A 72089-nucleotide genomic window follows, 5' to 3' on the forward strand; every position below is an offset into this window, starting at 1 on the left:
GCCCAGTTAATTTTGTATTTTTAGTAGAGATGGGGCTTCACCATGTTGGTTAGGCTGGTCTCAAACTCCTGACCTCAGGTGATCCGCCCACCTCGGCCTCCCAAAGTGCTGGGATTACAGGCCTGAGCCACTGCACTGGGCCCATCTTCCCTTTCTCTTTGCCAGCCACCGGTACACTAAGGAGCAGACAAGATGGCGCCAGTCAAGTGGCAAGCCCCTTTGCATAATAAGATTAGGGTGAGGCAGTCAGCCTTCCCCTGCTATGTTACCATCACACCTGATGGAACCAATCTATGGGCCCTATGTAAATCAGACACCGCCTCCTGAAACCTGCCTAAAAATTTGGAAAACTCCGCCCCAGCAAGTCTTTCCCTTTCAGAAGCCCCTCTCTGTCACTAGAGAGAGAGCTGTTCTCCTTTCTCTTCCTTCTGCCTATTACAGCTGCACTCCTAAAGGCCTCCTTTGTGTCCCTGTCTTAAATTTTCTTGGCGCCAGGTGACGAACCCTGGGTATTTACGCCAGACAAGGAAGCCGCTTCAGAATGACAAAACAACAGACATGGGGATTTCTGGCAAACAATAAACCACAAATGAACAGAGAGAGATTAGAAAACAAATCTAACCACAGGAGAGGAGGAGAGGAGAAAATGGCCTCTCTTCCCAAAAACACTCACAGGAGAGACAGAACGCAGGCAACCCTGTTCTACGCTTGCCCCATTCTCCAATAAAATACCGTCCTGATGTGGTGAGAATTTTCACGTTATAGGGCCCAACTAGAGATTCAGTCATTTTTACTTATGCTGTGAGCCAAGGTTCTGAGTAAATGGGTTTATCTTAATTGTAGTTAAAGTGTCTGGTTGGGCACATTCGAACATGGACTATTATACCAACAATAAAAATCGTGGAAACGTGCGGAAATGTCCACGATATCTTCCTAACTTAAAATAGGTTAGCAGTGCATTGTTAACATAAATAAAACAGTGCATTAAGTGTGATTCCAATATTGAAAAACAAAATAAAGAGCACTAAATCTGCCAAGTTCAAAGACCAGAGTGCCAGATGCAAAATGTTAAATGTTTCTTTCTGTGATGGGATTATTTTTTTCTTTATACTTTTCTGTATTTCCTGGGTTGTTTCCTACAATAATCATGTTTCTACTGTAATCTGAGAAATAAAACATGAGAAAATTTGGTCAGATGAGTTGTTCCATGATTGTGATTATTTTTCCACAAACAGATGCTCCTCAATTGATAATGGGGTTTTGTTCCTGTAAACCCATCATAAGTTGAAAATATTGTGAGTCAAAAATGCACTTTATACACCTGACCTACTGAACATCATAACTTAACCTCGCCTACCTTAAACATGCTCAGAACTCTTACATTAGCCTACAGTTGAGCAAAATCATCTTATGTAATTTATTGAATACCATACTGAAAGTGAAAATCGAATGGTTGTGTGGTTCCTTGAAGTATGGTTTCTACAAATTCATATTGTCTTTGTGCCATCATAAAGTCGAGAAACTGTTAAGTCAAGCCATCGTGAGTGAGGGATCATCTGTACATGCATACGCACACATGGTATGAATACATGGGGGTGTGTGTGTGTGTGTGTCTATGCATGTAAATGTATGTTTCACAGCTCTGGGGTACTTCTTCCTTCCCAGCTAGGAGCCTCTTTTCCTCTACTGAGCTCTCGAATCTTGCATAACCGCACACCACATTTCTGGAAAGACAATCTCTTGGTACAGCAACCGCAGACTTCTACCAAGGGATTCCGGCAGATGTTCACTCCCAGCTCAACTTGGATAGGGCCACCAGGGACCCTGCCTTTGGTCTCCATAGTCACTTCCTGGGGTAAGATTGAAGCAGGTGGGAGCACCATGGTTTGCTGACCTCCAGCTCTGCTTGTATCTCCTTTGGCAGAAGGGTTCCCAGGTGGTGCCTACATTCTAGATTTTAGAGTGGACACCACCTCCAGAGAGCTGAACCCAAAAACTGATGAGCTCCAAAGACGTGAAAAAGGACAGACCCTGCCAGACAAGCACCCTTGGGCTATTGGCACCGAACTGAGGGAGGAAACTGGGACTACCTGCCTGATGCTACAGCTTTTTTATTCTCCCCTCGTCACTGTCAGGGGTCTGAATTTCTTCTAACATCAACAGCCTCCTTTCCGCAAAGGATTGTGCCATCCTTTCTATTTTCTAAGCATTAAAAGGCAGTTTAAACAGAACAGTGAGTTAGGCAAACGTTTATTTTCTCCCGTGCCCTTTTTCCTTTTGTGTCCCGTAGAACTTCTCCCGTTCTATTGTTGATCTCTTTGTAGAAGCCCATACATTCTTAGCTGCCAGGGCACGTCTTTGGAAGCATTACCACATACTTGTGAATGATTAATAACCTATGTTTTGTTAATAAGCAAAATTCAGCTCTCATATTAATCACAGATTTTTAAAGTTAGACACAGCTGGTGACAATTTAGTGACACCAGGTCATTAGCTCCGAGGAGAGACTAAATGCTGCCAGATGTCACCAACCAAAAAAAAAAAAAGAAACCTAACCGGGTCCTCAGAGAGGACCTGGGGGATGCAAGTGCACACACACACAAGAGCAAGAGATCCCTGTTCTTTTCAAGGACTCCTTTTCTGGAGGACTGTCACCTCCAGAGATCCCATGCTTCCTCCTCATGGTTATTACTTTCCCCAACTCTTCAAGTGTCTAGAGAAAGCACATTTTCTGAACCAAAAATCAGGGTTCATTGATTGGCCATGAGTCCTAAAATTAAGAATGCCCTGGAAATGTTGGAGAAAATATTGAGGCATTAGCGGCATTCCGCACAGGCTCTATTTGTTCAGCCACACTGAATAACTTACTCTATGCTTAGCATCTCCAGGGACTGGGGTTACAAAGAATAATACCCCCTGTCCTAGTGGGCCTTCACTGGTGTGCGAGGCTCCTCTGGGCAGGAACTCCGTTCTGACTTGTGCAGGTTGCAAGTGGAGGGTCAGCCGTGCTCAGCTGGGCTGATGGCTTCCCTGTTCGAGCCCTTCCTGGTACAGTACGTCTCCTCTGATTTCTCATTCCCAGAGCCTTTCCTCAAGCAGGGATTGCAGTTCTTGCTCTCAGTTCCTTCAGCTAGAGAAGGGAGGTCCTTTCACTGACCCTCTTCAGATCCTGTTCGTGAGCTCAGTCCAACAGGACACCTGGCTTCTCTGTTCATATAGGACGGTCTTTGGGCCAGGCCAGACTTTCCTCTTCCAACTCTCAAATTGGCTCTTCCCTCTGTCAAGGACTGGCTACTTCTCACAGCCCTCTTCTTCATCTCTTCATTACTCCCAGTCTGACAGTGGCTTTGCAAACATCTTTCACATTTCTCCTCACTGTGGTCTCTCTATCGTAAATGAAGATCCAGAAATGTCTTAATTTATCTTTAATGTTATCTTTAATGCATAATATAGAGGGTGATTCCTGTCTTCAATCAAAGAGGAAGAGGCAGAGGGACAATACACCCAGGCCATTTCACCTACAAATGCTGACCTTACAAAAGACCAGTGGGTGGGGACAGGTGGGTGAAGGTCCTAACCCAGGGCCTCTGTATGCTGGGAAGTCACAATTTTTCTTTTCTTTTCTTTTACTTTAAGTTCTGGGATACATGTACAGAACGTGCAGGTTTGTTACATAGGTGTACATGTGCCATGGTGGTTTGCTGCACCTATCTACCTGTCATCTAGGTTTTAAGCCCCACATGCATTAGGTATTTTTCCTAACGCTCTCCCTCCCCTTGGCCCCCACTTCCCGACTGACCCCAGTGTGTGATGTTCCCCTCCCTGTGTCCATGTGTTCTCATTGTTCAACTCCCACTTATGGGTGAGAACATGAAGTGTTTGGTTTTCTGTTCCTGTGTTAGTTTGCTGAGAATGATGGCTTCCAGTTTCATCCATGTCTCTGCAAAGAACATGAACTCATTCTTTTTTATGGCTGCATAGTATTCCATGGCATATATGTGGCACATTTTCTTTATCCAGTCTATCATTGATGGGCATTTGGGTTGGTTCCAAGTCTTTGCTATTGTAAATAGTGCTGCAACAAACATACATGTGCACGTGTCATTATAGGATAATGATTTATAATCATTTAGGTATATATTTAGGTATATACTCAGTCATGGGATTGCTGGGTCAAATGGTATTTCTGGTTCTAGATCCTTGAAGAATTGCCATACTGTCTTCCACAATGGCTGAACTAATTTACACTCCCACCAACAGTGTAAAAGCTTTCCTATTTCTCCACAGCCTCACCAGCACCTGTTGTTTCCTGACTTTCTAATAATCGCCATTCTAACTGGCATGAGATGGTATCTCATTGTGGTTTTGATTTGCATTTCTCTAATGACCAGTGATGATGACTTTTTTTTCATAAGTTTGTTGGCCACATAAAAGAAGTGTTTGTTTTTTGAGAAGTGTTTGTTCATACCCTTTGCCCACTTTTTGATGGGGTTGTTTTTTTCTTGTAAATTTGTTTAAGTTCCTTATAGATTCTGGATATTAGCCCTTTGTAAGATGGATAGATTGCAAAAATTTTCTCCCATTCTGTAGGTTGCCTGTTTACTCTGGTGATAGTTTCTTTTGCTGTGCAGAAGCTCTTTAGTTTGATTAGATCCCATTTGTCAATTTTGGCTTTTGTTGCAATTGCTTTTGGTGTTTTAGTCATGAAGTCTTTGCCCATGCCTATGTCCTGAGTGGTATTGACTTGGTTTTCCTCTAGGGTTTTTATGGTTTTGGGTTTTACTTTTAAGACTTTAAACCATCTTGAGTTAATTTTTGTGTAAGGTGTAAGGAAGGGGTCCAGTTTCCGTGTTCTGCACATGGCTAGCCAGTTTTCCCAACACCATTTATTAAATAGGGAGTCCTTTCCCCATTGCTTGTTTCTGCCAGGTTTATTGAATATCAGATGGTTGTAGATGTGTGGTGTTATTTCTGAGGTCTCTGTTCTGTTCCATTGGTCTATATATCTGTTTTGGTACCAGTACCATGCTGTTTTGGTTACTGTAGCCTTGTAGTATAGTTTGAAGTCAGGTAGCATGATGCCTCCATCTTTATTCTTTTTGCTTAGAATTATCTTGGCTATACAGGCTCCTTTTTGGTTCCATATAAAAGTTAGAGTAGTTTTTTCTAATTCTGTGAAGAAAGTCATTGGTAGCTTGACAAGAATAGCATTGAAATCTGTAAATTACTGGCCATTTTCACGATATCGATTCTTCCTATCCATGAGCATGGGATGTTTTTCCATTTGTTTGTGTCCTCTCTTATTCCCTTGAGCAGGGGTTTGTAGTTCTCGCTGAAGAGGTCCCTCACATCCCTTGTAAGTTGTATTCCTAGGTATTTTATTCTCTTTGTAGCAATTGTGAATGAGAGTTCACTCATGATTTGGCTCTCTGCTTGTCTATTGTTGGTGTATAGGAATGCTTGTGATTTTTGCACATTGATTTTGTGTCCTGAGGAAGTCGTAGTTTTTCTATGTGCAGTTTTAAAGTCCCTGAAGAATGATTAATGCAGCAAATTACTTTCTCTTTTAAAAATTAAAAGGATACTCCTTTTTAGCAAGATCAGAGTTAACAAATTACTGGCCCCATGCCCTTTTCTACCCATGTTGAATCCTCGCCTTGCATCAAAAAGGGCAGTTAACCTGCAGCAAGGGAGCAGCCACTGCCAGGAAGAAATGCCTTCGTGCCTTCCCCCTTCTTGCCCTGCTCCCTTCTTCCTAAGTCAGCACTCCTCTCTTCCCTTTCCACATGCTTCCTCTTCCGCCTCTTAGGAAAAAAAAATATAATATTGGATGGGTTGTGTGTCAGGCCTCTGAAGTTCTAACCATAGCTCCATTACTACCAGTCTGTGTGGCTTGGGGAATGCTGCTTACCTTCTTTGAGATCAAGTTTCTTCATTATAAGATAAAGAGCTTGCTAGGTGAGCTCTGTGACTTCTTTCTACTTAAACATTTTCTGATGCTGCATTCTTAGACTTTTATACCTTACTACATAATAATTCTCTCTTAAGTTTACATGTCATTGTGGAATGAACAGATTTATCTCTAGTTGCAGAATCCCAAACTTCAGCAGAAGGTGTAGGGAGAGCCAAAGAGGTGAGGTATAAAGAAAGCAGCTCCCCCAAACCATATCTCTCATCTTGATCTTGAATCACCAGCCCTCTGGCAATCAGCTTCCTTAACTGGCTTCCTTCTGGAGCCCAGATTTGTTTTCCCTCGCTCTCTTAATCTCTGTTTACTATTTTCTATAGAAATTATCTCTAAAGGAGAGAAACCCTCTTCCAATTGTATTTAAATCCACCCCCAAAATATAATTTATTATCTTATGAAGTTTTGAAATGGAAACTTTTCCCCAGAAGCAGCCAGGCATTGTGCAAAGTCACATCCATTTTGAAAACCAAAGCAGCTGTAACAAATAAGAGATGACAAATGCCATTGTGTAATTTAGTTCTTCATATCAGTTTGTCATTCTGACTCCCTTCTATTTAACTAGATGCTTTGTCAGACTTTGTAATCTAACCATGTGAAGGGCAGTGAATAAAGGATTAACAAAACCCTTTCCAGTTTTACATGAGCATTTGATTTTTGGCTAACTTCCTAGCTCTGTTCCCATGGAAACCTGATAAAGGAAAGTACAAATGGACACTGATTGGTAAATGCTATCTGGATAGGGACAACTTACAAATACCAGAGAGGAAGCCATATTTTTGAGTTCCCCTAAGTGCAGTGACCCTTGTAACTGGCATGACCTTCAGAAGAGCATGAAAGTTATGGTCATGGAGTTCCTCCAAAAGATATTAGCTGCTGTGAAATACAAGGCCTCTGATATAGCGTGGTCTCCACATCCCACTGATATGAGTCTCATTTCGTCACAACTCAGTCCACATGGGGGCCAAAGAGAATAGCTTCTGCCCACTGTGTGGATGGCTTTGTGGTCTGCTGTGAGGTCCCGTAGAAGAGGAAGGCTGGATGTGCCCTACTCACATGCTCTGCCTCCTGGCCTATGAATCTTCTGGGTCAACTGCTGTCCAGAGTGGGCCTTGGCAGTCTCGCGAGTTTGCATGTTTAATAGAGCCTTATGAGACCTCCTGGTGGGTCTTGTGGATGGAGGTTTTCACTTTTAGTGGTTTGAATGAGTGCATTTGCCAGTGAAGCTGTGAGCATGAGACAATGGTCCAATCACATGGTTTTTATTAATTGCCAGTTTTTCTGTACAAATTAAAAAATAATTTTGTAATGAAAATTGGCAGGTCCCACTTGAGAATATTATACTAAGTGAAATAAGCCAGTGACAAAAAGACAAGTACTTTTTTCCACTTCTCTGAGGCACTCAAATTCATAGAGATGGAAAATAGAATACTGTTTGCCAGGGACTGGGAGAGGAGGGAATGGAAAGTTGCTGTTTAATGGATGCAGAATTCCACCTTTGCAAGATGGAAAGAGTTCTGGAGATTGGTTGCACAACGTGAATGCACTTAACACTACCGATTTTGCACTTAATTTAAAAACTGCACATTTGTAAAATGGTTAACGTGGCAAACTTTATGTTATGTGTATTTTACCATAATTTTGAAAAATTTTTAATTGACAAGTTCCTCTAAATATCACACTTAAATAATGTTTTCAATCCACAGACTAATTCTAAGTGTTCCCAAATTTCCTTGTAAGTAATATAGGAATATTTTGTGTTACTTTCCAATTGCATCTTGCAACTATGGTTAAAAACCACTTCTATTCACTTCTTACCGTTTGATCAGTTGACAGTTTCAGCCATCAGTCACTGCAGGCTCCCACTTCATTTAGCTACTATGCCCCTCGCTAACACAAGATCGCCGTCTAGGGGCCAATCGTAGAACTACAGGCTACGCAGAGGAGAAAGGAGCCAGGCCACCTTTCCCATGCATCCCACTCCTTGAACAGAAAGAGCAACTAAAAAGGGAAGCAGGAGTTCTAAGCACCGTCTTTTTTTCACCAGTACAGTTTCCGAGATCTTGCTGCTACGAAAATAAAGATCTCCTAATATTTATAGTACTTGAGGTTAGAATAGTCTTCTAGGTAGGGTACTAATATCTTGCTGATAAAGCTTTTGATGCTGAATCCTTGGTTATTCTCTTAATGTAATATCTTCTGTGCGAATAAGGCTAAAATTCTTGCATACACTCTTGTACTCACTTAGGAATGTAATAGAGCAGTTTGGGAGAGTGACTGAATGCTTCCGCTTTTGGCAAATTTGCCACAAAATCGTATTATGCAATCACAGGGTCACAGAACATTAGAACTTAAAGAGCTTTAGAGGCCTGTGGTCTCTAGCAGACCCCTTTGAGAGTCTGATAAAAATTAGAGGTTTACATACCATAAAATGCTATTTTGCACAAAGCTTTGAATACCATTTTAAAATTTCATCATAGATGAAGAATTCCAGCTTGAATCTCACCCCATAATTTGGAAGTGAAGTTTCTGAGAAGCATCCTGTGTGAAGAAGCAGCTAAGCAGAGGGGACTGGGATTCAGGGCTGCATGTTGGAAAGAGATGTCATCCCCCAGACAGCGTGATGCTGGGTTGGAACCTGCCCTGGTCAAACCCATTCACCCAAGCACACATGTGCTCCAGGGAGAAGCTTGCTGGGGAAGAGAGCAGCAATTTGCCCACCAGAGACCCAGCTCTCCTGCGAGAATCAGCTGCTGTGGAACAAGAGTTTTTCTTCAGGCTAGAGAGGGAAAAGAACATGAGTAGGTGGCAATCCAGGGACAGCCAGAAGGAACCTGGACAATGGCTCACTGGCTGAGTGGAGATGAAGTTGTGGGAGGTGGGGCGGCGGGGGGCAGGGTGGTAGTTGACAGCAGCCTGGATTGTGAGCAAGGAGTACGAAGAAATAATAATTGAAGTAGCAGAAGGTAGCAAGGGGTGTAGACCAAGAGCAGAGGCACTGCAGAGAGAACTCTGGATTATTTGTGAGGACTCTCCCTAGGGACTTCTAGAAAGAAATCACTAGTGAGGTCTAAAAGAAGACTGGACTTCCAATGTGGTGACAGGAACATTACTCGTTGAGTTCTTGCTACAAATGGGGAACTTTGATTTGCCAGGAAACAAAGGGTTCAAATAACCAGTTGTGGGATATATTTTATATCCCCCCCACTGAAATATGACAGGAGTCAAACTGGGGTACCAGGTAAGTCTTGTGAAGGTGCTGCCTGGGGAGTACCCAGCTGTCTGACACTTTCATAATATCTTTCTGAACCTCAGTTTCCTCATCTACAAAGTGGGATTAGGACTTGTTGAGCATCAAGGTTCCTTCCGACTTGAAAAATCTTCTGATTCTATGACCAAATTGGAAGGCGTGGGTTGGGCTCTCTTAGTTCCACAGATTTAAATTAGTCATTTCTGAACTGTTGGCATAAGTCCTATCTTTTTCACTCAAATATTCCCTTGAGGCATCATTTTTTTTTTTTTTTCAAAATTGGGGAAGAGAAGGATACAAGAAGTTGGAAGGAAAGTCTATAAGAGAAAAAAACATTTAATTAAGAAAGAAAATTAAACAGATGATGATCAGAACTGGGGTTATAAATTAAAGTTAACTGATTCCAAGAGTGAATGCCATCAAAATTGGGTCTCATAACTGGAAATTTAGAGGCAGGGCAAGCTTCAAGTTTGCCTGATTCAGCAGTTCCAATCCCATTTCCTTAGGATTCTCAGCTCTGCCTCATCTGTGTTCAGTTTAATTCTCAGACTGGGGATAACATGGCTGTTGCAATAATAGGGCCAAGCTTGACAACATCCAGAGGGAGAGACTCTTTTCCTATGGCTCTCTCTTAAAGGCAGAGAATTTTCCAGAAGCCCCAGCAAACTTCCCCATAAATCTTATTAAACCTAATTGGTCCATGTGCCTATTCCTGAACCTGTCACTGGAGCAGGGGGATGAGATTATACTTAGACAATTTAGGCCTAATCTGGAAGTACAAAGACTGCAATGGGGAAGGGGTGAATCTTTGAAAAAAAATCAGGGTTTGTTGGAATGAAGTGAAGAATGGCTGCTGGGCAGACAGTCAGCGGTACGTTGTCAGAATCAGCTGTTGAAATGCAGTGGGGCGTATGACCACGCTCCTCATTTAACAGATGGAGTAGTTAGGCCCAAGGTCACACAGTTGGGTTAGTGCTAGGGACAAAGACCTTTCTATTCAAAACCCGAGGTCATTTCATGTACATATCAAAAGGTTTAAATTTTGGCTTATCTTTTTACCCAGAAAGTCTACTTCTGGGAATTATTGTAAGGAAATAATGAATGGGGATAAAGAGTTAGAAACAATAATTTTTACCCCAGTACATTTTTGTGAAAAAAAAAAGGGAACAACCTGAAAGTCTAATAATATGCAATTAGTGAAATCAATGATGGTACATACATACAATGAAATACTATGCAGCCATTACAATTATACCATAGAAGAAAAGGCAATGGCCTGGAAAAATGTTCATAATATATTGTTACATAAAAAGTAGGCTATAAAACTGCTGTTAAACAAAAACAGATCTAGAAAGATTAAGAGATGTATACAGCAACACTTTACCTGTAGTTTTCTCTGCGTGATGGAATTGTAGATGATTTTAATCCCTTAGCTTTTGCTTCTTTTTTCCAGATTTCTTTGGTTGAGAAAATATAACAAAGAATATCGTTGGTGAGAACATTGCAATCAGAAAAAATGTCTGGGTAACCACTTTTTAAAATTAATTATATTTTCACTAAGAACACTGATTTTCAGAAATAGCTATAGGTACCACGGGGTTCCATATGGAATTTCCAGAAATACAGTGGGGAGCTGATGCGAAAAGCCTCCTCAAGGCCTGTCCTCCACACCCGCGAATTCCTTGGATAAGAAACAACACTCGGGAACTTTCTAAAGTTCCTAACCTCAACTGCCCTCAAAGAGGGGTCACTGTATCCAGGGCAATGTCAGTGAGCCACAGTATGTGTGTTGGGAACCATGTAGAGAACAGGAAACTACAGATTCTTTTTAAGACACTTATGAGAATAGCTCTTTCTAAAGTTTAAAGTCCCTGGCACGTATTTGGTGCCTAATAAATATTGGCTAAATAAAGAGACATTGGCCGGGCGCAGTGACTCGCGTCTGTAATCCCAGCACTTTGGGAGGCCAAGGCGGGCAGATCCCGAGGTCAGGAGATCGAAACCATCCTGGCTAACATGGTGAAACCCCATCTCTACTAAAAGTACAAAAAAAACTAGCCGGGCGTGGTGGCAGGCGCCTGTAGTCCCAGCTACTCAGGAGGCTGAGGCAGGAGAATGGCGTGAATCCAGGAGGTGGAGCTTGCAGTGAGCCAAGATCGCACCACTGCACTCCAGCCTGGGCGACAGAGCGAGATTCTGTCAAAAAAAAAAAAAAGATGTTATGTGAAGAAAAGTTACTAGAAAATATTAAACAGTGAAATGACTAGTGTATCCTCAGCACAATGCCTTCTACAAATTATATTAGGAGTAGAAAACAAGGCTGTGGCTCGTGCCTGTAATCCCAACATTTTGGGAGGCCAAGGTGGGTGGATCACCTGAAGTCAGGAGTTCGAGACCAGCTTGGACAACATGGTGAAACCCCGTCTCTACTGAAACTACAAAAATTAGCTGGGCACGGTGGCAGGCACGTAATCCCAGCTGCTTAGGAGGGTGAGGCAGGAGAATTGCTTGAACCTAGGAGTTGGAGGTTTCAGTGAGCCAAGACTGTGCCACTGCACTCTAGCCTGGGCGACAAAAGCAAAACTCTGTCTCAAAAAAAAAAAAAAAAAAAAAAAGGAGTAGAAAACAGAATGACTCTCAGGCACTCCGCTTTTCCTGGAATTGTTCCTGGGTCTCCTGACCACCCAAGTCTGACAGAGTTCTCCCACATTTATCCCAGTTGTCACAGATGAGAGGCACTTTCTCTTCTGCTGACCTTCTGGCTCCGGGTGATACTGTCTCCTGCACAGACGGAAAGTACCCAGGAAACAGCATGACAAAAAAAAAAAAAAAATCACATTTTTCAGCTTCAAAGCAAACACCAAAGTTAAAAGCCCAATGCCTGAAGGAATTTAAGGACCAAAGTTATTTAGGTCAGAAGCTAAAAGGAGGTGGCCTACCCCCTACCCACGGACCCCAGGCTTCAAATAGGTGAAGGTTGGAGGCTGCCAGGCCCTGAGCAAGCATCATCAAAGAAGAGCACATCCAAGAGTACCCCAGTGCTCACTCTGCTTTGAAGACAAACAGTCCTCCTAATTAGAAACAGCTTCATTCACATGCCAGATGTCCATGCTTCCCTTCCAATTATTTTCAGAAACATCATAAAGAACCATTAGTGGCAGTGCAAAATATCCTGTGTTGTTTTTTAAAAGAATTTGTCCATTCTTATGAGTTCAGTTTGATATGAAGAAGATTGCAATCCTCTTATTCCTAAGAGATTTTCGGAGCAGGAGAGGGACTTGAGATAAGGATGTGTTTAACTTGAAATTTGATCACCAGAAATACTACCACATATTTGTTTTAAGCATAAGGAACAAGCATCTTACAAAAATGTTAGCCAAGTGTCTTTTTACATTACACACACACACACACACACACACACACACACACACACCTCATTAGTACACCCTAAGCATTTATCTAAGGATAACACAAACACTCAAAAGTTTTTGGAAGCAGAGGACCTAGATCATGAGTTATAGTTCTGAACTCTGTGTTGGTCAGATTACTTGGAAATATATTGTCCACTTCCAGAGACCACATCTGGAAAGGGACATTCAAGAAACCCCAGAGAGTGGGAAGAGCACAACCACGGTGGACCGTAGACTTCTTCAAGGCAGCGTCTGTGCCATGCCTTTGCTCACCCCCACTGCCCTGGCACAGTGCTTTATACATAGACCATGCCATAAGATATTTGTTGAATGAATGAGTAAATAATTCATATGTTATGCCTAATTGTTGACGGAAGTACAGTTGGTTAACTCAAATAATAAAAGGTATAGAGGACATGACAGCTCATGTCACATACCTCAAGGGGTACCACAGAGAAGAGGGAAAGGATGTATTCTCTCTTGGTCTTTGGATCAAAATGAGGACTATTTAGTGAAAGCTACAGGAAAGCAGCTTTGACCCAGCATTATTATTATTTTGTGTATCCACCATAAATAACTGTGGGAGGCTCGGGTACATTCTCACACTCAAACCTTAATTTGAGCATTAGAGGGATATAGAAAGACATTTGGGTTTGTGGCCAGATTAATAACTCGTTCAAGAAGTCTTTACTGAGATAGTGCCAGAGGATGCTGAGAAGCAGGGTGAATAAGTAACCAAAAAGGCAGGGCTTCTTCCTTTTTGAAGCTTCCAGTCTATTCAGGAATGCAGACAAGTCAGCAGGTAATCATGGTGTGCACAGGTGAGACGGACTGTGATAGGGAAGTTCAGGTGCCTCCTGCAGTGGGTGCTCCAGCATCCCAGGGGGCTTAGATGAAGCAAAAATGGGGGATGTGATGGGGTGGAGGATGATCCAGCATGCATATGAGCTCTAAGACAGGAGAGAGTGCATTTTGGAAAACCCTCCACAGTCCTTAAACCAGCCCCACTTCCCACTTTCAGTTCTACCCACTCTTGGCTTAGGAAATTTTCTCCTCTTTTTGCCCTGCAAATTAGCCTTGGTGGCTGAGCTTTGCTTTTTAGATTCTCATTGCTAAGGCTTATTTGGAGGCTTAGTGACCATCTCATTCCTACTGCTGGCCCACAGTAGGGAATCAGACCTTTAGTAGACACAGAGCTCTTCAAATACAGAGTGAACTTGGGACATCTGATCATGTAGGTCAAGACGAACACTACACAAGGGATAGCACAGAATATACCCGAACTGAGAGCCACATGTGAGTGAAGCCGTACTTGAGCTGATAATACTGACGTTCAAAAAGCAACAGGATGATGAGAATGTTCTAGAAGTAGAGGGTAGTGATGGTTATACAACCTTGTGAATATACTACTGCACACCTTAACATGGTGAATTTTATGGTACGTAAATTACATCTCAGTAACATTAAAAAAAAAAAAAAAAAAAAAGCAACAGCAGATGGTTGCTGGAGGAGGCTGAGCTTAAATACCCCTGGTTACACTTTCTCCTTTCCTTGTATTTACTGGAAGGAGAAGGATTTGTCCTGAGACAAATAGTTTTTTCATCTTCAGAAATTCCTGACAAGCTACAACCCTGTCAAGGCATGAAAAATTTGATTAGTGCTGACTTGGTACACAGTCTATTAATTAGTACTTAAATAATTGCATGTTGCCTCTGTGGCATGATTTACAATTACATGCATGCTTTGATCTTTCTCATCACAGGCAGCACTGAGGAGTGAAGGAATATTTGGGAGGATCAGAAACTTGGTCCTGATTTTGTCATCAACCAGGACCTTGATGACTTCAAGGGAGTCCTCAAGCCCTGGGTTTCTGTTTTCTCAACTCTAACATGAGGGGCTAGATGCATCTGGTTTATGTTGCATCTCCATGATGGTTTAGTTCATCTCCATGATCTTGTGAATTTCAGATGTTGAAAATCTTCAGAACAGCCCTGAAAGATGAACAGGTAGGAGTTATTGTCTATATTTTACCCATGAGGTAACTAATGACCTGGGAATTTACAGGGCTCATTTGCTTTTGAACCAGTACCAGAAATGAGTTCATCTGAATTCTAGTCCCAAACTCTTAGCATGAGAGAAATGTGGACCTTTCGTTCCAGGAGTTTAGCATATAGGAGGTATTCGGCTGGTAAGGGATTAAGGCAAGATTATAGGTTCTTGAGAAACATAAGCAACAGACACAAGAACGTCAGAAAGGGCCACTGTGACTCGGGTCATGGCTGCTGATGGAGCTAGTAAGTCAGAAGAAGTTGTTTGCTGAGAAGTTTGCATTCTCTAGAGCCCAAGTGGGTGTTGCCAGGAAACCCTGAGTTTTCCAACTTGGCAATCAGTGCACAACTGAGTTTTTATAGGAAATTGCCCAGCTCTTTGGAAATTTTATGTGGTATAAATATGGTTTTGAAATTCTATATATTAGCTTAGCAAAAGGCGGGAACATTTTGGAACCCATGGATTTAGGAGATCTGCTGGCATTGCTATTATAATTACTTTCAGCAGAATTGTACACTGTGACATTATATTGCTCAAAATGATTCAATTTTCTAATCTTTGAGACTTCTTAAAAAGAAATGAACCCCAAGTAGAGTGAAGGTGGACTGCAAAAAATAGCTTGTTCTGAATGAAAAAAATTCATTCTTGGCTCTGCATCTAACAAACTGGCTGTGTGTCCTCAGACAATTCACTTAATGTCTCAGATCCTCAACTTCTTCAACTGCAAATAAAGGGGTTAGAGGAGATCATCTTTAAGGCCCAACTCAACTCTAACATACTATGATTGGATACAATATACTTGTCCACATTCTTTTATCTAGCATTTGGGGATTTCTGCTTTTCCATCCTTTACAAATAGAACCTTTCACTGTCACACTCATTCTTCCTTGTCCTAAAAACAGAAAGCCCAGGCACAGTCTGATGCCACTTCTGAGGGCTATAGCAGGTGGCACCTAGTGTCTCTAAGTAACTATGTACATTCCTATGGAAAGTTATCTCACAGAACCTGACCTTGTCTATAAAGACAGTAAGGTATAATGATTAAAAGAATAGGCTCTAAAGTCAGGCAGACCTGGGTAAATCTGCCACCTGCTAGAGAGCTTGGGCAAGCAAGTTCACCATGCCTGGTACCTAGCGAGTGCTGTGGGCCTCTATTCTGGAGGGACAGCAGGGCCTTACGAAACCAGCATGAGATGGTAAATGCCTTGCAGGCTGGATTTTCAAGAGGAAATGCCACCTTTTTCTCCAACATCTCTGGCAAAATTGCTAACCAAAAGGTACCAGGCCCAGCTAGTTATGAAGGGGATGGAAGTGATCTCTATCCAAGGGAAGAACATTTGATTTGAGATTTAAAGGAGTTGCTTAGATTCTTATGAAGTAATAGAGGAAGAGAAGAGGCAAAGACAGAGAAGGGGATGGATGAGAATAAAGAACAAGAAAAGAAGCAGTCGGAGACAAATGAGAAGGTTAAAGCTGATAATTTTTACTTTATGATCAAAGGAATTTCTAACAAATTCTAACCATTTTATCAAGAAGAAACAAATTCACTAACTTATATTTCTGCTTCAAGAAATGCATGGGCATTTTCTTTGCATGTGAAGTTTGTTTAAAAATCAGGCATTGAATGCTTTTTAAAAAATACCTAGATCTATTCTGGACATGCACATTCCAATTGATAGATAGATCAAAGTGTCTGATTTTCTTACTGGTAACTTGGCAGCAGTTGCTGGTGGCTTCATATGAACCTATCAGCTGCTGTGGGATGGCAGAGCAGCTAAGAGTCCAAGACTAGTCTACGCAGGCCTGCAGCTCCCACATTCTGATGAATCAAAGCCACAGCAAGTTCCTAAAATGTGGGCACTGGATCCAGATGATTTTGGTTCAAATTTTCATTTCATTATTTCCTAGATGTGTGACTTATGGCAATTACTTACTTCTCTAAGGCTCACTTTCCACATCTGTAAAATAGGGCTGATGACAGTATTTGCTTCATAAGATTGAGGATTGAATGAGATAATGCACTTAGCTCAATACTCACCCATAAATTTTTTTTTTTTTTTTTTTTTTTTTTTTAAGACAGAGTTTTGCTCTGTTGCCCAGGCTGGAGTGCAGTGGTGCGATCTCAGCTCACTGAAATCTCTACCTCCCAGGTTCAAGCAATTCTGCTTCAGCCTCCTGTGGAACTGGGATTACAGGCACACGCCAGTACTCCTGGCTAATTTGTTTTGAATTTTTAATAGAGACAGGGTTTTACCATGTTAGTCAGGCTGGTCTCAAACTCCTGACCTCAAGTAGTCCACCCACCTCAGCCTCCCAAAGGGCTTGGATTACAGGCGTGAGCCACCACACCCAGCCAACAATATTCAATACATACTCAATTACTATGTTCTTTTTCTGGGAACTCTAGAATGTAGGATGTTATGATTGGTCCCAAGTTCAAAGATACAGGCAAGTAAGTATAATATAAGAGTGTAGATACAGATTTTGTAGGATATATGCGATGGCCTCTGTCCCATATCAATTTAATACCTATTTTCCAGAAGATAATATCCCAGAAGATATCCCTTGAAATCCCAGAAGATAAAAAAAGAATTTTTTTTCTAACAATTAGAAACATGATCTAAAAAACTACCAAAGGTATATTCATTCAGCCATGCAAATTGAAAAACCATAGCAATCATTCTATTTGTTTGGTCACAGTTTAGAAGAGGAAATTTGCTATAAGAAAAATAAATACAAACAAATACACAAAAAAAGTTGAATGCCACCTGCAGAAGAAGCACCAATCCAACTATTTTACCCTGCCTACCTTCACCATATTTCTCATAATTGCCTATGAAAAGTAGTTGCCATTCATTGTACCAGGCAGTGAGCTAAGTGCTTTATGGACCCTGCCTCATTTAACTGTCCCCAGAGCCCTATGAGTAGGCATGTTAGTGCCATGCTCATGTCACGGATGAGGAGATATGCCAGGTCAGAGAGGCGAGTTGGGGTTCACACGCAGCAGACTTGCTCCAGGGCCTGTGTTCTCGACACTGCATTGTGCTGCTTCTGATCTGGATTGTCAAATCTTAGCACTCAGCACTCCTGGTTTGGGTAGAAGGGAATGGGCCCAGAGGTGCTGAGAATGCATGTCGTGTACACCTAGGGTGGAAGTTGGAACAGAGAGTATGTAAAGAGCCTGGGCTAAGACTGAAGCCAGCATGATGAAAACCAAACTCAAGCAGTTTTGTTTTTAAAAACCAAGAGTAGTAGTAAAGTAGAAATGTAAATCTCAGTTATCTCATCATACCACCCCATAGGTGCTTCCAGTAGTTACTTCAGAGCTACCAAACATATATCTGAAATAACGGTACTCTGCATATACTTGAGTTCTCTTCCCCAGCTTGACACTCCAAGGAGTCAGGTGTTCTCTGGGCCAGATCATTTCCCCACAAACATTGCAATATGCCTAGCCTTCTCATTATATGGATGAAATGTCATCATATGGATGAAAAATGGGATTATTTTATCATTTGACTCTTCTCTCTAGGATTCAAGTGCTTTTATTTATAGACTTTCATGATTTAACCAATTCACCCGAGAAGTAGGAAGAGGGCAGCTTTATTATTTTCAAACTGTGGACTGAGAAATTGAGATATGCAGAAAGAAATAAAGCTGCTCTGCAATTTGGAAAACCATCTGTGATGCTATAAAAACGTCTCACTGTACTCTCGACCACATAAATCACTATTTTTATTGCTTCTCTCTGGATGAGATGTGGCTTAATTTGAGAGAGCTGTTTATCATTTGGCAAGCTAAAAGAACCTAATTTCAAGTCTCCATTCTAGTGGGTGGTAAGAATAAAGGGAATTTTCTTTGAGGGAAGAGGAAATGATAAGAATAGGAAGGAAACAGTTAGATCTAAAAAAATCGATTTTGAAACCCTTTGGATAATCATGGATTTAATTTGCCCAAGCATGGTTGCGGGGTCACATGGATTGGGTTTGAATTCTAAGCCACCATTATGACCACTCACTTAATGTTTCTTCCTACCACTCCCGTTCTACAGTGAGCCCATGACTAAGATGACAACAGCTTAATTGAGTTGGTGCATAATATGGTTTGGCTCTGTGTCCCCACCCAAATCTCGTGTTAAACTGTAATCTCAAGTGTTGGACATGGGACTTGGTGGGAGGTGATTGGATCATGAGGATGATTTCTAATGGTTTAGCACCATCCCCATAGTGCTGCCTCATGATAGAGTTCTCAGGTGATCTGGTTGTTTGAAAACATGTAACACTTCCCCTGCCTTTCTCCTGCTGGCCATGTGAAGGTGTGCCGGTTTCTCCTTTACAACTTCTGCCTTGATTGTAAGTTTCCTGAGGCCTTCCTAAAAGCAGAAGCCTTTACAGCCCACAGAACTGTGAGCTGATTAAACATCTTTCTTTATAACCTACCCAGTCTCAGGTAGTTCTTTATAGCAATGCAAGAACAGACTAATGAAGAAAATTGGTACCAGAGAAGTGAGGCCTTGCTACAAAGATACCTGAAAAAGTGGAAGCAGCTTTGGAACTGAATAATGGACAAAGGGTGGAATAGTTTGGAAAGCTCAGAAGACGACAGGAAGATGAGGAAATGTTTGGAACTTCCTAGAGACTTGTTTAATGGTTTTGACCAAAATGCTCATAGTGATATGGGCAGAGATGGCCAGGTTGATGAGGTCTCAGATAGAGATGAGGAACTTATTGGGAACTGGAGGAAAGGTCACTCTTGCTATGGTTTAGCAAAGAGACTGGTGGCACTGTGCTCCTGCTCTAGGGATCTGTTCAACTTTGACCTTGAGATAAATGATTTAGGATATCTGGCAGAAGAAATTTCTAAGCATCAAAGTGCTCAAGATCTGGCCTGGCTGCTTCCAAAAGCCTAACTCATCTGCATAAACAGAGAAATGACCTGAAACTGGAACTTATATATTGAAAAGGGAGGCAGAGCATAAAAGATTGGAAAATTTGCAGCCTGGTCATATGGTAGAAAAGAAAAACTCATTTTTCTGGAGAGAAATTAAAGCCTGATACATAAGTAAAGAGGAGCCAAATACTAACAGTCAGGACAACAGGGAAAATGCCTATGAGGCATTTCAGAGATCTTTGGGGCAGCCCCTCCCATCACAGGCCTGGAGATCTGGGAGGGAAAAATGGTTTCATGGGGCCAGGCCCAGGGCTCTGCTGCTTTGTGCAGCCTTGGGACATGGTGCCCTGCATCCCATCTGCTCCAGTTCCAGCTGTGGCTAAAAGGGCCCCAGATACTTGTCAGACTGCTGCTCCAGAGGGTGCCAGCCACAAGCCTTGGTGGCTTCCATATGCTGTTAAGCCTGCAAGTACAAAGAGGGTAAGAGTTGAGGCTTGGGAACCTCCACCTAGGTTTCAGGCGATGTATGGAAAGGCCTGGATGTCCAGGCAGGGGTCTCCTGCAGGTGCAGACCATTCATGGAGAATCTCTAATAGGGCAGTGCAAAGGGAAAATGTGGGGTTGGAGCCCCCACACAGAGTTCCCAGTGGGGCACTGCCTAGTGGAGCTGTGAGAAGAAGGTCATCATCCTCCAGACCCCAGAATGGTAGATCCACTGACAGCTTGCACCATGAAACTGGAAAAATCACAGGCACTCAACATCAGTCCATGAAAGAAGCCACAGAGGATGTACCCTGCAGAGCCACAGAAGCAGAGCTGCCCAAGGCCTTGGGAGCTCACTCCTTGCATCAGTGTGGCCTGGATGTGAGACACAGAGTCAAAGAAGATTATTTTGGAGCTTTAATATTTAATGACTGCCCAGCTGGGTTTCAGACTTGCATGGGACCTGTAGCCTCTTTGTTGTGACTGAGTTCTCCTTTCTGGAAAGGGAGTATTTACCTAATGCCTGTACCCCCATTGTATCTTGGAAGTAGCTAACTTTTGTTTTTGATTTACAGGCTCATAGGTGGAAGAGACTTGCCTTGTCTCAGATGAGACTTTGGACTTGGACTTTTGAGTTAATTCTGGAATGAGGGGGACCGTTGAGAAGGGATGATTATATGTTACAATGTCAGAGGATATGAGATTTGGGAGGGGCCAAGGGTGGAATGGTATGGTTGGGCTCTGTGTCCCTACCCAAATCTCATGTTGCATTGTGATCCCGAGTGTTGGAGTGGGGGTTTGGAGGGAGGTGATTGGATCATAGGGGTGGTTTCTAATGGTTTAGCACCACTCCCCCAGTGCTGTCTCATGATGGAATTCTCAGGAAATCTGTTTGTTTGAAAGTGTGTAGCATCTCCTTTGCCCCCTCTTGCTGGTCATGGCCTGTTTCCCCTTCACCTTCTGCCGTGATTGTAAGTTTCCTGAAGCCTCCCCCAGAAGCAGAAGCCTATAGAGCCCACAGGAACCATGAGCTGCTTAAACATCTTTTCTTTATAAATTGCCTAGTTTCAGGTAGTTCTTTATGGCAATGTAAGAATGGACTAAGAGCACATCACTAGGGTAGCACAAAGCAGAGGGCCCAGAACCAGAGGAGAGATAAGCAGCTCATTTTTTTCATCTTTCTCAATGTTTCTTGCTCCCTCTATGTTGTTCTCATCCATTTTTCATTTCATCCCATTTCCTCTTTTTTCCTTTTCATTTCCTCATTCTGGGACAGCAAGAGGTCATGTTCTTGCTGCCAACAGTTTCGACATATTCAGTAGTCGTGACAGCCACAAAGCCAGGGCTGGACCTGTATAGAGGTCTGATCTGCAACAGGAGGGAGTCTGTAGTGTGCAGCAGGTCTACAGCTGTCACTTAGATCCCAAGCTGCCTCTTCACTTTTAATTTTGCTCACAGTGGCTTTTGTCAAAGGCAATTTAAAAATTCAGGGCTAGGTAGTCTAATCTGTCAATCTTGTCTTTACTTTATGGTTTCCAGGTTTGTGTCTTACTTAGGAGGGCCTTCCCAATGCTAAAATTATGTATGTAAACAGATATACCACAATTGCCTAAACAGAAATTTGGGCAAGCTGGCACATTTGAAACACGGCTGTCTCCTAAAATTTGGAATGTGTGAATAGCATGCATATGCTTGGACTCTAAGATTTACTTTCTCAGGAAAAATCCTTCTAGCTCCCTCACTCACTGCCTCTGCCTCCTAGCTCCACCCTAGCCATTTCACCTTATGGTCGGGGAACATTCAGTTGCTAGGGCCAGAAACCCACTCAGAATAACTTAAGTAAATGGGAATTACTTGCACAGTGATAAGGGAATACTATGAAACCCAGTTTGAAGAATTGCACCTGGATCACTGAAGGGCTAGAGTCTGGAGTGGCTCTTCCTCCTCCCTTTCTCTCAGTTATCTTTGTGTCTGCTCCATCCTCTCCCCCCAGTCAAGCATACTCTTAGCACATGACCTTAAATGACTGTGTAACTCAGTCCTTGAGCCCACAGAATCTTGTGAGTCTAGCACTCACAGACAACAAATGCCCTCAGGCTTTCTGTGTCCCAACTCCAAGTTCTAGATAAAGATGTCTGATTGGTTACAGTGGGTCATGTCTAAAGTGGGTCTACTCCCAGTTCAATTATTGGTGGCCAGGGCCATGAGCCACATGGTTGCCCCTTGGGGCAGTGGGCAAGGTAAAGTTCACAAAGACGATGTGGTGGGGAAGAAATGACCACTGTAACTCTGTGGTCTGGTTCCCACACCCATATTGTGATTTTTGCTCCCCTTCAAGTTTGCCCTTGATGTTGTCTCTAACTGAATTCTGTTTTCTCCCATGGTTAGATTTATACCAGATCCAGGACCTTTTAGGAAGGGCTGTGGTCCTGTCCCCTGGGCGAAGCTCTGATCTAAGACTGCTCCCTCATGGAAATTAAGAAGGGGAAAGCCTAGGCTAAAGATAGAGAAGGATGAGTCATTCCAGCAGCCATGGCGAAAAGGACTCCTGGAGACACAGGGACTGTTTATGTGGCCACTCACCATCATGCAGGCCCCCAGTGGGGGCGAGGTGAGGAAGGACACAGAAAGGCTGCTCAAGTGCATTTCTGGTTTTGCTTCCTACTGCAAACGACTCTTGTCATATGACTGGGAGAGTGTGGTGGTGGCAATAAGCAGAAAAAGTTGAGTCTAAGAGTTGCTTTCTGAATTCTCTTATTAGGATCAATGTAGTCTAAAAAAGTTGACTTTTGAGAAAATAAATCTTTTCTGTTTTCTGCAGCCAGACTAAGGATTTAGTGGTGAATGGTAGGTGGGAACGTGGTGGGACTCTGACTGGTTATACCGTCTCTGTGAGGCTCAATTCTTTTATCTCTAAAAGAGAGAACTGTCTACCTGGTGAGAGAAGATCTTTTGGGAGCCCACTAAAGTCTAACATAATGTTATTATACAGTAAGTTCTCACTTAATGGCATTGATAGGTTCTTGGAAACTACAACTTTAAGCAAAATGACATATAACAAAAGCATTTTTTTCTCATTAATGTTATAACAAAACGTTAAAGGAAGTGACATTATTTATGAACCTGCTGAATGTTGTTTTGCTTAAAGTTACAGATTCCAAGAACCTATTGATGACATTAAGTGATGACTTACTCTACTAGTATCATTTATAACTTACAAAAATGACTTAATTAATATACCACGAAATACGCAGATTTCATGTTAGAGACCAGATAAATATGAATATTTTGTTAAAATGTCTGTCTTCTCCACTTTACCAATCTTCACCAACCTCCTCCCTCCAGAATATAAAATGCCTCGTCAACATGAGAGAACAGCAGGAAGCACCAATTTGTGGTAATCCTCTGAATGGAGGAGGCTGTTACATAACCACAAAGGCACAAAGCTGCAGTTTTGAGAACATCTTCCCACGCCGGTTCTAAGCATTGACCTCAGCTATGGTTGCTAATACAGGAATCAGCACTGGTGACTTTTGAGCTATCAATCATCCTTTCCTAACACATGATTCTTTTGGAAAAATATGTGAGATTGGAGATTACCTGTGATGGTTTGGATTTAGATTTTGCCTTAAGGTTCAGGTAATGGTAAACAGGCAGGAGTTTAATAGGAATTAAGGTTATTTGATAATTCCTGGACCACTGCAGATAGAAAGGGTTGGCAATTTTGTCATTTGGACTGCCTCTGATTGAAGGCGCAGGCCTGTTTCACAAAGTGGTGAAACATGAACATAGCTGTATCTGCATCAAAGTGAGTGGTAAACCAGGTTAATAGTGTTGATAAACATGTTCATTTTACAGGAAACACAAACACGAATCACTTGTTCTTACTTTTCTTTTACAGTGGTCTCAAATAGTCAAGACCCCCTGTTGGGAGGAGCTTCTATTCCTGCTCCGTGGAAAACATAGGCGTGCCAGATGCCCGGAAGATCAGAGGCTCACATTCAGGTGGAGCACCCTGGTTCTTCTCATCAGAATCGACTAGAGAGATGGGCTCCCTCTCCATCCCTACCCAGGGGCATCGGTCAAGCTGAAAGCAAAGACAATCCATTGCCCCCAGGGGAACTGGTCTTACTCTAAATCAGGGGCCTGCAAACTGTTTCTGTGAAGGTCAGGATAGTACATTTTTTTGCCTGTGTGGGCCTTCCAGTCTGTCTCAGTTACTCAACTCTGTGATTTTGAGCAACCATTAGACAGTATGTAAATGAATGAGCATGGCCCCATCTGGCCCTCCACCCACAGGCCATAGTTTGCTGACTCCTGCAAGAGTAAAACCCTTTATGAACTAGAGAGTTCCATGCTTGAACATGGGTCCAGAAAATACGGGAAGGCAAACCTCACGCATTTGTGGTTGTGTGCCTCCTAAGTGCTTTGTGTCACTGTTGGCTTCCAGTTCCTAGGAAGGGCCTTGGGAACCAACCATATGTTGACTCAGGGAGAAAAGGACTTTTGGGAGTGAGAGTCAGAGAATGGGTACCACGTACCCTTCAGAGCCCTCAGCTTTCAGAGTGACAGAGTAACAGATCATAGTCGACTAAATTCTCTGGCTTAAAGCATGGAGCCACACTTACCCTGCCAGGCTGGGGCCCCGGTTCTTGGACGTGGCTCGCAGTAGCCGTGAGGAATGGGCATGTGGCTAATACAGGAGAAAGAATGCTAGGTGGCACTTGGTCAGCAACTTTCCAATATCATGTTTCTTAATTGTATCACCCAATGTGTATTATCATCCTGTCTTAAAGAAAAGAAATATGAGCCTCTCCTGCCAGACAGAAAGTTCCATGCAGCAGAAGCATGACTTTGGCATTATGGCAGACAGAGAAGTGTCCTTTTCTTGTGCCTTTCCTTCAACCGGCCTGATCCCAGCTCTGCTCAGCAGTGACCCATGCTCTCTTGACCACTTGTCTCCAGCAGACCTGTAATTTGTCCACTTTACTCCGTCCTGGGCTGCTGGAACTACCCCCTGTTTGGGGCTTCTCCTCCAGGGGTTCACCCAAGTTTAGAAAAGCAGTAAAATAGCCAGCATGCAGACCAGCCTATCCTTTTAATGAATGTCTTTGAAGCTACCATGTTCTAAAACATTTTCAGCATGTTTTGAAGCTTTTTTATTATTACTATAGGGAACACTCTGAAACTAATGCTATGGTTATGAGGAACTCAGAGTCATCCCCAATATGATTCCATTTCCCAACAAGTTCAAGAAACAGAATCCAGGCACGTAGTATATGAACAATGCCAAAAGATGCAACCAATACAGCGAAACTTCATGGTGTTAGAGACATGAAGGAGGTCGGAAATTACCCTCTAAGTTTGTTCTTTTAGCTCATTATTTACTTTTAAAGTACTGCTTGTGCAGAACCCAAGGACAGCTGCACATTTATTGCACATTTATATTCACTGCCTCCTGATGACATTAAATGTAAATGCCTGCAGCAGGGTATTGGTAAACTGTCCAGGGGAAGCACGAATTAGAAAAAATACAAAATAGGCTTCCCTGAGCCCATGAATTTACCATATCAAGAATATGTAAGATACATTAATTAGTTCATTAGTAGGCTTCAAGACCTTGCAGATGGTGGGGAAGGTGGGGGCGGGGGGTGGGCAGGCACTACTGACTCAAAAGTTATTGTGCGTGGGACACTTTGCCAAACTCTGAGGCCTGTGTGGGTTGAGGCACATATGTTGGGGCCTCCATCAGGACTGGGTAGAGGCCAGGGCAGGACACAGTGGTCTGGAGCTGAGGAGTACAACACGCAACTCCACAGGAGCCTCAGAGTTGAGTACGTGTGCAGGGTAGTTTGTTGGGGCAATGTGCATCTGTCTGAGAGTCTTCTACAGCTGAGAGCCTGGGGTCCCCAAGGAAATAGGGTGATGCCAGCGGGGAAGAGCCAAAAATGCTAATCGGCCTTCAAAATTCAGCATACACTGGGGATATCATGATTCCAAGCAGAGAAGCTAAAAGAAATGCAGTTCACCAAGGCATGGAGTTCAGGTGCCTTGTCCCAGGACCTATGTAGCATTGAGACTTCCCTGAGGTCCTTTAAATGATGCAATTATCAAGCCTCTTTTGAAGATCTTTTTTAAATGCTTTTTCTTGTTGCATTGTCTTTTTGTTTTCAAGGAAATATAGGTTCTTTGGTGAACTGTTTTATAACTACAGCATTGGCTGTAAGGAGGTGTTCATATTCTCTTAGTGTAATAACATCAAAAAGCTGAAAGAAGTCAGAGATCTCTGGGAGGGTAATGGCTTCAGAATATGCCCCTCAGGCTGCCATAGATCTGACACCCCAGAAACATTTGGAAGACAGACCGGAGTTAGATTCCATAACTCAGGCTATGTGGCCTACCTGCTGGGGCTCCTATGGCCTTCCCTACCTCCACTCCCCAAGTTGTGGCAGAAGAGCCCCTTCCAAATTGTCCTGGGTCTGATTAACCTCAGTATGTTAGAAGGCAGGGGGTTGTCAAAGGCCAGGATATTCTTTGCTGTCTCTCATTGTGCTGAAGTTGTTGAAGCCTGGAGTACCAGCTAGGATTTCAGACAGCTTGGAGAATGTCCCTTCTGGTTCTCCAACGGGGCCTCTTATTTGATGGGTAGCTGAGAAAGAGGAAGGCAAGGGGGCTTTAGATCTTCTGGAAATCTTGATTCTTCAGAGTTGATTGACTCATCTCTTCCCTGAAGTCAGCGACAGGCAAATTCACAATTTTACTCAATGCTTACAAATTCCAACAGAGGTGAATAGCTCAAAAATGGCCAGTATTCTGGGCTAGAACCTGATGAAAGAAAGAGATATAGAAGGAAAACAGTGTCCTGCCACAAAGTAGCAAAGACACATTGACTTGGTGTCAACACACTTATACTTAAAGCTTGGTTCTGCCACTTACAATGAAGTGACCTCCTGCTAGTTGTTAACTTCTCTGAGTCTCAATTTGCTCATCCATAAAAATAATGCCTCAGCATTGCCGTGAAGGCTTCCTATAAAGTGACCAGCAGGCAGCTAGACATAGTAAGTGGTTGGTGCAAAGTAGCTGCTGCTGGGATGCTTAGGTTTCGTTCTGTTTAAGCACTCATCTAGAACTGATGTGCTATTACATCTATTTGACTGTCCTGTGAACAAAAGATAAATTGTTTCCTAGGAGTATTTTATTTTTCTAAGCTAAACACTTGGTGCATAGCAGCTTACCACTTGCATTTAATTTTCTTTTTTTGTATAAAATAAACAGAAAAACCAGTTCTTTTTTTGGCAGAATTTAATCATTGAACCTATTTTTAAAATGCTCTTTGTGTACTTTCTTTCCTTTTTAGAAAATTCCTTTTGATATTTAGGAACATGTTTAATTTTGTTCTAATGGCTACCTTTGTAGGACTCTTTATTACCTTTAAAAATTTTTTTTAATCTTTTACCCTCTGGTCTGTCAGTTTTAAATGGTATCTTTTGGGTCCCTATTACTTACAGTGTAAACTCAATGATCTTATTCTACTTCCTTCTTTCTTACCCACTTCTCCCATTTTAAAAATTGTACTATTTCTATTCTGTTAGAAAATTCAATGTTTAACTACCATTCTTATATCCATATCTCCAACCTTGTATTAGTCCTAGATCTATATATGAAATGCCCACCTTCAATCCTCCTGCTGAAGTGTCCGCAGTCAGCTCTTAGTTGAATAAAGTACAATTAATTCTGCAGTGGATTCGTCAGGAAGGGCATGTGGGCAGAGTATTCTTGTGTTCTTGCATCTTCAAAACTGTTTTTCTATATCATTAATATTTGAAGAACAGCTCGGCTAGATATAAAGTTCTTGACTTGCATTTTCTCAAGCTTCTCAAAGTGCGCTTCACTCACGTCTTGCTTTGTATGTTGTTGTTGAGAAATCCAATGTCAGTCGAATCCTCTTCTCCTTTCAAGCTATTTTATGTTTCCTCCAAAAGGCCATATGGATTCCTTTCTTTCTCTTTAAAGCTTGGCAGTTCTAGGATATGGCTCTGATATAATCATGCCAGGTCAACTTTTTCAAGAGAACCCTTTCACTTGTAGATTCAATTCCTGATTTATTTCCAGAAAGTTTTCTCGGATTATAATTTTAAATAATAGCTATATTCCATTGTTTAGCTCTCCTCGTCCAAGAACTCCAGTTGGACGTCCTTGGCCGGTCTTCCACTTCAATCACTTTCCTCTGACCTTTTTCACTTCTGTCTTTACCTCCCTTTTGCTCTCTCGTTGTTTTCCTGCTTTTCTTCAATGCCTTTTATTAAATTTCCATTTAAATTTATTCTCCCTTGGGTCTCATAATTTTGTCTACATTTCTGGTATGATTTTGCCATTTTCTTTGATATTCTTCCTATGTTCAATGACTATCATTTCATTTCTTCCTTTTCTTCTTTCTTGATCCATTAGTGTTGCTGAGATTTATATTTCTGATTCAGTTTTATATTTTGGATTCTTTTTATATATCTCCAAACTCTATTCTGAGGAAAATTAATTTTTGTGGGAGTATTATGTTACAATTTTCCTCAGCTCATGGTTCCCCCCACCACACCCCGCCCCTGAGGTGAGGGAGTATTTTCTTCAGTTGAGTTACCTGGGTTCACTTTTTACAACAATTTTATTTGGATATGATTGCTGTTTTTCTGTGCCTCTTCATTCTGTGGAGAGAGCTCCTCGTGTGACAGCAGCATCTCCTTTGAGTTCTGCCCTTTTCTGTGAAGTTTCTTTTATGGAAGATGTCGATGGTGAAGTTAGGAAGAAAAAGAAAGGGACTACTGTGTCTTTTTTCCTAGAAATATTAATTTTATCTTTTCTTCTTTCTTTCCTTTCACGGCTGTTTCACCAAGGAATACCTCCACTTCTCTGTATCTCATTCTCCCTAAGAAGCAGTGCTTCTCCAGGGCTGCCACTTCTGGGCCTCACACATTTCAAATCTTTTGCCTGCAGCTGGTGGTGTGAACTGTCAAGTTCCAAATTGTGTAGAGCCTTTCTTAACTTAGTTGGGCTTTCTTTTGAGAGTATGCATACCTTATGTAAGTCCTTAATGCCCTCTACTGTTTTTGATATCATTCTTTTTTTTTTTTTTTGAGACGGAGTCTCGCTTTGTCGCTCAGGCTGGAGTGCAGTGGCGAGATCTCTGCTCACTGCAAGCTCCGCCTCCCGGGTTCACACTGTTCTCCTGCCTCAGCCTCCAAGTAGCTGGGACTACAGGCGCGCACCACCATGCCCAGCTAATTTTTTGTATTTTTAGTAGAGATGGGGTTTCACCTTGTTAGCCAGGATGGTCTCGATCTCCTGACCTCGTGATCCGCCTGCCTCGGAAGTGCTGGGATTACAGGTGTGAGCCACCGCGCCCGGCCTATACCATTCTTTAATACTTCCCTACTTCACTTTCATACCCATAGGCTTGAAGCAGTAGGCAAAAGGTAACTGTTAGAATATGGTGCATTTTTCTACTTGCTGATAATTTACAGCTTGTAGTATTCTCCAATTCTTAGTAACCCTAAAGCCATAATGTTATTTTCTATTTTCACTCTATTTATTTGAAGGGTTTTGTAAGTTGCATGGGGAGATTTGAAGTCAAGCAGCTGCCATCATTTTCCATTCGTGTTTGGTGTTCATTGAACTTCTTGGATTTCCATGTTGATATTTTTCATCAAATTTGGAAAAAATTTTGACTGCATAGTTTTTCAAAACTTTTTTTTATCACAATCTCTCTTCTTTTTCTATCTCAAATCTTTTTCTCCTCTTTTTCTGGGGACTTTAATTACATTAATATTTGAATGCTTAATACCATTTCACAGATAACAGAGACTACCTCTAGCCTTTTTTCTCTTAGCTTTAGTTTGGATAGTTTCTACTACTCTGTCTTCAGGTTCACTGATCCTTTCTTTTGCAGTGTCCACTCTGCTGCTAAGCCCATCCAGTGAACTTTTTATTTTAGATATTTTATTATTATTATCATATTCATTTCTCTACTGAGAATATCCATTTGTTTACTCATTATCTTTATCTTTTTATTTAAACCTGTAAACATATGCATAATGGCTGTTTTAAAGTCTGTGTCTATTAATTCCAACATCTCTGGGTCTGTTTCTATTTTTTGTTAATTTTTTTCCTGGCTATAGGTAACATTTTGCTACTACTTCACATAACTAGTAATTTCTGATTGTGTGCTGGTTATTGTAAATTCTTGAAACTTCCTTCTCTTGGCTCCTGTGACACAATGATCTCTGGGTTTTCCTACTACTTCTTTGGAATTCTGTTCATCTTATTTAATACTCATTATCCTCTACTTGATATCCAAATGTCAGAGATCCTCATGGCTCAATCTTACATTTTATCTTGTCTCACACTATATTTTCTCTTTAGGCAGTCTCATCTACACCCTATGCTTCAATCACCACCTATACACTCATGATTCAAAACCATATAAATTCAGCTGAGACCTCTTCTCTGACTAACTCCAGACTAATTGCTACTTGTTTCAATAACACATCTATCTCACTGTGTCCAGAACCAATATTGTGATTTCTGTGGCCTGCCTACATGTGCAAACACACACACACACATACATACATATACACGCAATGAAATAGGGAACTTCTTCTAGTGATATAAATTTCAGTGAATTATACCACCATCACTTCAATTATGCATGTTTGAAATATAGGCACCTTGACACTTCTCTCTTCCTCATCCCCCATATACATTCCATCTTGAAATTGTGTTGATTTTATACTTCCACTTCTCTCCATTGCCATCTCTCTCTGCCACTATCCAGTTTTTAGCTCCCAACACCTCTCACCTGCATTATGAAATAGCTCCAAATTTATTGTGCACATCTAATCTCGCCCTGCTACAATCCATTCTCCAAATCATTGCCGGCATTACATTTTTGAAATGCAAATCTAATTCATTCTCTCTCTCTCTCTGTATTTGTATCTCTCTGTCTACATACACACACACAGAGACACATACAGTTTTAAAGAAGTCTACAATTGTTGTCCATTGCTTTTTGGATGAAAACAAAAATCATTAACATGGGCTGGTCCCTACCTGACTCATGTTACCATGCTTTCCTTACTGTCTCCTATCCCTCTCTGTTGTCTTGGTCCTATCTGTTCTGGATTTCCGGGAGCACATCTGCCTCTGGTCTTTGCCTGTGCTATTCCATCTGCATTAAATGCTCCTTCGTCTCCTCATCACCTCCTCCAAACCTGAAATTAATTGTCGTTTTCTGGGGGAGGCCTTCCCTGAATTCCTTGGCCAGTCAATCTCACACTTATACTCACACTGGCACAATGTACCTCTCATTTGTAGTCCCTATAACATTTGTAATTTCACATTTATTTCCATGATTCTTTCATTCAGGTATGACACCCCTACTGAATTATAACTGTCATGAAACTAAGGATTGTGTCTGTTTTGGCACGCTCATATTTCCAGTATTAATCATAGTGTCGATGTTCAATAAATATTTGTTGAATCAGTGAATAATGAATAAAAAGTACTCCTCCACGATTCTTTTTTATACTCATGCTTAGCTCTCACTCTACGTTTCTAACAAATGGCCTAAGCAGAGGAGTATGGTAAAGGGGCTGTTAAGGCAGCGAGAAAATCAAGGAACACAGAAACCAGAGTCAGTTGGTTCTTTGCCCTTAGGATTCTCAGAAGAAATTTTTGTTTCTGCCTTACAAAATGAAGCTGGAATATTAAAACTGATCTTTTGGTCCCTGGAAGATGAAGTACAAACCATCATCAAAAAGCATCTACTGTTGGGACTGGTGGCTCACTTTGTCCTTCCCTCCTGTAAGCCATGAGAAGGAATCAAAATGATTCCGTCATCAAGGGCATTACAAATCCTGGATCTTCACCTCATTTTTAATGCTTCACGTCTAGCACAAGCACTTTCATTTTCAAGGCATTCCATACTATATTGTCTAGCCCCTGGCTGGGCTGGGATATAATTATCTTGGTGGAATAGGATCAGCATGTGTAAGAGCGGGATATTGTTGAGCACTGTATTGAAAAGAGTAACCCTGGGGAGGTGAGGGTGATTATTAAGACCAACTCTGAAGCAATGACTGGTGACCAGAAATGAGTTGATGTCGGAAATTTCTACAGAGATGGTGGTAGCTTAGAAAGGTGAAAATCCAGTAAATAGTCTGGGAGTTAAAAACTCAAGTAAGGGATACAAGGGATGATTCAGAAATTATGTGTACTAGAAAAGGCAGATGTCAGGGGTAGAAATATATCACCAGGCAAGTGAGGCCAAGGACATGCCCATCTGGAACACAAGGCAGAATCTCTTCAGTAAGTTGGCTTTATGGGTTTTAGTCGTTTTTGTCCATTCCTGATGCTCGTGTGATATTTTCTCTTTCTGTTTCTTGGGTGAATTTTGGTATCTCAAACACATACAAGGAGAAAGACAGAACAGAAGTTCTTAGGTAGTTTTTTGGTAATAGAAGTTCTTAGATTTTTTTTTTTTTTTTTGGTAAGGAAGAAAAATACTGGGAGAGATTGATCGTTCCTTATACAAAGGCCTTCATTCCTCATGAAAATAGAACTTTCAGTCAAGAATTTGGTCCTTTAAAAAGGAAAAAGGAAGAAAAGAAAGCATGAGCTCTATCCCTCTTTTGACTAAATACTGCCATTGACTTTCCTGTTTGGAACTAAAGGCTGTCTCTTGTTCCACAGGTCAAATGCATGCTTTTTAAAATGCCACTTGCCCCCTTGGGTTCCCCATTCTCAGTAGAAAAACAAAATGGTCAGTAATTTATTTCGACATGCAAACTTAGCTGAACCTTTTTTTTTTGGTGATTTAACCCCACAGATGTAAAGTGAAAGAGTTCCCGAAAAGCAAGTGAGAGCCATGAGATTACTACAAGTCTGTGAGCACATTTTTTTCAAGGCTTACAGAATCCCAGAGCTTGCCCTTGCTTCAGGAAAAAAGAACTGGTTGACACCTAACAGGTTTTAAGCCATGAGAAGCTGAGGCCCGTTGTGAGGAGGGCACGAGCAGCGGGGCCAGGCCACATACCGTGCGTCACCCACCTCCTACCTCACCACCCCCGCTGAGACGTCTGCTGGGTGGGAGGAGGCTCATTGCCAGAGAACAGTCTGGTGTTTTCTGTTCCTGCTGCAGGAAGTCCCCCTTCTCCTGCCACCCCCACAGCTCCTCAGCCTGGAAACCACTTTTAGAGAGGAGAAGGGAAGCAAAGCTTTCAAAAGCACATACCTGTGGGGTTTGAAGGGAGGGGCCCCTTGTTCGAGTATTTCTCCCCCAAACTTGAAAGGACACTTCAGATTCATTAATTTTAGTTTTTGATGTTTCTTCAGTAATTAAGAAGCCACTAAGAAAAATTGACCCTGGGAAGACAAATTCCTGAAGCTGAGTCAGATACAGCCAGCTCTTACCACACCACCTGACCGTCAGTTCCCTCTGACCTCATCTCTTCCAACCTCCTCTCTGTCTGACTCAGCAGTGGCCACACAGGCCTCCCTGCTGATTCGAGAATGGCTCCCACCTGAGGCCTTGGGCCCCCCTTGTTTTTGCCCCCGCTTACCCATCTGGCTTCCCCCTCATGGCTTCCAAGGCTCTGCTCAGAGAGCATCCTGTCAGACTGAACTTTCCTGGCCACGCTGAGTATATCTTTCCCCTATTTCATTTTCCTTCGTGGCACCTTTTACCACCTAATACGTTCAATGGGTCTATGTTTGTTTATAGTAAGTCTCACATGACTAGAATGCAAGATCCATGCCAGAAGAGACTTTCTGCTCTACCCTTGGAACATAGTGGGTGTTCAAAAAATATTCAAGTGCTCGCTTCAGCAGCACATGTACTAAAATTGAAACGATACAGAGAATATTAGCATGGTCCCTTCATAAGGATGACATGCAAATTTATGCAGCATTCCATAATTTAGAGAAATGCAAATTAAAACCACAATGAGCTAACATCTCACACCAGTCAGAATGGCTATTATTAAAAAGACAGAAAATAATAGATGCTGGTGAGGCTGCAGAGAAAAGGGAAAGCTTATACGCTATTAGTGGAAACACAAACTAGTTCAGCCACTGTGGAAAAGAGTTTGGAGATTTCTCAAGGAACTCAAAATAGAACAACCATTTGACCCAGCAATACCACTACTGAGTATATACCCAAAGGAAAATAATTCATTCTATCTTAAAGACACATGTGCTCATATGTTCATTGCAGGACCATTCACAATAGCAAGGACATGGAATCGACGTAAGAGCCCATCAACAGTGGATTGGATAGAGAAAATGAGGTACAAATACACCATGGAATACTATGCAGCCATAAAAAAGAATGAAATCCTGTCCTTTCAGCAACATGGGTGGAGCTGGAGGGCATTATGACCTCCATAAATGACCTAATGTAAGAACCTAAAACAAAATATTGCATGTTATCACTTGTAAGTGGAGGCTAAACATTGAAGACACATAATAATGAAGATGGGAACAATAGGCACTGGGGATCACTAGATGGGGAAGGAAGGGAGCGGGGTCATGGGCTGAAGTGCCACCTGTTGGGTCCTATACTTATGCCCTGGGTGATGGGATCACTGGGATCCCAAGCCTCAGGATCATGCAATTTACTCATGTAATAAACTTGCAGGTGTACCCTATAATCTATGATAAAAATTGACATTAAAACATAAATAAAATCATGAGTACTGTTTCCAAAAATATATTTTAAGAAAGAAGGAAGGAGAGAGGGATGGAGAGATGGAGGAAGACTAAAGGAAGGGTCATGGCCCTGAGAGAATACAGCACAGGCTAGGGGTGAAATACAGAGTGAGATGGGAACTGAATGGGGTCTCTGAAACTAGACATGGAAGACACCAAAAGAAACATTCCTACGTCATCTTTCCCTGTGCCTGGGATAATTTACTCCTGGATGGTAAAGATATGTCTCAGTTTCGTCTGTGTTAAATTAACCTGGACGATGTTACAAGCTGGCATTGCTTCATAAGCTTGACCTTAGGTTTCAAATAGGACCTTGTTCATTGCTTAATGACCAAGTCACAAAGTTGCAAAATGATATTGGCCCACAGCCATGTTATTGCAAACACGGCAATGACTGGCCAAAACCAGGTGTGCTCCTTACATTTCTGCCCAGGTGATACTCTCAGAGAGCTCCTCGCCATGAGAACTGTCACTCTCCCAGTGCCAGGAGCCAGGACAATTATGGGGCTTTCCCTATTGTGTGTTCTTGCTGCCAACCAACTCCCAGGCCTAGGCTTCTGAGAAAGAGTGTAGGCACACAAGCTGCAGATCCCTCCTCCCTTTATCCTCTCTCCCCTTCCCCAAACCCACAGTAGCTTCTGCCATAGTGCTTATTCTTTTGACCTGTTCTGATCTGCCTCCTAACTATTCCTCAGCACATTTAGGAAGATAGGTCTTCCCTGACCCCCAATCTGAGGTCTAGAGGCCCTTCTGCTTTGCATCTTCCCTCCTCCCCGGTGCCCTAGACCAGCCCAGCGGCAGCCCCTGCTGCCTCTGAAGCCCTCTCCCAGTGCTAACTGATGGGAACCCCATGGACTCCTGTCTGCTATACAAATGAAACAGACTTTCTTCAGAACCAACCCCAGCTGCCCTACTGAAGCTAGTTGCCACAGTGATTTTCAGTCTCATACTAGATTCTGATCTATTCTCTTGCCCACCTTTGGTGCTGCAGAATGGATCATCTTGTCTTATACCCAAGTCATCATTAAAATTTATAGAAAAGGAGAGAATTAAAAAAAAAAATACTAAAAAATCACTTTGCACACGTATACCTCAGAAAGCCTTTGGCCTAATGATAATGTGTGACAGTAAGGCAAATAACCAAAAAAATATAATTTTTACATTTATTTCCTTGAGTGGGCTCAGTTGCACATATATGAATCTGACCAGGGTCCTGATCACTTCCTGCTCCCAAAGACCATCCCTTGAGCCTGTAAGATCCAAAGTCAACTCAGTGAATTAATGTGCAAGTCTAGCCTGAGCCAGTGAGACATGGTTCCCTCTGAGATGCCAGGAAAGGACCTAGGGCTTCCCTGGGCTCATGCCCTTGGGTGAACCATGGCCTGGTCTGGCCTTTTAGAGGTTGTGCAAGACCAGCCTCTGTGATCTGCAAAGGCCCTGAGTGCCAGACATCGTCTCCAACACTGACCTAGATCCAGTGCCATCATGACAAGAAAGTCTCCTCTACTTTAACCTTTACTTGAAAGGAAACTTTGAAATGACCAATCCACATTATTTTGTTTGTTTGTTTCTGCTTTCCACATGTTCCTGTCTGTAAAACCAACCTCCTCTTCTTGGCTCATCAGAACACTTATTCTATTGTATGGAATAAAGTGCTGCCCAATTATAGAATCAAAAATATAGTAAATTAATGTTTTTTCATATATATTTGAAAGTTTTTATTGATGCATAATAATTATACATACTTATGGGGTATGTGTGATATCTTGATACAGCCATAGGATGTGTAATGATCAAATCAGGGTATTTAGGATATCCATCGCCTTGAACATGTATCCTTTCTTTCAGCTAGGAACATTTCAAATCTTCTCTTCTAGCTATTTTGAAACATACAATGTTTTCGTTAACTATAGTCACCCTACTGTGAGGCTGAATACTAGCACTTATTCCATCTATCTAACTGTATGTTTGTATCTATTAACCAACCTCTCTTCATCCCACACACCCTTCATAGCCTCTAGTAGCTACCATTCTTTTCTCTACCTCCATGAGATCCATCTTTTTAGCTCCCACATATGAGAAAGAATATGCAATGTTTGTCTTTCGGTGCCTGGCTGATTTTACTTAACAAAATGCCCTTCAATTCCATACATGTTCCTGCAAATGACAGAATTTCATTTTTTCTTATGGCTTAATAGTATTCCATTGTGTGTGTGTGTGTGTGTGTGTAAGTGTGTATCACATTTACTTTATCCATTCATCTGTTGATGGACACTTAGACTGATACTGTATCTTGGCTATTGTGAATAGTGCTGCAATAAACATGGGAGTACAGTCTCCCTTTGATATAATGATTTTTTTCCTTTGGATAAATACCCAGTTGTGGGATTTCTGGATCATATGGTACTTCTATTTTTAATGTTTTGAAAAACTTCCATATTGTTTTCTATAATGGCTATACTGATAAATGAATTTAATAAGGTTGCAGAATACAAAATCAACATACATAAATCAATAGCATTTCTATGTACCAATAATTAACTTGCTGAAGAAGAAATCAAGAAAGTAATCCCATTTATAATAGCTATAAAAATTAATTGTCTAGGAATAAATTTAATCAAATTTAATAAATTCTTTCTCATGAAAGAAATTGAAGAAGACACAAATAGAAAGACATTCCATGCTCATGAATTGGAAGAAATAATATTGTTAAAATGACCCTACTACCCAAAGTAATCTACAGATTCAATCTCTATCAAAATACCGATAACATTCTTCACAGAAATAGAAAAATAATCCTAAAGTTTATATGGAACTACAAAACACCACAAATAGCCAAGCAATACTGAGTAGAAAGAACAAAGTGGTAGGCATCACACAATCTGACTTCAAAATATACTACAAAGCTATAATAACCAAAATGGCATGTTATTTGGTGTAAAAAGACATATAGACTACTGAAACAGAATAGAGAACCCAGAAATAAATCCACATATTTATAGCAAACTATTTTCAACATATTTATTTTCAACAAAGTTACCAAGAACATACACTGGGGAAAAAATACTCTCTTCAATATATGGTGTTGGAAAAACTGGACATCCATGTCCAGAAGAATGAAATTGGATCCCTATCTCTTATCATATACAAAAATCAACACAACATGGATTAAAGACATAAATGTAAGATCGGAAACTATAACACTACTAGAGGAAAACACAGGAGAAATGCTTCAGGACCTTGGTCTAGGCAAAGATTTTATGGCTAAGACCTCAAAAGCACAGGGAACAATTAAGATCTTTAAACCAAATTTGTTGTAATTTTGTCTTATGACACTAGCAATACAAGTGAATTTAGAACCATTTGTCTGGTCACTTACTGTAGAATTAACTACCTTCAAAACGTGTAATGACTTTACTGCTTAATCCCTTATCATTTTTTTATGGCCAGGGATACTGTGGGCCAGGTATTCAATAAGGACACAGTAGAAGTGGCTTGTCTCTGATCCACCATGTCTCAGACCTTAGCTGGAAAGAAGCAAAGGCCAACGGTTACTCGATGGCTGGGAGCAAATATAATCTCAGGGCTCCCTCCCTCACTGGTCTGGTTCCTGTGCTAATAGGACTCAAAGACTAGGACAGGTGACTTATTACCTACCCACGGCCTCTGTACATGGATTGGTGTGTTCACAACATGGTGGCCTCAGATAGTCAGACTCAAGGCTCCAAGAACTAGTTTTCTAGAAAACTAGGAGGAAGTTGCATCACTTTTTATGATTTAGCCTCAGAAGTCAAGCAGTATCACTTTCCCTACTCTACTGTTTGAAAAATTACAGGCACACTCAGATTCAAGTGGACTCCACGTCTTGATGAGGGGGAACTAAGGTCACATTGTAGAAGAGCACAGATGATAGGAGACATTGGCCATCTTTGGAAAATACGATTTGCCACTCATCATGTGTTAATGCACAAATGAGGAAGTGCTATCTGCTCTTCTTCCCTCCTCAGCTAACCTTGCCTTCTGTGTTTCCAGTCCTGATTATTTATAGCACATGTTCAATATAACAAGGATGTTTTGAATCCCAAAGGAATGAATCCTTTCCTAGCCTTTCAAACCAAGATAAGGAAAAAGTGGAAGAAGACGTTAAGACATGCAGCTCTAAGGAACTATCCAAATTACACTAGGTAGAGGCCCTACAGATGTTTAAGATTTCCAGAGAATCAGGTTTATATTCTCAATAAGTAGATGTTGAGAATATACAACTGATCCCCACTATTTGAAGATTTTGTATTTGTAAATTTGCCTACTGACTAAAATTTATTTGTAACCCTCAAATCAGTATTCACAGAGCTTTTGCAGGCATTTGTTGGCATGCACTGAGTGACAAAATATTGGGTTACCTTATGTGCACGTCAACAGATGAAGTTGAACAAGGCAATGCTCTGCCCTCTTGTTTCTGTTCTCATACTATAAACAACTGTCCTTCTATGGTCAACCTAGTGCCTTATTTTTCAAAGTTTTGTGGTTTTGTTAGTCATTTCACCTCTAAAAATGGCCCCCAAGTCTAGTATTCCTAAAAACAATAAGGCTGTGATGTTCCTTACAGAAAAAATACATGTGTTAGATACCCCTTGCTCAGGCATGAGTTAAAGTGCTGTTGGCTGTGAGCTCAATGCTAATGAATCAACAATATATATTAAGTAAGGCATCTTTAATCAGAAACACACATAAAATAAGATTATCTATTGATCAGTTGACAAAAATGTAACTAGAGGCTCACAGGAACTTAACACTGCGTTTCTCTTAGGAACAGTGGTTCAATATTTGCTAATTCATTGTTTGCAGTGACTTTATAGAGCATAACTTACATTACAAATAATGAGAATCACCTGTACTGAAGATCAGGACTTTTATAATCCCCAGAGATACAACAATGACCAAGCAGACCAAAATCCCTGCTCTCATAGAGTTTAAAGGAGAGGGGAAAACATAAATGAAATAAATAAATAAATGATATATATGTTAGAAGGTAATAAGTGTTATGGGAAAAAAAATAAAGCAGGGGATGAGAAGTGGGGGTGGGTATTCAGGGTTTTTTGTTGTTGTTACTATTGTTTTCTGTTTCTTTATCAAAAAAATGGTCATGGTGGACCTCAGTAAGAATCAGATAACAGTTGAGACAGTTGATGAAAGAGATGAGGAAGCATGCTAAGTGATTTCCTGGAGGAGAGCAAAAGGAACAGCCAGTACACAGGCTGAAGATGGAAACAAACCCACCATGTTGTAGAAACCAGGAGGAGGCTCATGTACCCGAAGTGGAGTCAGTAGGAGATGAGGTCAGAGAAGTAAGAAGGGGTCAACTCAATAGGGCCTGGCAGCCCATTATAATGACTGGGGCTTTCACGCTGAGTGAAAGATGGTAAGCATCCAAGGGAGAAACAGGAGAGCAATTAAAAGGTGTTGCAAAAATCCAGACTTGGGGGGTAATTACCACCAATTATAAGAAGTGGTCACGTTCCGCATGTCTTCAAAGGCAGAGCCAACAGGATTTGGTGGTGGATTGTATGTGTGGTTGTGAAAGAAATAATGATATCAAACATGACTCCAAAGTTTTTGACCTGAGAAGCTGGAAGTTGCCATTCTAAGATGGAAAAGACTGTAGACCAAGCAGGTTTTGAAGGGAATTTCAGTTCTACTCATTTTAAGGTGAGATGTCTACTTAATATCCAAGTGGAAAAATAAGGTAGGCAACTGGATATACAGGGCTGGAATTCAAAGAAGTTCAAACTGGTAATATACATTTTGAGTCCTCAGCATAAAGATGGAATTTAGAGACATATAACTGAATGAGACCACCAAGGAATCAATGTAGGAAAAGAAGAGGTTGAAGAATGGAATCCTGAGGCATTCCAGTGTCAAAAGAAGAAATGAGAAAAGCAGATTGAGAAACGTGGCCTCCTGGAAGCTGAATGAAGAGAGTCTTCCCAGAAAGAGTGAATGATTGCTATGTCAGCATGCCCAGAAGTGGGGTAGGATGAGGACTGGGAAGAGAGAAAGCCCTGATTTGTAGAGTTTGCCAATTTCCATGGTGAAAATACTCTCACCAGAGTTGATTTCAAGCTGTTAATGTGTTATTGAATGTAGAGTTTAGAAGAGATGCACACAATTGGCTCTCAGGAGATATTGCAAGCTGATCTCAGCACACCCCTGACAGCTAATGATATCCATTGCCTCATCAGGCTTTGGCTTCCAAGAGGGAACTGCCCAAGCAAGTGTGAACCTGGCATGACTGAATCTCTGTCATCTGGACAGGGCCAAGCAACATTTATCTTCAATATAGTAGGCTGGCAACTTTCTCAGAGGGCAGCCCAAACTGGGCTGGGCAAGAGGGCCTCAGAGAAGGATGTCATGGTCCTTGCAGCCACACTCATGCTAACTTTTAGCAGAGTGCATTTCAGTAATGAACAGCCTGAGGGATGGTCCCTTAGCCAACATAGAGTGCAGACCTCTCTGCAGGCTTCCCAGATCTTCTCCTGAGCACATCTCTGGTGTCTGATTCAAGAATGAGAGGGCCTGACTAGAAAGATTTAAGCCTCAGATGGATTTACCAAGCAAGTACACAAAAATAATCTGGACACTTTAACAAAGAAAAGCATAAGACTCTCTCTCAAAGAGTTGTTAAAATCTGATGAGAAACCTTCTTGGAAAATAAGTCTCCAGGCTTATGGGAACCTTGTTTCCAAATCTTTCTGTTAGTATTTCTGCCCACATCCTGAGAATTCTCTTATGTTCTCTCAGACTCCATACCCTGCTTCATATTTTCCTGCTGCCTAGACTTTATCTTGACTGGCCTGATTTCTGATACCATTTGGTTCCACCCACTTAATTCCCAGCAGCCTGTAATGGTCACATCCCTAAAGCAAAATACCACTGGACTAGGAGGAACATCAACCTGCTTAAATTGTGGGCTCCGCTCTACCTTTCATTTACACACAGGAAGAATTTTCCAAGGAGGTTTTTTTCCCCCTCCCTCTCTGGAAGTCTTTACATGTGAGATTTTCATTTTTCATAAAATAATAATTAACAAACATACATCAATTACCTACTGAATGCAACACACCATACAGGATTCTATAAAACATACAAAGAATAATTAGATGTCTACTTATAATGTGGTTGGGAAATTTGGCATTTTCTTACATAAAAAGATCATTCTGACCAATGTGAGTGCCCAATAAATGTCTCAGAAACCAGGTACTGGAGGACAGCGAGACACAAGAAGCCCACAAAGCTGCACTCTACAGGACGGAATAAGATCAAAGGAAAGGAATCTCCTATTTGCTTGCCATTTCTCTGTGCTAGAACTGTTTTAGACACTAAATCTGTTTAATTACATCTCAATACTTCCTATTGCTATAAAAAAGGATTTTCATACTTCTATGAAAAGAGAGTGTCATTCCTTTTTACAAATGAATCACAGAGTGGTAAAACACTTAAGCAAAATCCACAGAGTCAGTCAGTGACAGAAGTGGGACCCCAACCGAGGAAAACATATCCGAAGTCCTATGTTTAACTCTTACTATCACTTCACATCGCTTCCCTTAGACGGACGAGTCAGTCGAATTGTGCCACCCCTCTCCCCAAAGATATGTCCAAGTCCTAAATCCCTGTACCTGTAATGGGATCTTATCTGGAAATAGTCTTTACAGATGTAATTAAGTTAAGTGTCTTGAGATGAGATTATTCTGGAGGTAGGGGCTGGACTGAGGAGGCAAATCCAATGACTGGCATCTTTAGAAGAAAAGGGAAGACAGACCCAGAGACCCAGAGGGAGGGCCATGTGAAGATGAAGGCAGACATTGGAGTTCTGCACCCCCAAGCCAAAAACACCAAGGATTGCCAGCACTCCACAGAATGCTGGAGAGGGGCATGGAATGAATTCTCCTTCAAGCTTTCAGAATGAACCAACCCTGCCAACACCTTGATTTTTAGACTTTTGGCCTTCTCAACTGTGAAAGAATAAATTTCTGTTGCTTTAAGCCACCAAGTTGTGGTGATTTATTATAGCTTCCCTAGGAAACTGATACAGACAGTCAGGATGAGGTCAGTCTGCACAGAGACATGGGGGAAGAGAGAGAAAAGATCACGAAGTGTGACTTCTAAAGCTGAGCCAAAATAGAGTCCCTGGGAAGAGGGTGCAATCCTCTTTTTGCTGCCAGTGGCAAGTCCTGAACTCCCATGTCTTGGTTTGATTCCAACTGGCGCATCATAAACTATTCAGTTTGACTCCAAACGCTAACATCTAATCAGTTTCCTCAGCTTACTGGTTTCACTGGTTTCTATTGATGGGGGCAACTGTTTGGGCAAGTTTGAGCTACACAGACACAGCTCCTGGTATACTTGTCCTCAAATATCAGAGAACATCGAATCATCCAGGTGCATCTTTGTGAGCACACTGAAGAGATAAGCTTCTAAGAAATAAAACTGATATAATTGGCAATGCCTACCATTGGTCAAAAGTAACTTCCTCAATAGCTCTTGGTGGTGCCTAGTTCTGTTTTTACATGGAGACATCAGATAAAATGCAATGATTCTAATAGAATTCAGCTATCATCACCCATTAACATACCAGTTCTGAGGGAAGCAGCTCTCTGGGGATTTATTGTGGAATGAGAGAGGAGAGAAAATTTTATAGTCAAAGCAAAATGCAAAGAGATAGATCTATTTGAGAATCCTGGGCACTCAGGAATGTTAGCAAGGAATTGAGGAACAGACTGAAATTAAGTTGACAAGGAATGAGAATAAATCATGGTTCCGCCCAAGTTTTTGTGTGATGGTGTTCAAGAACCAAAAGTAGCCACTTACTGAATTCTGGTTAGAGCTTACTAAGGACCTACTAAGGGCAATTTACCCCATTAGGTGAGTGTACTAGAGCTATAAGGATGAATGGGTTCATCTGCTCATAACATAAGAAGGCAAACTCTGGGGGTTGGGGGATATATATGTTGTGAGTCAGAGTAGAGGAAAGAAAAATGATGCCATATTCCTCAGCTTCTGGGAGGTGATCCCATCAAGAGTGCAGTGAATTTTTAATGTTTAGAACTCCATGAAGTTCTGTAACCAAGTATCCCCCATTTTTCTAAGAGATAGAGAATGAATTATTTTTTAGTTTCTCTTAGTTTCTCTTTCTCCCTTTTCCCCGGTTCCCCACTTCCTATTTAGTTCTTTAGAAATGCAATGATAACATTTTACCTTCCCTTCACCAGACACTCCCTACAGGGCAAGCTTATCTGACTATGTGCATACATAAAAGCTCCAGGATGGAACTCTGTCCTACCAGGAGATTTCCTCAAAAGACAATAGTCAATATGCAACTTAAAGTGCACCCACTATGAAACCCTCTCCCACCTGCAGAATATCTCAAGACAAGGCCACTTTACAACCTAGTTCTGCCTAGGATGGTGCCAGCTCAACCACCTGGTAGATAAGGACCACCTGGTAAATAAGGCACAAATTGAGTCATACAGACCCCCACCTACTCATGCCCTCTCTTGCATGCCATTCATGCCGAGTCCCCTTTTAAAAGTTTCTGCTTTCTACTCCAAAAGCAAAGTGGTACCCATAAGGCAGGCAACCCATACTTCCACCCCTAAGCTAGCTTTGGAATACAAAAATCACATTCCTTATAGCAGACTTCGCTCACGTTCATTGGACTATGCAAATGGCAAGTGACCAAACCTGTATTTTGGTTATAGTTCTAGTGAGAGGAATCCAGGGACACCAATAACAGAGTAAGAATTGTCCAGCTGCTCAGAGCTCTACACAAAGGTCGGGTATTTGCCAGAGGAGGAAAAGTGTGACATCTTTATATAGACCAGGGCTCACTGGCATATCCTTTGCCATTTCCTGGGAAAGGAAGCTTCTGGCTCCTGGAGAAATGGCAGAAACTTGATGAACAGAGGATTGGTGAAATCTTTTGGTTTGTGTGGCCAGATAGTACAAGGTTCTAATCAGGAAGAAAAGCACACAGCGTCTTTCTTCACTCCTTTGGGTTTGGGAAATAAACAAACAAAAAAAATACACCAAAGGCAGTGAGGCCACCATAAAACCCAGAGTCGGGGCAGAGGACAGGATGCCGGGGAATTCAGGGGAAGGGCTCTTCTGAGGTCTGAGCTTCCCTATTATCTGCGCATTTATCCCAGCTGAACTTTTCCACAGGAGTGCTTCTGGCCTCCTCTAAGCCTAACCTCCCCACCTCTCCACATCCTGAGCAAAGGTTCCATGTGAATGAGCCCAGATGGAAAAACATTGGAGGAGTTTTTCTTTGTCACTACAGGCAGGAAGAAAATGGCAAATGGAGACAATTATTTGCTGAATTTGGTCTTCTTAGACTCATACTTTTTGCTCAGTTTTCATTATTTGAGGATAAAAATTGCTTTTAGGCCTGAGAGACTCAGCTAACAGGACAATTTTTCAGTTCATTTTTGAGAAGTAGGCATGGCCTTGGGAGAACAGTTTTTACGGTCTCAGCACTCTCATTCCATCTCAGATAAAAATATATTAAGAAAATGAAGCCAACTGAAGCAGAGGTCAGGAGCGAAAGAAAAGTTGACATAAGAGCTTCAGCAATAGCAGCTGGCCCCAGGCACTAGCAACTGATAAAGGAAACTCTGGGCAGAAGAGCCTGAGATGAATGGGATATTAGTGAAAGGAGCTGAGCCGGCCACACAGCCAAGAGAGAATGGGAAATTCATTATAATAAATTCCTCCTAAAACCCTGAGGATTGGAGACAACGCATAGGCTATTCAGAGGGCAATTTCTCCTAATTCTGCAAGGTCTTAGAGAGCTTCTTATGCACAAAGGAAGGCACGAGAACCTCTGCCAAGCATATGGAATTGCCAACTTCAAGTCAAGAGAACTTACTTGTGAGCCTCCTGGAGATGGTTATGTGGACACAGATGATGGGTTTGCTTTCTGTTTAGTAAGGAGTAAACCTATGTTTGTTTGGTTCTCATATTCGTCTCTACTCCCTGCTATTTCCCTTGGCAGAAAATGAGTGCACTGACCAAGCCAAATGCAAGCAATAAATCCAGTGGTACTTTATATTGTATTAACTCCAGCGAGGAGTTAGAAGGCCTGAAGACAAACATGCCTATCATGATATTGGAGGTTCGCTGTTTGGAGGGCAGACCAAACCCTGGAGGGGTCTAGATATGAGGATCAGAGGCTGAGAAAGGGTATTGGGGTTGGGAGTGACTCCAACTTTGCTTTCAGCCCCCCTTCTCAGAGGACGGTGGGCAGACCAGCAAAACCATTCTGGAGGGGAAGCCAAAAAAATTAAGGTTCCGGGAAGGCTGAAAATGAAGAAGGCCTTTTCTAATAAAGTGAACAGGATCGAGAGGCTGCCAAATGCTGCTCACTCCAACCCCTTTTATTGGCAGTGAAGCAAGTCAAATACTTGCTAGGAACACTAGCCCTTTCTTAGAAGCGACTGTTGTTGAAAAAAACACCCTGTGCTTTGCTAAGTGATTTGTCCCTGAAGAACTCTATGAGTAAAAGAGACTCTAGCTGTGACTTTGGCCAAGTCAGCTGGTCTTGCTACTGATGAGGGGGCTGAATCCTGAGCATTCTCTTTGATACAGAAAATAAAATGGACTAGGGGAGAAGGTATAGAATGTAATGCACTAAGGTTCTTTTTGGAGGGGGGATAACCTCTGGGCAGGTCCCTACTCTCGAAACCTAGCCTGGAATAGGCTTTCACCTCTGTGCTGTTTATACTAAAACTGAATTGGCCTTAGGGATGGGATGGAAGGCAATTAGGATTCCCTATTACCGGATGATTTTGAACCCAAACTATTCCCTTGTGGACACAAATGGGTATGGTGGAGTCAAATGCATTCAATGAATTCTTCCCCTATTGTTTTAATCAAAGCACTGATTTTAGCACAGACTCATGCACCAAACAAGCTATTGAAAAACTACTGTGATACACATTTAATGAGATGATGTACAGTTTCTGGGGGCTTGTCCTGGGACTGCTGAGGTGGTCTCCAGGGATGCTTAGGGGAAGGATATGCGAAGTGAGACATGTGGGTTGAATTGCCCCACTCCTAATAAGGTTGATAAATTGAAAAACCAAGGTATAGAAGTGACCTTTTACATTCTGGGGCAACTTCTCATCTGTGCTTAACAAGAGAAATGAAAATCGGATGGATTTCCATTGAAAATTTCATGTCATGATTTCATATGAATGATCTAATATCCAGCTTTCCCCTGGAGCCAGTGAATTCTATATCCAGCTGTGGAAACTGAAAACACCATGAGGCTGCTCACGTTAGGCACCTGCTGTAGAGAAAGACCTTTCGCATTTGGGAAGGGACAGAAGACTTGTTTGTAAAACAGCCTGGTGTGATGCTCTTTTCTGAGCATTTTTCTCTTGCTCTCTCTGCCTTGCCTGAGTTGGAGACTGTCTCTTCTCAGTGACTTTAGGAGACATACCTTTGGGCTATCTTCATAAATCTTCATAATCTTTTCACTCATGCCATGTAGGATACTGAAAATAAGTGTGCACTTTTCAGACATTCTGTCTTATACCTGTAGGTCACACGTCTTTCATGCCTAAGGCATTTTGTTACAGTCTATATAGTTTACTGTTTCATCTCTCAATCCATTGAAGTCTATTCCCTAAAAACTTCTAGGCATGGAATAAATGTCAATTACAAACGACCAGAATTTAACAACAAAAAACTTCCAGGCAGGAATGTTACAGCCCGTCTTCAGTTCTGGAGGAAAGCTGGGATAGTTCATAAAATAATTCTGTCTGATTTGTTTCTATGAGAATCTGTATTAAGGTATTTTCAGGAGAGAGGAATACACTTACTTGCTCTAAGGCCACACATCTTAAACCGAGATGCATCTACTCTGGGAGGTTTGCAGCTGCAGTTTTCAGCTGAACTTTTTAAAACTTTGTTTAAAATGAGTTGCTTTACATTGGAACTTAATATCCTCAGTGGATTGAAATCAACATCCTGGGAATTGAGATTGTGTCTGGAGAAGAGAAAGGAGGAACATTGCATTTTGCAGTAGACACAGATGGACTAGGCAGGGATGAGGGAGGTCTTCTGAAAGGAAAGCAGTGAACAGTTGGGGAAGGGGTTCAGAAATGGAGGAAGGGGACCAACAAGAGAAAGGGTGGCCTACACTGGGATTTTTCTAGCTGCAGGATAAATCTAGTACATCTTTTTATATTGAAACTAAATGCAGATATGAAACAGAGCTTCATCTGGCAATGACCTCATAAGTGTTGGGCAAAGCTGCTTTTTTCTGAGGCTGTTTCCTTCAGGCATGGGCTTGGGCTCCTCTTCTCATTCCCTCAAGCCCCACCCTCTCTCAACTCGGAAGCCTTTGTCAGCTTGACATAAGATCCTTTAATACACCTAATAGCAAACATCAAAGGGAAGCAAAAAATCCAGGTCTCAACTATGGCATGAATAATTGCAAAAGGTCTAACTAAAGCCACCCAGCCACAATGTGGCTTTCTTTCTGCACAAGTACTCTTGCTTCCTAAAAAAGGACCATCCTGGCCGGGCACACTGGCTCACACCTGTAATCCCAGCACTTTGGGAGCCAGAGGTGGGTGAATCACGAGGTCAGAAGTTCAAGACCAGCCTGGCCAAGATGGTGAAACCCCGTCTCTATTAAAAATGCAAAAATTAGCCAGGTATGCTGGCAGGCACCCGTAATTTCAGCTACTCGGGAGGCTGAGGCAGGGAATTGCTTGAGGAGGCGGAGGTTGAGCCAAGATCGCACCACCACTATACTCCAGCCTGGGTGACAGAGCGTCTCAAAAAAAAGAAAAACAAAAACAAGCAAAAAAAAACCCATCCTATACCCCATTCTCAGCTCCAGTCATTCAGGTACTGGACAGACCTTAGTCTTAGAACCAGCATGCCTAGAATGGGCTCTTACCTTCTATGGGCCTCAGCTATGGAAAAAAAAAAAAAGAAAGAATTAAACTAGGGGCTCACCAAGGACCCTCCCAGCTCTAGCTCTCTTCAATTCTACATACAGCATTAAGGAATTTCAGGAAATATCTCCCTGGCTTGTTGTTAGTCTCTTTTCACTTTCTCCAACTTTCCCTAAAGCAGGGGCAAGAATAGCAAAGAAACTCAGTGCTGATCTGTAGAGACAGCCTCTCCTCAATTAGAGATTCTGAGCCAAGGGGTTTGTGTGACCTTTGGAACTCAACCACAAAGCCCTGGAAGAACTGGTTGCCACCACGACCCTAGAGAACAATCCCAACATAAGCCACACTTTCTCTTGTTGTTCTCCTATCTCCATTTTTGAACCTCTCCCCAACCTTTTACTGCCTTGCCATCTAAGTCTGCTGCAAACATGCAACACTTCTCCTTTCTCCTCTCTGTCCCAGGCAAAATTTCTATTCCCAGGAAGGTGATCTCAATCTGCTAAGAATATTATGTTCGAATATAAAGCAACTCTTTTTAAATACAGAGCTCAACTCAAGAAAAATCTTCAGTGATCTACCAAAAAGGAAGATATTTTGAATAAGAGACTTCCTTCAGATGAAATCAGTGTAATTAATTCAAATCCCATCCATCCTCTCTTTACATAATCAAACTTCGCAGCAGGACAGAGATAATATGGGTTAGCCAAGCAGAGAAAAGCTTTCAGTCCTAGAAGAAAGAAGGTCTCTGCTATCACCTAATAATAGCTCTGGAGCTACTCCTCCAAGATCATAGAACTTTTCAGCATACACCATAGAGGAGCTGTTTGCATGCAGTAGAGGGACCCAGAGCGCCACCTGGAATGGTCCAACCTAAGAACCTAGGTAGGAAGCATGGGAAGCCAGGGGTTGCTTCAGAATAAAGGCAGAGGGACACAGTTTGTCAAATTCTTGGGTTTGCTTGGGGTCAGCTCTGCATGTCGAAATACCCCCTTCCACCAACTTTTTAGGCTTGGCTTGACTCCACTTGCACTCCCATAGATTTCAGCTATCACCTCTGCTTCCTTCTTGGGAGATTTTTCCTCTTGGGAGCATTATTTAGGCTGGGGAGAACTTAATGCAATCATCATGTTGATTCATTTTCACAAATACTTATTAAATGTCTGCTGTTTGCCCAGCTCTGTGGAAGGGCCAGAGCGGTACATAATGCATGTTCTCTGACTTAAAGGAACTTGAAAGTAACCTGTGCCCTAACTTAGTTACCAACAGGGAATTATTTTGGAGGTTCTGGGAGAAATAATCTATTAGGTTGGTATAAATGTAATTGCAGTTTTTGCCATTATGACAAAAACTGCAATTACATTTGTACCAATCTAACACTCCTGACACCTGAGAGCCAATTGCCAGTCATTCCAGGATACACTGTGTGCACTTTGCATTCTCTCTGCAATCTTCTTTAAACATTCATCTATCTCTCAATTTCCATTTAACTGAAACTGTGGCAGCAGCATTAGCAGCTGGTGGTGGTGGAAGACCTCCTGATTCCAGAAATTTCCCAGGGTGGCCCCCTACAGTTTGGATCTGCTGAGGAGCATGTGGAAATTCAAGGGCATGCTCTCATATGGAGAACAGTTTGTTGGCAAAACATCACCCATTTGCTGCAGATCTGTAAACTGAGGTAGGCCTATCTTTCTTGACACATTAAAAACTGGTCAAAAGCTTCACTGGTTAATTAGGTTAGTGATATTGTTTGACTATGTCCCCACCCAAATTTCATCTTGAATTGTAGCTCCCATAATCCCCACATGTCATGGGAGGGACCCAGTGGAAGGTAACTGAATCATAGTGGCAGGTTTTTCCAGTACTGTTCTCATGATAGTGAATAAGTCTCATGAGATCTGATGGTTTTCTAAAGGGCAGTTCCCCTGCATATGGTCTTTTGCCTACCACCTTGTAAGATGTGCCTTTGCTCCTCCTTTGCCTTCTGCCATGATTATGAGGGCTCCCCAGACATGTGGAACTGTGAGTCCATTAAATTTCTTTTTCTTTATAAATTACCCAGTCTCGGGTATTTCTTCACAGCAGTATGAAAATGGACTAATACAATTAATTACAAAATTAGGTTAATTATCTTCTCATTGAATGTACCTTCATCACATATACATATAAATGATATATAGTATACTTCATATAAATATAAATATATATAAACATATGTGTATATTTGATGGTTTGTGTACCTTCCCTGAGAATGTGGGCAACTGGAAAACTCTGGCCGTGGGTGCAAAAGGGCCTCCCTTACTGTTCCATGATGGTGCTCCCTCAGGCCCCTCTTCGTCTCTCCTCTCCAGCCCCTCACCCTCTGCCTGGGCTCAGGCCCTCATCTTCTTTTTCTTCGATTACCTATTCCAACAACCTCCAAGCCTGTCTGCTGCAAATCCAGTCTCTTTACGATTTACATGTGACCATGTTTCTCCTCTACCTCAGACCTCCCTGAGACTCCCCATTCTCTAGAAGAGAACATCTGAGAAGCCTTACAAAGTGCTGCCTGCCTCTTCAATATCACCTCTGCCAGCCTGCTGCCTTGCAGATGGGCAAAAAGTCCCTCACACACACCAAGCTGTTGCTCACCTTTGTGGCTTTGCAACTGCTGTCATCTTTTGCCCTTTGCCTCTGCTTCATTTGGCTAACCCTACTCATCCATGAAGGCTCGACCAGGGGACTTCCCTGACTGATTGTTCCCAAAATATCCTGTGATGAATAGCACCATCAGTGTGCTTCCATAAAGTATCGTAACTAACTGTTCAATGGCTCTGTCCTCACCAAAGACTGTGAGATCCTAGAGAACAGGGAATGGGTATTAGTCATCACATCCCCAACATTACGGACAGTGATTTTGCCCCCCAGGGGATATTTGGCCATGTCTGGAGACTTTTTGTTTGTCATAACTAGATGGGGGTACTACTAATACCAAGTAAGTAGAAGCCAGGGATGCTGTTAAACAGCCTCCAATGCACAGGACAGCCTTCATAACTAAAAGTTATCTGGCCCCAAAGTGTAAATAGAAATCTTAATCTAGGACAAAGACTACGAACTTAATACTGCTTAATGAACGATAAAAAGTAAATATATTTTACCGAACCAAACTCTGCCCTTAAGTAAGTTCCATGTGACAATTGTTGGATCATGAGAAGGAATTCAAGTAAATGTACTCCTTCTTTAGAACAAATAATGGTGTAAGCCTGGTCTTTCACTTTGGATTTAAGTTTGGCTCCAGTTAACAAGGTATTTCACGTATCAACTGAGTAACTAGGAATAATATACTGAAGGCTATTCTCTACACAGACTAAGAATTTCTAGACTGAAATAAGATCAGAATGTCAGAAATAAAATAGGTGTCAAAAATCATCCAACTCGAGCTACTGATTTTACAAATGAAGACTCCAGGTCCTGCATGATACAGTGACTCCCCAAGGACACCTAGCTAGGAATGACAGGGTCTGGGGCCAGTGAAAAGACAGCTTGTGTTATGATTTCACCAGAAATGAATATGAGACTACTGGGTTCATCTCTAGGATCCTAATAGAGATTGGGTCAGGGTTTGTGTGGTTAGAATTGCTCCTTTGGGAGACAGGAGAAGAGAGAAATAGAGACAGCTGGGAGGTAGGCTTTGTTACATGTCTTGGTTTCTTTCCTGAACAGTCGGACCTTTCCTCTCATCTTTAGATCACACACAATTCAAACCTTTCCACCTTCTGGTGTCTCTCACTGGAAACACTATTAAAATTTTGGGCAAGACAATTCTTGTTTGCAGGACTGACTGACTGGAATACCTGGCCTTTGCTCACTAAATATCTGTTGCATCTCCAGGCATGATTATAAGAAAACAAGTGGGGATATTTTCAAATGCCACCTAGGAGGGTGGTACTGCCTGATTTTCCTGTCCCTTCAATTGAGGATCACCAAAGACCAGTTGGCAGGGTTGCATTTATGTTGAGCAAACTGCATCTTGGTCAGCACAAGAAAGCAATCACAATGATGGACAAGAATGGTCTTAATGACCACCTTCACCAAAATGACCTGTGTTGTCTGTTAAAAATAGGATTCTCAGGCCCCCCTCTCAGGGAGTAGGATGCAAGAATATACATTTTTTGTATTATACTTTAAGTTCTAGGGTACATGTGCACAATGTGCAGGTTTGTTACATATGTATACATGTGCCATGTTGGTGTGCTGCACCCATTAACTCGTTATTTACATTAGGTATATGTCCTAATGCTATCCCTCCCCCCTACCCCCCGCACAATAGGACCCAGTGTGTGATGTTCCCCTTCCTGTGTACAAGTGATCTCATTGTTCAATTCCCACCTATGAGTGAGAACATGGCAGTATTTGGTTTTCTGTTCTTGTGATAGTTTGCTGAGAATGATGGTTTCCAGCTGCATCCATGTCCCTACAAAGGACACGAACTCATCCTTTTTTATGGCTGCATAGTATTCCATGGTGTGTATGTACCACATTTTCTTAATCCAGTCTGTCACTGATGGACATTTGAGTTGATTCCAAGTCTTTGCTATTGTGAATAGTGCCGCAATAAACATACGTGTGCATGTGTCTTTATAGCAGCATGATTTATAATCCTTTGGGTATATACCCAGTAATGGGATGGCTGGGTCAAATGGTATTTCTAGTTCTAGATCCTTGAGGAATCACCACACTGCTTTCCACAATGGTTGAACTAGTTTACAGTCCCACCAACAGTGTAAAAGTGTTCCTATTTCTCCACATCCTCTCCAGCACCTGTTGTTTCCTGATTTTTTTAATGATTGCCATTCTAACTGGTGTGAGATGGTATCTCATTGTGGTTTTGATTTGCATTTCTCTGATGGCGAGTGATGATGAACATTTTTTCATGTGTCTGTTGGCTGCATGAATGTCTTCTTCTGAGAAGTGTCTTTTCATATCCTTTGCCCACTTTTTGATGGGGTTGTTGGTTTTTTTTCTTGTAAATTTGTTTGAGTTCTTTGTAGGTTCTGGATATTAGCCCTTTGTCAGATGAGTAGATTGCAAAAATTTTCTCCCATTCTGTAGGTTGCCTGTTCACTCTGATGGTAGTTTCTTTTGCTGTGCAGAAGCTCTTTAGTTTAATTAGATCCCATTTGTCAATTTTGCCTTTTGTTGCCATTGCTTTTGGTGTTTTAGACATGAAGTCCTTTCTCATGCCTATGTCCTGAATGGTATTGCCTAGGTTTTCTTCTAGGGTTTTTATGGTTTTAGGTCTAATATTTAAGTCTCTAATTCATCTTGAATTAATTTTCATATAAGGAGAAAGGGAAGGATCCAGTTTCAGCTTTCTACTTATGGCTAGCCAATTTTCTCAGCATCATTTATTAAATAGGGAATCCTTTCCCCATTTCTTGTTTTTGTCAGGTTTGTCAAAGATCAGATGGCTGTAGATGTGTGGTATTATTTCTGAAGGTTCTGTTCTGTTCTATTGGTCTATATCTCTGTTTTGGTACCAGTACCATGCTCTTGTGGTTACTGTAGCCTTGTAATATAGTTTGAAGTCAGGTAGAGTAATGCCTCCAGTTTTGTTCTTTTGGCTTAGGATTGTCTTGGCAATGCGGGGTCTTTTTTGGTTCCATATGAACTTTAAAGCAGTTTTTTCCCAATTCTGTGAAGAAAGTCATTGGTAACTTAATGGGGTGGCATTGAATCTATAAATTACCTTGGGCAGTATGGCCATTTTCACAATATTGATTCTTCCTATCCATGAGCATGGTATGTTCTTCTATTTCTTTGTGTCCTCTTTTATTTCACTGAGCAGTAGTTTGTAGTTCTCCTTGAAGAGGTCCTTTACATCCCTTGTAAGTTGGATTCCTAGGTATTTTATTCTCTTTGAAGCTATTGTGAATGAGAGTTCATTCATGATTTTGCTCTCTGTTTGTCTGTTATTGGTGTATAAGAATGCTTGTGATTTTTGCATGTTGATTTTGTATCCTGACACTTTGCTGAAGTTGCTTATCAGCTTAAGGAGATTTTGGGCTGAGACAATGGGGTTTTCTAAATATACAATCATGTCATCTGCAAACAGGGACAATTTGACTTCTTCTTTTCCTAACCGAATACCCTTTCTTTCTCTTGCCTGATTGCCCTAGCCAGAACTTCCAACACTATGTTGAATAGGAGTGTTGAGAGAGGGCATCTCTGTCTTGTGCCAGTTTTCAAAGGGAATGCTTCCAGTTTTTGCCCATTCAGTATGATATTGGCTGTGGGTTTGTCATAAATAGCTCTTATTATTTTGAGATACGTTCCATCAATATCGAATTTATTGAGAGTTTTTAGCATGAAGGGCTGTTGAATTTTGTCAAACACCTTTTCTGCATCTATTGAGATAATTATGTGGTTTTTGTCTTTGGTTCTGTTTATATGCTGGATTACGCTTATTTATTTGCATATATTGAATCAGCCTTGCATCCCATGGATGAAGCCCACTTGGTCATGGTGGATAAGCTTTTTGATGTGCTGCTGGATTCGGTTTGCCAGTATTTTATTGAGGATTTTTGCATCGATATTCATCAGGGATATTGGTTTAAAATTCTCTTTTTTTGTTGTATCTCTGCCAGGCTTTGGTATCAGGATGATGTCGGCCTCATAAAATGAGTTAGGGAGGATTCCCTCTTTTTCTATTGATTGGAATAGTTTCAGAAGGAACGGTACCAGCTCCTCCTTGTACCTCTGGTAGAATTCGGCTGTGAATCCGTCTGGTCCTGGACTTTTTTTGGTTGGTAGGCTATTAATTATTGCCTCAATTTCAGAGCCTGCTGTTGGTCTATTCAGGGATTCAACTTCTTCCTGGTTTAGTCTTGGGAGACTGTAAGTGTCCAGGAAATTATCCATTTCTTCTAGGTTTTCTAGTTTATTTGCTTAGAGGTGTTTATAGTATTCTCTGATGGTAGTTTGTATTTCTGTGGGGTCGGTGGTGATATCCCCTTTATCATTTTTTATTGCATCTATTTGATTCTTCTCTCTTTTCTTCTTTATTAGTCTTGCTAGCGGTCTATCAATTTTGTTGATCTTTTCAAAAAACCAGCTCCTGGAGTCACTGATTTTTTGAAGAGTTTTTTTTGTGTCTCTATCTCCTTCAGTTCTACTCTGATCTTAGTTATTTCTTGCCTTCTGCTAGCTTTTGAATGTGTTTGCTCTTGCTTCTCTAGTTCTTTTAATTGTGATGTTAGTGTGTCAATTTTAGATCTTTCCTGCTTTATCTTGTGGGCATTCAGTGCTATACATTTCCCTCTACACACTGCTTTAAATGTGTCCCAGAGATTATGGTATGTTGTATCTTTGTTCTCATTGGTTTCAAAGAACATCTTTATTTCTGCCTTCATTTCGTTATGTACCCAGCAGTCATTCAGGAGTAGGTTGTTCAGTTTCCATGTAGTTGAGTGGTTTTGATTGAGTTTCTTAGTCCTGAATTCTAGTTTGTTTGCACTGTGGTCTGAGAGACAGTTTGTTATAATTTCTGTTCTTTTACATTTGCTGAGGAGTGCTTTACTTCCAACTATGTGGTCAATTTTGGAATAAGTGTGATGTGGTACTGAGAAGAATGTATATTCTGTTGCTTTGGGGTGGAGAGTTCTGTAGATGTCTATTAGGTCCATTTGGTGCAGAGTTGAGTTCAATTCCTGGATATCCTTGTTAACTTTCTGTTTCGTTGATCTGTCTAATGTTGACAGTGGGGTGTTAAAGTCTCCCATTATTATTGTGTGGGAGTCCAAGTCTCTTTGTAAGTCTCTAAGGGACACGCTTTATGAATCTGGGTGCTCATGTATTGGGTGCATATATATTTAGGATAGTTAGCTCTTCCTGATGAATTGATCCCTTTACCATTATGTAATGGCCTTGTTTGTCTCTTTTGATCTTTGTTGGTTTAAAGTCTGTTTTTTCAGAGACTAGGATTGCAACCCCTGCTTTTTTTTGTTTTCCATTTGCTTGGTAGATCTTCCTCCATCCCTTTATTTTGAGCCTACGTGTGTCTCTGCATATGAGATGGGTCTCCTGAATATAGCAAACTGATGGATCTTGACTCTTTATCCAATTTGCCAGTCTGTGTCTTTTAATTGGACCATTTAGTCCATTTACATTTAAGGTTAATATTGTTATGTGTGAACTTGATCCTGTCATTATATTATTAGCTGGTTATTTTGCTCATTAGTTGATGCAGTTTCTTCCAAGCATCGATGGACTTTACATTTTGGCATGTTTTTGCAATGGCTGGTACCTGTTGTTCCTTTCCATGTTTAGTGCTTCCTTCAGGATCTCTTGTAGGGCAGGCCTGGTGGTGACAAAATCTCTAAGCATTTGCTTGTCTGTAAAGGATTTTATTTCTCCTTCACTTATGAAACTTAGTTTTGCTGGATAATGAAATTCTGGGTTGAAAATTCTTTTCTTTAAGAATGTTGAATATTGGCCCCCACTCTCTTCTAGCTTGTAGAGTTTCTGACCAGAGACCTGCTGTTAGTCTGATGGGCTTCCCTTTGTGGGTAACCCGACCATTCTCTCTGGCTGCCCTTAACATTTTTTCTTTCATTTCAACTTTGGTGAATCTGACAATTATGTGTCTTGGAGTTGCTCTTCTCAAGGAGTATCTTTGTGGTGTTCTCTGTATTTCCTGAATTTGAATGTTGGCCTGCCTTACTAGGCTGGGGAAGTTCTCCTGGATGATATCCTGCAGAGTGTTTTCCAGCTTGGTTCCATTTTCCCCATCACTTTCAGGCACCCCAATCACACGTAGATTTGGTCTTTTCACATAATCCCATATTTCTTGGAGGCTTTGTTCATTTCTTTTTACTCTTTTTTCTCTACACTTCTCTTCTTGCTTCATTTCATTCATTTGATCTTCAATTGCTGATACTCTTTCTTCCAGCTGATCGAGTTGGTTACTGAAGCTTGTGCATTTGTCACGTAGTTCTCCTGTTGTGGTTTTCATCTCTATCAGTTCTTTTAAGGACTTCTCTACATTGGTTATTCTAATTAGCCATTTGTCATATCTTTTCTCAAGGTTTTTAGTTTCTTTGCGCTGGTTACATAGTTCCTCCTTTAGCTCTGAGAAGTTTGATCGACTGAAGCCTTCTTCTCTCAACTCGTCAAAGCCATTCTCCATCCAGCTTTGTTCCATTGCTGGCGATAAGTTGCATTCCTTTGGAGGGGGAGATGCGCTCTGATTTTTTGAAATCCAGCTTTTCTGCACTGCTTTTTCCCCATCTTTGTGGTTTTATCTGCCTTTGGTCTTTGACGATGGTGATGTACTGATGGGGTTTTGGTGTGGGTGTCCTTTCTGTTTGTTAGTTTTCCTTCTAACAGTCAGAACCCTCAGCTGTAGGTCTATTGGAGTTTTCTTGAGGTCCACTCCAGACGCTGTTTGCCTGGGTGTCAGCAGCGGAGGCTGCAGAAGATAGAATATTGCTGAACAGCAAGTGTTGCTGTCTGACTTTTGCTCTGGAAGCTTCATCTCAGGGGTGTACCCAGCCATGTGAGGTGTGAGGTGTCGGTCTGCACCTCAGTTAAAAATGCAGAAATCACCTGTCTTCTGTGTCGCTCATGCTGGGAGCTGGAGGCTGGAGCTGTTCCTAATCGGCCATCTTGGGCGTGCCCCCTGAGAATGCTTTGATTTTGATGCAGGCCATATGAATCAGCCTTGCTGACTCAGGGCTGCAGTGTCCCTAAGGTACTGGCCTAGGACTCGGTACAGGTCTGGAAGTGAGGGCCACCAGGCATGCCTCAGTCTCCCGTAGTGTGCAGGAAACTGCCACCTCAGCAGCAGCAGGCCCAGGATGGTGCTGAGGCCCAGCACTAGGAGCAGAGCGGTCACCAAGGAGATCCAGGCTAGCAAGAATATACATTTTTAATAGTCTCACCAGGTGATTCTCATGCACACTAAAAGTTTAGAACCTTTGCCTTAGTAGTAGCACTCAACTCTGCCTCATGTGAGAATTAATGTTTAAAAATGCCATTGTTCAAGCCCTACTGTCAGAGATTTTCAGTTTCAACTACAGTGAAGCCCTAGCATTGCATGTTTTAAGACCTGCCTAGGTAATTCTAATATTCATCTAAAGTTAGGAAACACTACCATTATGAAATCTTGCAAGGTAAGAGGAAACCACAAATTAATCCCCTCACTTTTGGGTTAAATGCAAGAAACTTAAAACAATGGTTTTCAACCTTGGCTGCACCCTTAGTGAGACTTCTAAAACCCTAGTGCCACACCCCATGCCATTGACATCAGAATCTTCTGAACTAGGACCCAGGCTTCAGTGTTTTTTAAAGTTCACAGTTCACTCTAATGTGCAGCCAAGTTTGAGAACCATGGATTCAGAATATTTTCCTGAATTCTCCCATAAACTCTGCTCTTGGCTTTTATCTTTCCTCCAATCCCCTAATTCAAAAGTTTGAGGCTGTGGGGGTCAGGGCAAGAATAATAAAGGGAGAAAGGGCAAGATTCAGTCTAGTTCTTTTCTCCACTTAATCCCTGGCTACCACCGACTCAGCACTCTGGGAGTAGCTAAGGTGCAGTGGAGAAAGCTCTAGACCTATTGTTGTATATTTCAAGAGGAAGATCCTTGGACCAGCATCAAGTTTGCTTTTAATCTTGATTCTTCCCTGAGGTTTCTAAATATTGTTCCAGCATAGGAATTTCAGCTTTTATTATTTTCCAACTTTTCATTTATATGGCATGCATGGGTCAAAGAAGCAATGGAAAGTTGGAAACAATTGCCTTCTAATTAGCAGATGTCTCAGTGGCTAACATTATTTGCCAGTAGCAGTGCCAGGGCAGCACTGGGAAAGTTAATTACTGTCAACAGTCCTCAAGCCTGTTTTCATAACTGATAATGACTGTTAATATGTCACCACTGAAGTTAGAGACTCAGAAAAATCTTTTGTCCTAGGACTAGTAAATGTCATGGAAGAATGACCTCCAAATTTGCCTTTGGGTAAATAAAGTTCAATGTGACTGGCTGGGCACAGTGGCTCAGCCTGTAATCTCAGCACTTTGGGAGGCCAAGGTGGGTGGATCACGAGGTCAGGAGTTCAAGACCAGCCACAAAAAACTTAGTTGGGCATGGTGGCACACATCTGTAATCCCAGCTATTTGGGAGGCTGAGGCAGGAGAATCACTTGAACCCAGGAGGCAGAGTTTTCAGTGAGCCAAGATCATGCCATTGCACTCCCATCTGGACAACAGAGCAAGACTCCATCTCAAAAAAAAAAAAGTTCAATGTGACCTTTTTAAAAGAAATGTTAAATCTGACCCCAGTTACTAAAGGCAGAAGAATAACACGAGATTTGAGACTAAGTCGGTTCCTCTTTGCCTGTTTCAACCCCATTTATAGTCATGTCAAATGTCCCCCATTTCTGCTGGCTTCAGCCCCATCTTGTTGCTGCTTCCTTGAGATGTGAGGAAAGATCATTCTTTCTTCTGTTCTAGGCCAAGTCCCAGATGCTGACAATAAAACTGTCTAAGTCTGGAGTATTATGGCTCTTAGTGTTAGGTTCTTTCAACACACACCACAGACACACGTTTTCTCTAAGGTGCATCATTTGCAATGGGCTGGTGGATGCTGATAGTGAATTGGGGATCACCAGTACATGTTCCCCTTCCCTAATGGTCAGTAGTCCTCCCCTGCCACATGGCCTTAGTTAGGGCCAGATTTGATGATCAGATAGTTAAATAAATCAGAACTGCAAATCCATCAAGATCCTTTCTCCTTATGTGACCTTATGCCTGCAAATAGATACGTGGTGAGGGTGGGGGGAAGAACACAGCCTGACAACATACAACAATAGCATCCATGCCTCAAATCAAAAATGCCCTCCAGTGGGGGGATACTTGCCTGAAAACTGCAAGCCCCAAAAGGACCACTCAAGTTGTTTTTCCTAGATTTCCAGACATTTTCCCCTGAAACAGTCCTTAGAACTTAAAATGGGAACATCAAAGACATTAATATCTCATTCCTACCACCTACCGCTTAATCAGTATGTTGCTAAGCCCCTTACATATGAAATCTTACTCAGTCCTCACACAACCCACAGAGGGGGACACGATATCACCATCCCCACTTAAAAGAGGAAGAAATGCATTCAAGTTTACCCAATTAGGACGTGTGAGGATATAATTCAGGGTGTGTCTGGATTTAGAACTGCACACTGTACCTGCTGTGCTTTGTTGCATTAACTGCTGCTGCTGCTCTGACCTGGGCTGACCTTGCAGTGAGTCTGGAGAAACCCCTTGCTATGTTTCTGTGTTTTCATCACAGTTTCCATCACTACTTTCTTGACCTTATCACTCTTACAGCCCTGGTCCTATTCTCTCTGAGATGGGAGAGGCCTTTGCCAGCCAGCCTCTCTGCTCTTTAATTAGATCTCAAACACAATGTCTTTGTGTTCTAGTCTTTCTATGGTGCCCTTGTATTATGAATGTAAAAGTTAAACTTCCAGATCTCTCACAGGTACCCCATTTTCTCCTCCCTGTGCTTCTCTGAACTTGTTTCCCTAACCACAAACATAGAAAAAGTTTTCTAGAGGTTGAGTCAGAAGAATTTTTGTGGTAAAGAGGACATTGAAAGGGGATAGGTCTACTAAATGTCTTGTGTTAGGGTTCTCCAGAGAAACAGATAAATATATATCTATTTATATATGTGTATATATATTTATATTTATTTATATATGTGTGTATATATATATTTGTGTGTGTGTGTATATATATATATACACACACATGTGTGTATACATATATATATATATATATATGAGGAGATTGTTATGGGAATTGACTCATGCAATTACAGAAGCCTAGAAGTCCCACAATATGCCACTGCAAGCTGGAGACCCAGGATAGGTGTCATTCAGTTAGAGTCCTAAGGCCTGAGAACTAGTGTGGGAAGACTTTGGATTCAGACATGACTCAAGTGTACTGGTGGACTTTTCAGTTACATGAGAAAATGCACTGTCTCTTTGTTTAAGCAGTTGGGTTCATTTTCTGTCACTTGGCGGGTAAGGTTCCTAAAGACTACAGCATTCTTCCCATGGATCACTGGATGGCCTCATGCAAAATTGTTGTCCAGACACTGTGTGGGACAGATGAACCCAAAAGCATTTCTTCCCTAATATGCACCCCAACACCCAGAATCTCGTCTACGCCATGAGAAACAGCTTTGTAAATCGTAAACTAGGTGTCAATAGAAAGTCACATTCCTATAACTCAGTGTGAATTGACCTTCTTAATATGAGAGCTGAGTGAAGACAGAGAATATATGAGGCTTTGGGTACAGGTTCCTGAGGGGTGCTCAAATGGGTGTTAAGAGAAAAGACTGGAGTAGGGAAAGAGAGAAGGAATTGATGGATGTTAAAATGAACATATTAATTTTGCCTGTGGCCATGTTTCCAGTAATTGGCTTTTGGATCTGAACCAAGAATAGCAGAATTGAAAACCTAATAAAAACAAAACCCATGAAGAGAAGAAAAATTTTCATAGTAGCCCAAGTGAGAGTAATGACGTGAGCTAATCCAATTTGAAGTATAAACAAAGAAATTGCTTCACGCAACGAGACTGACTTATTTTGTTTCACAGCTAAATACCATGAGGGTAGGTCAGGAAATCTGGCCTAAATATATGTGTGGAGGTCAGGAAGATGGAGGTTAGTCATTCAATTGGAGGACAGAAGAAAAAGGAACAAGAAGTTCTTCTATAGTGACTGACCATAAAGTTTTGAAAAAAGAGGTATTCAAGTAGCACTTTAATCCACAATACATGTTATGAGAGGCTGCAGGGAGATGTATAATTTAAAAGCTCACTAAAAAATGGCAAATTAAATTTTATTTTCTACTTATGGTTGATAGACATGACTTTTCAAGGTCAGGCATATTAAGTGGCTTTCAGATATTAAGCACTGCAGAAAGAGGGAACATTTTTAAACTTTCCTTTAAAATAGTGGTTTCCATCATTTTTCACGTTATTATGTACAAAGAAAGTGACAATTTTATGACACTATGGTAAGTGGACTAGGTCATTTGAGGCAGAGATTGCTGGCCTGTGCCAGGTCCACTCAGGCTCCCCAAAGACTGAGGAATACCTATTTTGCATACAAGTGAGCTGGATCCACTAGTTAAGAAACCAAGTCAAAGACTGTCTATGAGGCAAAACCTATACTGCAGCCATTTGGGGGAAAGAACAAAGCACTGAACTAGAGGGCAAAGACCAATATTTTGGTTCTAGCTTTGCCAAGTGTAGGACATTGGACTAGGCACTTAACTTCAGTAAGCCTCAGTCTGCTTATGTACAAAACAGAGTAAAAGATTTCTTGCATTTCCTACTTTACAAGGTCACCATGAGGATCAAGAGTACCATGTTCATAAACATCATGTACAACCATAGAGTGCTATAGAAATGTGTGGCCTGATGATAACGAGTATGACATTTTTCTCCCCAGCCCTACCTCCATTTAGACCACCCTTCCTTTCAAGAGTCACCTGCAATGGACAGGAGTTGACACCAAGGAGAACAATGCAGCTGCTAAATCTCAAGTGGCTAGGAGCACAGAGTGTGGGAAGCTATTCTGTGGCTGTGTTTTTGAGTTGGGCCAAAGAGCTAGTGGGGTTTTGGCTTCTCAAGTACCTCTGTTGAAACTCCCTGGGGAATTTTGCTTTATGAAATTTCCAGCAATTGGAGATCCCACTGGGTTGGTGAATAGAAGCCTAAAGGGCTCCCTGTTGGATGAAAAAATGTGTTTGAAGTCTGCTGGGAAGAGCTGTAGGAGGGAGCTGAGGGTTCTTCCATGACTCCTACTGTGCATTGACAGAAGCTGTCCCTACCACTGTTGATTGCCAATTATTTTTGTCTCCAGAGCCAAAGAAAATATATTTGAATTTGACCCATCTTTTACTAGGATCTACAGATGGTGAAATATTAATGAACAGGTGGGTTGCACAATATTCCAAGATTGCATTAGAATTGATTTGTATAGGCTAAATTATTAACACCAGAGTTGCTGACATATATCCTCATATGATTAGCAAACTCAGAAACCCTAATATCAACACAGAATACATTCAGAACTATCAAACACAACATCTACTTTGCTGGAAATAGAATACTAGGTAAAGTAATTGAGATCTCACATAACACTTTTCTGAAAATAGGGACAGCTAATTTTGTAATGGATTGCCAGCAAAAGCTGTGACAATGCCTACTCTGGAAGTCTCTAAATTTCTTTTCAACCTGAGAAGGGTGTTCCATCATATTTACTGGAGTAAGAAGTGATAGAGGAGGTAGAATAGTTCCGGAAGTCACGTCTCTAAATAGAACAAATCTTGGGATCCTCCAAGTTTCAGTCTATGCATGGAACTACATTTAAAGAGGCAAAATCTAGTGGCTAAATAATAGCTAAAATTGTTCCAATCACGACTTGCACCTCTCAGAGATCATTATTCAAGTAATGCTTCTATCCCTTCCTCCAGTTCAGTGTTTCCTGGACTTCCCCTGCACCGATGCTCTTGCTTACCTAAGCCTCTTCTTCAGCCTCTTCTCCATCTCTGGACAATTCAATACACTGCGTGGACCTTGCTTAGATTCTAATTTGAGCAAACCAACTTCTCTTCTCCTTCTCCTTCCTCCTTCCTCCTTCCTTCTTCTTTCTTCTTTCTTCTTTCTTCTTTCTTCTTTCAGACAGCATCTCTCTCTGTTGCCCAGGCTGAATGCAGTGGCACAATCACAGCTCACTGCAGCCTCAACCTCCTAGGCTCAAGTGATTCTGCCACCTCAACCTCCCCCAGTACCTTGTACTACAGGTACTCAACACCATGCCTGGCTAATTTTTGTATTTTTTGTAGAGATGGAGTTTCACCATGTTGCCTAGACTGGTCTCGAACTTCTGAGTTCAAACGTGATCTGCCTGCCTCGCCCTCCCAAAGTGCTGGGATTACAGGCATGAGCCACTACACCTGGCCTCAAACCATCTTCAATGCAACATTTTGAAGACAATGAGGGAAATCTGAATTTGGAGAGTGTATTAGATGATACCAACAACATATTTTTAGTTTTGATAGGTGTGATTAATTGTATTGTGGTTATGTAAGAAAACACTATTTTTAGCAGTCAACACTTAGATACAGAAAGGTAAAATGACACAATTCTGGGATTCACTTATCATACATCAACCAAAATAAAGGAGGAAGGAAGGAAAAATGTATAGAAGTAAAAGTAGGAAAATACTGATAATTCTGAAATTTAAGTGACTGATGTTTGAAGTCCAATACTATATTCTCCATTTTTGTGTATGCTTGAAATTTTTCCTATTTTCTAGGAAAATTTCCCTTGAACATTTTTTTAAAGAATTTAAAAATTATTTTCTAAAGAGAGAAAGAAGGAATGGCGTGGTGGATCACACCTGTAATCCCAACACTTTGGGAGGCCAAGGCGGGCGGATCACTTGAGGCCAGGAGTTCGAGAGAAGCCTGGCCAACATGGTGAAACCCCATCTCTACCAAAAATACAAAAATTATCCAGGCATGTTTCCACACACCTGAGGTCCTAGAGAATCTCTTGAACCCAGGAACCGGAGGTTGCAGTGAGCCAAGATGGCACCATTGCACTCTAGCCTGGGTGACAGAGCAAGACCTTGTCTCAAAAAAAAAAAAAAAGAAAAAAAAAAGGAGGAAAGCAAATGCAAATATCTTCAGAATGTCATAAGAAAAGGCAAAAGTAAATCAGATAAATATATTTTAAAACAATAATAAAAGAGGCATTTTGTTGACAGATAAATTCATCAAACAAGACTGACTTTTTTGAGTGCCATTCATAGCACTGTCAGGTCAGCAGTGTAGTGTGAGGTATATTTCAATGCAAAATATTGAAATTATAAAAATAGGATTATGCACACAAACGTTTCAAGCCTTTATAATTGTTTTCAGTCCGAATGCTATAGGCCTATTTATAAAATATTTTCTGAATTTATATTACCATTAAAACTAGCGATATCCTATTAATTAACATATTTAAAACTTATAAGGAGACAGGTCGTTTAAAAAAATACTCTTGAACTGAGTAAAAAATAGCATGAAGTGAAGTTCAGCTCTAGGGAGAAGGGAGGTTGTGCTAAAACTTTTCAAAATGGAATTTAACCTGAGACTTTTAAAGCATAGCTTTCTGTAAGGATTCATGGCTTTCCTCCCACACTCTCTGGTCTGGGGCCAGTGTCTGGAGGAAACTATTGCTACTCCTGAATGAGATTTTAGAAAGCAGCATAGTTTCTGAAATGAGCAGCCATTGGAAACCAAAAACCTTCTCAGGGTACTCAAAGAGTTTGAAGAGAACTGATATTTGAAAACGGAAATCCTTCCATTTGTGACAATGTGGACAAACCTGGAGAACATTATGCTAAGTGAGATAAACCAGTCACAGCAAGACAAATACTGCCTGATCTCGGGTATATGTGGAATCTAAAAGAGTTAATCTCATAGAAGCACAGAGTAGAATGGTGGTTATCGGGGCTGGGGTATACAGGAAATGAGGAGATGTTGGTCAAAGGGTACAAAGCTTCAGCCATGCAAGAGGAGTTACTTCTGGAGACCTAACATAGAGCATGGTAACAACAGTTAACAATACTGTATTGTAGACTTGAAATTTGCTACCAGGGTAGATCTTAAGTGTTCTCAACACAAAAGAAAAGAGGCAGCTATGTGAGGTGATGGATAAGTCAACTAGGTTGATTGAGGTGATCATTTTCCAACATATACATATATCAAAACATGAAGTCATATATCTTAAATATATACAACTTCTATTCATCAGTTATGCCCCAATAAAGCTGAAAAAAAAAATTTTTTTAATGAGAACTGATGTTTGCATCCAGTTGCTGCTAAAGGCACACATTTTCTTTAAAAACTATTCAATGATTTTCCAGCTCTTACAGACATACTGGGAAGAAAAATGTTAAAATAAAACCTATTTGAGAAATTTGGATTGAACTACCTCATCCTGTATGAGGTAAGGCCAATGTGCAATCTTGCATTGCTAATCACTCAAGCAGAGTGCTCAGAAGCTGGGAAACAGGCTGGGGTTAAGAACATTGCTTAAGGAAGAATAATTAGATCCTTTCCATGTCTCATAGCCACAATTTTTTTCCAGCTTTGGCTGTTGTTTGAGCAAGACTTTGTGTATTAAACATTGATCTAGCCAAGTAGCTTAATGGAGAATTTGCTCAAATTGGTTTTTTAGCATCTTGTTGGCAGAAGGGGAAATGACTGCTTGAATGTTTCAACCTCAATGCTGACATGTGGCAACTTGAAGCCAGGTGAATGAAGGTTCCTCCAGCTAGAGAGGTAAGATGAACATGCAGGACCAGCAAGAAAGCAAGTCATCATGTTAGACAGGTGCAATTATGTGCAGAGACTTTGAAAGAAGAGAAAAAGACATTTAGTCATCAGAGAGCAGCCATTCAAGTTAGACCTTGAAGGACAGGGAGGGGGAATCAAGCAGAAGATATAATGTAAGCAAATGCACAAAGGCTATACTGTGGAGAGGATGTGGGGAAGAGGGAAGAGGTCCATTTGACTGGAACAGAGGGTAAATTTAAGGCAGTAGAAGGTCATAAGACTTATGGAAAACTTGGAATACCAGAATGGGACTGTTAGGTGTTAGGTCGATTCCAGTTGGGGGCACTGGTGATTTTTAAAACGTGATCAGAGCTGCCTTGTTGAAGGTAAACCTAGCAGTGGTGAGTCAAATGAAATGGAGTAATGAGAGAACAGGTGGTACTAATCACTACCGGTACTGAGGACTTTGCAGGTACCACTTCATATACATAATCTGATTTAATTCTCATAGCAAGAAACATTATTAGCCCACTTTACAGATGATAAAATTGAGGCTTAGGGTGATTAAACAACTTGCCCAAATTCACACAGCTAAAGCAGAAGAGGTAGTATTTTAATCTAGACACAGGTACCGACCCTTAATCACTATGCTTGACTGCTTCTTAAGGAAGCTAGAATGGGTGGTAGGTGACAAGGGTCTGAATTAGGAAGTTGGAGATAATAATGGAAAAGAGGGATCAAATTCTTAGAGGTAGGATTGGCAAGACTTCACCAACAAGAGCCTATGGAGGTCTGTGATTTGGCGTCTGGGTGAAAAGAAGAATGATACTGTCACTAACCTAAACAAAGAAACCAGAAGAAAGACTTGATATCGAATAAAAGATGATTAATATGGTTTTAGTTATATTGAGTTTGAAATGTCATTAGTAGATCCCAGTGAAAATGTCTATCCAGCCATTGGAAATGTATAGCTTGGTTGCTGAAGAGGGGAGATGGAGCTAGAAAGAGGAACTGAGGCATCATGTGCAAGCAATAGAGGGGCAAATAAGCAAGGGAGGGTGGCAGAAGAAAATCATCCCCAGGTGTTTCTTTTCTTCTTGCTTAGCTCGGAATAGAGATGACTTTTGAGTTTTTATCTACTCCCATTCAAGAATGAACTGGAGAAATGTAGGTCAAAATTTTACAAAATGGTCATGTCGAATCATTATTTGACTTCCCATCTCTGGGAGGAAGAGAGGCAGCTTTAGTAGAAGTGTGAAGATTCTAAGCAAAATTTAAATGAGCTTTTTTAGAGATGGAGTCTCGCTACGTTCCCTGGGCTGAATTCAAACTCTGGGCTCACGAGATCCTCTCACCTCAGCCTCCCAAGTATCTGAAACTACAGGTGTGCCTCACCACTCCTGGCTGTCTAAGTAAAATTATGAAGGGCAACCCATTCTCTCTTTACTTTCTCTTGCCCCAGAATAAGACAAGAGTGCCAAAGCCTGGTCAGTATCCCAGGGTACCACCACCAGTGCTGGTCAGAGCAGGCTCTGAGAGGCTAACACAGGCCACAGAGCCTAGGGCCTTGTGTTGGAGGGTGAGGTGAGGCTTAAAGCTGGTAGGATAAGCGCCCTCTGAGATTCTCCATCTGAGAAGTCAGTCAGTTCTTTACTAAACCATTCTAAACAACAGGAAGTGCAGTGGGAGGGCAAGATTCCACTGCTGAATTCTTCAGCAGGCCCTGAAAATGAATGACATAGTGTCAAGGGGAGGGAAAGTGAAGCAATAAACACAGATGGTGTTTGTGCAATCTCATCTGGGTCAAGGAAATCACCTCATCACTCTTCTTTGATGGACAGATTCCTGTTTCTTAGTTTACCATTTTCCTTACTACTTCCCTCAGCTCCATCCAATGTGCATTTTCGTGTCAAACTGCATGTTCATGAGTATATTACATGTTCCTGTTGTGAGTATGCAGGGGTTACCATGGGATGACCCCTGTGCTATGAACTTGGAACCTCAAGAAATTAGATTGCCTTATGAGAATGAATCAGAGAAAAAATACAGGAAATCACTTTAAATAACAAACGTGTTCCTAGGACAGCAATATTTGACTGGAACCTGACTGATGAGATTACTACATCTAAAGAAAGAACACATCCGTGAGAAGGAGAATTCTGCTCAGTTATGAACAAGGCAACTGCATTCAATAAATATTTGTTGAGTACCTACTGTGTTCCAGCAGTGAGCTCACATTCCAGCTGGGGAGACAGAAAACAAACACATGCATTTATAATTGGATGTCTGGTTGTGATTTGTGTGTAACCCAGGGAGAGGGTCCACAGAGCAAACAACAGCATCTAGTGCGGCTCAGAGATGTGCTCATTCAAGTTCTATGCCATGTTTGAGAAGCCTGCTTGAATCTAACATCCCAAATCTGCATTTCCAGCACTTAGGTGACATTTTGACCTACCTAATAGCTCTCGGGTTGATTTCTCCTGTGTGACTTTGATGAAGACATAGATAGAGAAAAAAAGTACACAGGTCAATGAATTTTCCAAAGTGAGCACACCTATGTAGCCAGCACCCCAAATTCTTCCTCATATCCCCTTTTACCACTCCTACCACCAAAATGTAACCACTATCCTGACACCAGCACCATAGGTTTGTTTTGCCTTTTTCTGAACGTTATATAGATGGAAATATACAGTTTATACTCAATACATGCTGCATAGCTTCTTTGATTCAATATTACGTCTGTGGGATATATTCATGTTGTTGTTTGTATTGGTGTTTTGTTCTTTTTTCATTGTCATATATTTCATTGTATCACTACATCACAGTATATTTTATTTAAATGGACATCAGGGTTATTTCCACTATTCCACTATTCTTTTAACAAATTATTTTTCTGCAGAAATCTGTTAGAAGTGATTTCTGATGTTTCCAACTAAGAATCCTGCCTGATCCACATTTGTTTCAATTCTAAATTTGTATTGGGTTACCTAGGTTTTTTATTGATTAAGAAATCAAGTGAAAATTTTGGGGTTTTTTGTAGAAATTCTTCTTTTTAAACTACGCTTTTGAAGACATAGACATTTTCTTCATGAGCTATTTGGCAATGAAGATCTACTTACGCTATTTCAACAGTGAAGCCTAATGATAAAAGATAACATTCCGTGTAGATAAAAGCTCTGACTTCCCAGCTTAAATACAGTACTTTCTGGAACTACAGCTATAACTTGTGTTCTCTTAGGTTGCTAAACAAGTTGGTTAGGAGCTTTTCTCCTCAGGGTTCAACCACATGACCGCTTCTGGGCAGTTTGAGTGGTTTTCATCCTGATTGCACAATAGCAGAGGTTTTGAGGTTGTAGTTTTCTCCACATTGCCCATTTCCCTGGTGGCCGCTCTCAGGCGCTCTGAAGAGCTCAACTTAAAGACAGTTATATCAGTTATTCAATTACTGGGATCTTTTCATTTTTTAAGCATATCATATCAACACCCCTTGTGTATAGCCTGTCTGAGTGGGGCTGTAGGAGAGAAGGGCAGACCTCTCTGTCATTTCATCATTTTCTTCTTTGTCTGGGCCATATTAATTGCTAATGCCTCATTCAAGGCCTGACTTTTGAGCAATGAGATGGACCAGCAAGCAGACATTCCTCTCAGTGATTCAAGGAGACTAATGCTTGTAATAACAAGGAGTTACTGAGCACCTAGTATGTATGCCAGGATTCTTAATATGGACACCAGGGATCTGCAGAGCAAGCATGTCCATTTCATTAAAACCAATCTCTACACTCATACTCTGGATACCATCCCCTTGCCCTTCCCAAAGACTTTTCTCCTGCAATAAACCCCTCTCTCCCCGACATGATCAATTTCTCTCTCCCTCCTGGATCATTTCCATGAGAAGTCAGATGTGTTCTGGTGCCTGCTTTCCAAAAAAAACATCCTCTCACATTATAGCTCCCTCCAGACACAATCCTGTTTCTCAACTCTTTCACAGCACGCCTTCCTGCAAAGAATTGTCTGTAGTCACTGCTCCACTTCCTCACCTCCTTTTCTTAGCTCCGCCAACTCTGGTCAACTTCCTTCTCTCCATGCTCCTGAATCTGTTCATTTCAAGGCCATGAATAACCTCTTTTGCCAAATGCAGTGGCCACCACTGTGTCTTCATCTTATTCAACTTTTGAAAATATTTGACATAGTTGATCACTCCCTCCTTCTTAAAGCCGTCTCCTCTCCCAGTTTCCATGACACCACTTTCTCCCCTTTTCCTCTGACCTCACTGGCTGCATTGCCTCAGGCCTTTTTGCTTGTTTGTCTTTCTCTGTCTGATCTCTTCTGGAATGACTCCAGGCTCTGTCCCAGATCTTCTTATACTGTCCATCTATATGCTCTTTGTAAGTCAGCTCATTCAGTCTCATGTCTCTAAATACCATCTACATACTGATGGCTCTCAAAATTAAAATTTCTAGTCTTGATTTATCTGACCTGTCCCCTAAGGTCAAGTTCTTATATCCTACTGACTTCTCTGTATCACTACATGGATGTCTAAGAAGTTTCTCAAATGTAGTATAGACAAAGGTCTTGGTTTCCCAGTGTCTATCTTAGACTCTCTATGTTCTCCCTCATCTTAGCAAACAGCAGCAATTTTCACCCCATTGGTGAATGCAAACATTTAGAAGTCATCCTTAAGTTCTCTCTCCCTCACTTTCCCAAATGAATCATCGGCAAGTCCCGTTGGCAACAGTTTCATGTCAAGAATTAATTTTAAGAATCTTTTATTCATTTTAACCTGAAAATTTTTAAAAGCTTAGAAAATAGGAGAGATAACACCCATGTTTTCTCATAATCTTCATAATTATCATTTTAATAGCACATGGTGTCTCATTGAGTAGACACATCCTAATTTACTTTACAGTCCCCCTAATGTTGTATCTTTGGAGTCTTCTCACATTTGATTTCTG

The 72089-nt window shown here is 41.4% G+C and overlaps 1 non-coding gene across 1 annotated transcript; it reads left to right on the plus strand.

The window, feature by feature from the left end:
- Positions 1–33906: 33906 nt before the first annotated feature.
- Positions 33907–34013, plus strand: LOC116270486. Its single transcript, XR_004178513.1, has one exon. It is a non-coding gene; the product is annotated as a U6 spliceosomal RNA (small nuclear RNA).
- Positions 34014–72089: the final 38076 nt, after the last annotated feature.

The sequence above is a fragment of the Papio anubis genome, chromosome 14 (genome assembly GCF_008728515.1).
Source record: "Papio anubis isolate 15944 chromosome 14, Panubis1.0, whole genome shotgun sequence".
Lineage (NCBI taxonomy): Eukaryota > Metazoa > Chordata > Mammalia > Primates > Cercopithecidae > Papio > Papio anubis.